Here is a 72,089-nt window from a genome sequence, read left to right as displayed (position 1 = left end):
GAGACCACCAACTTGAGGAGTTAGTTACAGCCTTCATTAACACATTTACTACAAGAAATATTTACTAATTTGAATAAAACCGGGTGGTGGTAGCAAGAATAAGATTAATAATAACATGGAAGGTGTTAACAGTATCTCAACATAATGGGCTTTAACTCCTTTCCTTTTCCTCAGAAGCTAGAACAATTATCTCAACTCTATTCCATGCTTTAGTATAGAGCCAAATTTCCCGTTGCTATATCTTAACATAATGGCCCCCAAACCTTTATACCTGTTCCACGTAAGCTGCTAATTATCCATGGCCATTATCTCCCACCTGTATTACCTGTATGGGACTAATTAACCTTCAGGTAATAGCCGCATTATCCGCCAGTGAGCGAGTGAGCCTGGGTAAGAGCCTGGGCCAATTAGATTAAAAGGAATGACTTGTGTGCAGGAGTGTGTGTGAAAGGGGTCCATTGAGGGCTGTTTGTGGTGAGAGAGAGAGAGAGAGAGAGAGAGAGAGAGAGAGAGAGAGAGAGAATGCCATACCATCTCATGCGGTGTGGATCTGAACATGAAGTAGAAGCGATGGGAAAAGTCTGTGAGAATTCCTTACCATTGGGAATAACCTGTACGATAACAAAATAATACTTAGACTACTTACTCAGCTCTCATTATATCATCAACCTATTTACCTGGTACGTTGATTGGACGGAAGTAGATAATATTAAAGATTCCAGCCAGGTGCATCTCAGTATTAACCAACAAAACAGAAAGAGCGAACGCTGTAGGTAGGTAGGTTCTCTCTCTCTCTCTCTCTCTCTCTCTCTCTCTCTCTCACGTGCTACTGTAGTCTGTCAATTCATCTGTTTTGGAGTGGGAAATGAAGTGAGACTGTGTGTGTGTGTGTGTGTGTGTGTGTGTGTGTGTGTGTGTGTGTGTGTGTGTGTGTGTGTGTGTGTGTGTGTGTGTGTGTGTGTGTGTGTGTGTGTGCGCGCGTGTGTGTGTGTGTGTGTGTGTGTGTGTGTGTGTGTGTGTGTGTGTGTGTGTGTGTGTGTGTGTGTGTGTGTTGGAGAGAGAGAGAGAGAGAGAGAGAGAGTCAAGGTGTTGATAGTAAACTGTGCCTGGGGCGGAGCGGACAAGTCGAGAACCAATTTACATCCCTCCTTCCCTCATTTCCTCCCTCACTCCCCCATCACCAGTGCCACGCCAGGGGAGAGAATAGGGGAGGGAGGGGAGGAAACACGAGGGAGGGAAGAGCGAATGAGGGAGAAGTCGTAGGGAAGAGGGGAGAGACGATGGAGGAAGAGGTGCACTAAAAAGAAAGGAGTTTGTCGAAGTTGCAAGTTAGGAAAGCTTAGAAGTGTGCAAGAGAGAGAGAGAGAGAGAGAGAAATATAGTGAAGTTGGAAGGCAGAAAAGGAGAGAAAAAGTAGGCTAGAGCGGGAAAAGAATAGGGATGGAAGAAAGATTGAGGGAGAAAGAGTAAGTTAGGATATAAGTTGACAGTTGGATCTTTTAATTTGGTCTGAAATATCGTTAAGCATTAGAGAGAGAGAGAGAGAGAGAGAGAGAGGGAGGGAGGGAGCGAGGGGAGATAATGTAAGAGAAACCAAGTGGAAAGGGAAAAAAATAGAAAGCTGTCTTCAGAAACTATTAAAAATGACGAGGAAAATATTATCAAAAAGAAAAAAAAGAAACAACTTGCCAAGGGAAATGAATTAATCCCAAGGAGGTAGAAGGGTGGCATAGGAAGAATTGTACTTTTAATAGACTCTCTCTCTCTCTCTCTCTCTCTCTCTCTCTCTCTCTCTCTCTCTCTCTCTCTCTCTCCTGTCTCATATTTTTTCGTAAAGCCAATATGCAATCCTGTTTTAATCAGTATTTTTGGCATTTTTTCGATTTTTCGCTACCTACCTCTCCCTCCATTATTTATTGCTCGCCATCTTTTATATATCCACCTATTGTTTATCCTTTTTTTTTTATTTACCTGTCTGTCTTTTATGTTATTTTTCTCCGATCTAATTCTCTCTTCCTCCCTTTTCTTTCCTCCCATAGATCTTATTTAATCTTAAGCTTTCTACCCCTTTTCATTTATCTATCTTTCTCTTCCTCTTTCTTTCCTCAGATACTCCTTTTCTTCCCTTTTCTTTTTTTCTGTCTTTTCTCCTTCCTTTCCTTTTTCGATACCCTTCCTTTTCTTCCCAGTTTCTTCCCTCCTATCTCTCTTCCCTTTCTTTACTCCTGCTAGTCTTTCTTCTCTTTCTTTTCCCTTACTTGTCTTTCATCCTTTTCTTTCCTCCCATCCATTTTTTTTCTCCCACCCTCATGTTTTTCCCTTTCTTTCCTTCTGTCTATCTTTTTCTCCCTTTTCGTTCCTGTTATTTTCTTCTCCCTTTTTTCGTCCTATCTATCTTTTTTCTCCCTTTTCGTTCCTCCTATCTATCTTCCCCCTCCCCTTTCTTTTCTGCCACCCGCTTTTTCCCTCCATTTCTTTCCTCCAACTTGCCTTTTTATTTCCTCCTCCTCTCCCTCTGAGCCTGGAGGGACGTGGGGTGTAGGCCTAAGAGAAAGAGGAGGTGGATTATCTGCGTTTGTCATTCTTACCTCTTGAGTGGAGCGCCGAGAGTTGGCAGGGAGGAGGAGAGGAAAGAGAAGAGAGAAGAGGAGGGAAGAAAGGAGGAGAGGAGAGGAGAGGAGAGGGGAGAGGAGAGGAGGGAGAGGAGAGGGAAGAGGAGAGGAAAGGAGAGGAGAGGGGAGAGGAGAGGAAAGGAGGGGAGGCGAAAGGAAAGGAATGGAAGGGAGTGGAAAGGTGAGGAAACAACAGGAGACTGGAAGAGATGGGTAGAACAGGAGAGGAAGACGGGAAGAGATGGGAAGGGGAGAGGAGAGGGGGACAAGAGAAGACAGTAGGAGGTACGAAGAGAGGAGAGGAGAGGCGAAAAGAAAGCAGGAAGAGATAGTAAGAGTTGATACTAACACATACTCTGGGGAAGGTAGTACAGAGGACAAAAGAAGAAAAGGAGAGGCAAGAGGAGAGGAGTAGAGAAGGTTGTAGAGAGTAAGTTAGTAGAGTAAAATGGATCAGGTAGGTGAGTTTGTGAGTCAGTCAGAGAGATTATTGGAGTGAGTGAGAGAGTATATGTGAGAGTAATGCTAGAGTGAGTGAGTGAGAGAGTTAGAGCAAGTGAGAGAGAGGGAGCCACAATAGGGCAGGTGTTGGTAGCGACGTCGTCCCTCCCTTCTGCCAATACCACGACACTTTTCCGATACTCCTGTTGCTGCCTCTCTCTCTCTCTCTCCCTTTCCTCCCTCCCTCTCTCCCTGTTGCTGTCTCTCGCCCTCTCCCTCCCTCTCTCCCTGTTGCTGTCTCTCGCCCTCTCCCTCCCTCTCTCCCTGTTGCCGTCTCTCTTGCTCCATCCCCTTCCCTGTTGCTGTCCCTTTCCTCCCTGTTGCTGTCTGTCACCGATCTCCTCCCAGGTATAGTCTCTTGTTTTTCTCCTCATAGTGACCCTTTCACTTTTTTGAATCTCACTAGTTTTCTCCTCTTCTTTTTCTCTCCTGTTCTTCTCTCCCTGTCCATTTTTTTTTTTTTTTGAGCATCTCGTGTCGTGCGTTTCATTGTTACCGATTTTTAAAAATTATTATTGCCCTTTATGTGCTATATATTGCCATGTCATCCTCTCTCTTCATTTCCTTCACTTAACACTTCCTTTATCCACATCACCGCATAATCATTCACCTGTAATCTCTGCTTGCATCCCTCCCCCGTTAAGGCAGGCATGCAGCACCCGCCTAACTACACACTCACCTTTTTTCCTGTTCAGTTTCCTCATGCAAGAGTTACCTTTTATTCTTTTCATGTACACAACTTCTCAGCTCTGAAATCTGTCATCTTCTCTATCCTTCCCACTGCTCGCAACACCCCAGCTTAAAATCAGTGTGTTTCTGCATCTGGAATTGAATGGATCTTGATTTAGGTTTTTCAGATTGCATTGGAAGGGACAAAGTTTTCAGGGTTTCTGCTTCTGGTATTTTTGCTGCGTTTAATACACATCGACAAGCTACATAGACAAGCACGCCTTCTCTATTTCTTCTCCGGCACCCGTTTCTCTCGTGTCGCACCCTGGAACTCTGAATATGCATCTAAAACCACAATTATTTAGTTTCTGATGTTACCACTTTATTGTCATTCTGTGTATGTTCATCCACAGCCAACCACTTATCCACATCACTCCTCACACTTCCACTCACCCACACACTTCCACTCATCCACATCACGGCACACGCCACCACTCACCCACACACTTCCACCTACCCACATCACACCTACTTCCACTCACCCGCATCACACCACACACCACCACTCACCCACAACACCCACACACTTCCACTAACCCACACCACTCCACATACAACCACTCACCCACAACACTCTGCATACTTCCTACCTCTGTCAGTCGTCCGTCTCCTCCTGTCGCATCTTACGGCTCTTAGTATACATCTGAGCGCCTCGTGCTAGCACCAGTAAGGATGGACGCTGCAGAAGGTTGCGCAGAAGGGATGAGGGGGTGAGAGGGGGAGGGAAGAGTGGAGAGAGAGGGAAGATGACACCGGGATTAGGGGAGGGGACAAGTGAGAGGGAAGTAGGAAAGTGAGGAGGAAGAAGTGAGAGGGAGTGGGAAAAGATGAGGAGTGAAAGTGAGATAGAGGAGAATGCATGGAGAGAGAGAAGTGAGTGGGGAGGGTAGAAAATAGAGGGAGAAAGGGGAAAGTGAGGGGAATGTGTAGGGAATGAGGAAGATGAGGGAGAAGTGAGGAGATGGGATGAGGAAATGAAGAGGAGAGGGGAAAGTGAGGAGGAGAAGGGAAGCGTCTGTGGGAGTAGGAGGAGGAGCGGTTTTGTGAGAATTAGGTAGAGATGAGAGGCCATTAATAGCGAGTTAGAGCATCTGAGACTAATTCCTGCAATTACTCAGTGTTCTCCTTAATTACACACGGGATTAATTACCGAGCCTCTGGGTGCTAAGTGGATGAGGACGACATTCCTAGGTGTTCCCTCCCTCCCTCCCTCCTTCCTTCCCCTTCTCTCCTTACGTTCCATTCCTCCACCTTCTCTCCTTACGTTCCATTCCTCCACCTTCTCTCCTTATCTTCCTTTCCTTCACCTTCGTTCTCTCCCTGTCTGCCTCCCTCTGCCATTCCTTCATTTCCATAACTCGTCGTTCTTTCCTTCCGTCCCTCTTCCTCCATCCCCCTCTTCTTTCATTCTCCTCCTGCTCCTTCCTGTTTCCCCAGTCTCCTTTTCTGTGGTTTTCCCCTGTTTCCTCTGCCTTTTGTCTCTCCTGTCCATTATTCCTTTCCATTTTTCTTTCCTCCGTCTCTATTCTGCTCTCCCTTCTTTTCTCTTCCCCCCTCCCTCTCCCTCCCTCCTTCCCTTCCTGCATCTCTAGCATTGACTTACCGGTAACTAATACAATAGTTTTGTTAGTCACAACCTTCTTTATACCAATCAGCCACGAAAGAAGCAATAGGTCTGTTGTTGTTTGCTTTCCTTTGTACTTCTTTGTACTTCCCTGCCTCTCTCCTTCTCTCCTCCTTTACCCTCCCCCTCTTCCTTACCTCGCGGCCTCCTCCATTCCCTCCATCACCATCTCTTTATGACTCGCCTACATTCCTTCCTCTCCTCCTCTCTTCCCCTTCCTCTTCCTTCCTGCTGACTCTTCTCCGTTTCCTCCTCCTTCGTTCATCCCCACTCCTCTCTTCCTTTCTTACTTTTTATTCTCCCACTTCGTATCTTCCTCCATATATTCTCATCTTTCCTATGCTTCTTCCGTGTTTCTTAGGTACCTTGTTTCCACTCGTGTACTTAGTCTTTCCTCTCTTCTTCCTTGTCTTTCTGCACGTCTGTCTTTCTGTCTTATATGTCATTCCCATTTCTTTTCTTCGGTATTTTTTCCCCTTCCGTCTTTTCTTTTTTCTTCCTCGCTGTTTCTAGTTCTTTTAACTTCACTGTCACCTTATTTCCATGGGTCTTTACTCCTCTCTTTCTCTTCCTTCTCCTCCTCCATTTCCCTCATCTCTTCCCTCTCCATTATCCTATCTGCCATTCCCCCCCCCCTCCTTTCGCTCTCCCTCCATCCCCTCTACCACTCTTCTCCCCTCTCCATCCTCTCTACAACCCTTCTCCCCCTTCCTTCCCTCCTTTCCCTCATGTCACCTTCTCTCTCCCTTTAATCATTTCTTCCTCCCCTGCCCTCCCTCCCTCCCTCCACCCCTTCTCCCTTCCCTCCCTCTCTCCACCTCCTCCCTTCCTTCCCTCACTCCACCTCCTTCTCCCTTCCCTCACTCCTTCCTTTCCCTTTCCCTTTAATCATCTCTCCCCCGCCCTTCCCTCCCTCCACCCCTCCCTCCCTCCCCACTCTCTCTCCCTCGTCTGCATTCCATCCTCCCTCTAACCCTCTCCCTCCACATGCTCTCCTCCTGCTGCATACCTCCAACTTCTCCCTGGGCCCTTCCCCCCTCCCTGCCTTCCCTAACCACACCCTTAACATGGGACCTCCTTACTCCTTATGCTTTCCATCTCCCTCTTCCTTTTCCTTCCTTTGCTCTTCCCCTCCCTTCCATTTTCCTTCATCTCTCTCTTTGCATCATTCCCTTCTTCCTCCTTTCCTCCCATTCATTATTTTACTTCCTTATTTTTCTCCCAAATCCAGAAAGTGACATCAAAAATAATTCTCTGACTGGAAATTAGGTAATGCTTAAGTTTTTTTTTTTGTGTGTGTGTGGGGGGAAGGGGGGAAACTTTAGGAAATTGCCCTCACTAATCTTTATTTCCCTTGATGCTAAAAATGAGTTAAAGCTGAGTTAAAGACTATCAAACTACTTATCCTTCAGTGATCTTCCTATCAATGTTGTCAGCTTATTTATGTGTAAGAGGTGTGTTTAAGATAAATGAGGCAGGTGGAAGAAGAGAAGGTAATCTTATTGAAAAGGTTAAAAAGACAATAAACCTGAAAGACAAAAATTAAGGTAAACAGATACTGGTCACCTGAAGCAGTTTATTATTATTATATTTTTATTATTATTATTATTATTATTATTATTATTATTATTATTATTATTATTATTATTATTTTCCTTAAGCTTCTTGAATATCTGAATGAAGGAGAGAACAATCTTATTTTATTCTGGAACTCAAAATTATATCCTTTTTTTTTTTCTCTCATAACCACATCAGCTTGAGGGCGCTTTCTTTTGTTTATTCCTTGTTCCCCTAGACGATTTTATTCAGCTTTGGAGGAGGATCTCGAAATATACCCCTTTTACTCTAACTTGGACTAAAATTGCCATCTCTTCATCTTGAGTGCAGAGTTTTCTTACTTATTCCCCTCCTCTCTTCCCCACTTTCATTCTTCTTCCCTTCTTCTTTACGTCTCCTTCTCCTCTCTCCCCCATGCCTTCTCTTTCCTTTTCCCTTCTTCTTTACGTCTTCCTCTCCCCTCTTCCCCATTCCTTCTCCCCCCCTCCTCCACCCATTCTTTCTCCCTAGTCAAGAAGAAGTGCTGTGGAGAGGATTTACAACCGCAGTATTGTCTTTTTCTGCCACTGAGCAACGTGCAATAAGCTGCAAAAGGACGAAAATCCAGGCCAAGTTAGAGTAAGAATAATATAGTGATATTAGTTGAAGATTTCACTCACTTCCGCTTAGAATATTGTAATCTGACGTGGAAAAAAAAAGTAAAAACGTCCTCAGGCTGAAAGGGTTAAGTAAAAAAAATTATCTGGTTTTCTCTTACTCTTGCCTTGTTAGTTATTCTCTCTCTTAATTTTACTGATGCTGTTATTTTGTTATTGAGGTTATGTCTGTTCTCTCTCTCTCTCTCTCTCTCTCTGTCTCTCTCTCTCTCTTTTCCTTCTCTGTGTTTTCCTCTTCCTTCCCTCCCACTGCCATCAGTTTTGTGTTCACCTCCTGTGTCGTCTTTTTGATCATATTCTTCCTCTTCTCATCTTCCTCCTCCTTAATGTTCTCATACCATCTCTCTCTCTCTCTCTCTCTCTCTCTCTCTCTCTCTCTCTCTCTCTCTCTCTCTCTCTCTCTCTCTCTCTCTCTCTCTCTCTCTCTCTCTTCCTCCATTCATTTTGCTTTTCCTACTCCTCCTGCATTTATCATCTTATCCTCCTCCTTTATCATCTCCCCCGACTCCTCCTCCACTACTCTCTGCCTTCTTCTCCGCCTGGGGGTAATTTCTCCTCCAGTGAGCAAGAATCAGCTTTCCTCCCTCCCTCCCTCCATTTCCCCTCCCTCTTCCGCTCCCCACCTACCCTCCTTCTCTCCTGTCTCCATCCCTTCTCTCCCTCTCTGTGTATCTCTCTTTCCTTTCTGCTTCTTTCCCCTCCCACCCCCTTTCGTCTTCTCCCCTCTCACCCTCCCTCCTCTCCCCTCCAACCCACCTTCCTCCTCTAACGTCTCCCCTCTTCCCCTCTCTCTCGCCCTCAGCCCACTTTCCCTTTCCCGCTTCCCCCTCCTTTCTCCCCCTTCCCAACCCCCCCTCCCGTTTCCCCCTTTCCCTCACGCCTCCCCTCCCCTCCCCCCCTTCCTCCTCGTTCCCCTCTCCCTCTCCCCTCTCCCTCCCTCCTCATACTTCTCTTCCCCCTCAAGAACAAGATTCCACAATTTCCTTCGTGACTGTTTCCTCTCTCTCTCTCTCTCTCTCTCTCTCTCTCTCTCTCTCTCTCTCTCTCTCTCTCTCTCTCTCTCTCTCTCTCTCAGCATTCTGCATATTGCGCATTAATATTCTCATGTATGTTGCAAAAAAGACTGTCAATTATCAAGATATAATTAGTATGCAAGAAATTAATTGTACTTTGCAAAATGAATAGTTAATGAAGATGTGTTAGGAAACTTTCTAAAACCCGAGAATACACTCTTACCATCCTCTTCAATTCATTACCTTTTTTAATTTGCCCTGGTATCACAGGTGTGCATTTTAATCTTATTTTTCCTCACTTTTTCAGCCATATCATTGTTTTCTTGTCCCCCAGTTTCTTATTTAACTCAGTATTCTTTCATATCTTTTTCTCTTCAGTCTTCCGTCTCTAAATTGTATGACATTTTATCTCTCTTCTCGCCATCGTAACTGTTTCCTCTGAGCGTCCTTAATATATTCACAGATCTCAACCACACAGCAACTTACCTAAACAAATCTAGCCCAACCTAACTTTACCTTGTCTTACCTAACTTAACCCAGTCAATTTTAATCTTACCAAATCCAACTAAATCCAGCAGAACATATCCCCACTTCACCTCTCCTAAACCATCCCTCATGTCACCAACCCTCCCACCTGCCTCCTTTCACAAATCCTCCTCCTGATCCTTTTGACTAACCCTCCCTCCTCATCCTTTCTCTTCCACAAATCCTTTCTCCCTTCACCCCTTTCTCACAGTCCATCTCTTCTTCCATTGAAATCTGTACCTTTCGTCCATTGCTTAGTGTCTGTGTTGTTTTCCTCACCAGGTATCTCTCTCCTCTCAACCCTTTTTCTTCACCTTTATTTTTCACTCGTTTATACCTATTCATGAATCCCTCTTCTCAATCCCACAGTTTTTCGGTTTCTTGTTCCCAGTCTTAAACCTCTCTCTCTATATCCCAGTCGTCTCTTCCGCCCTCTTTTCATCGTCTTCCCTCTTTCCCAGACTCATTTATTTTTCTATTTCTTATATGTCTTTCCTGTCATATTTCCTCATAAGCTCATTCTGCTCTGTTTCTCCCTGTTCTTCTTTTTCCTACTCCCTTAATTTTTATCAGCTTATCATCGTCTTCTGTTAGTCTCCCTTATCTCTCGTTCTCTCCCTTCCACCATTGATTACTATCTATTATTTCTCCTCCTCTTCTCTCATCAGCCCTTTTCCTTCGTCATCCGTCCCTCTCTTGTTTCTCCCCTCTTCCCCTCCCCACTCCCCCACTTTCTTTCCTTTTCCCCTCTTCTCTCCCTCTCTCCTTCCCCCTCCTCCTCCTCTTCCTCCTCCCTCCCACCTCCCCCTCCCCCTCACAATTGTCTACTTCCTCGGGTCTTCCATTAGCATTTTTTAAGAGTCAATCCATTCTTTTATGCTGATAATTTTTCTCTCTTCCCATTCTCTCTCTCTCTCTCTCTCTCTCTCTCTCTCTCTCTCTCTCTCTCTCTCTCTCTCTCTCTCTCTCTCTCTCTCTCTCTCATCTGAAGGTACGAAAAATAAACCAACGCAGTCACCAATGTTTTTCTTTGTGTGTGTGTGTGTGTGTGTGTGTGTGTGTGTGTGTGTGTGTGTGTGTGTGTGTGTGTGTGAATTTTTCCCTTCTCTCTCTCTCTCCAGGCAGGGAAAATACTCAGGCGTGTCTCGTGCATCCGACAAAAGTGCGAGATTGCTAGCGGTCATGTTGCCAAAAATAATAAAATAAAAAATAACTGGACAAAGAAAAGACCAAACTCCCACTGTAAAAAAAAAAAAAAAAATGCTACATGAATACAGCCACAGATTACAAAAGAGGCGTCACTGAATTTGTAACACGGCTTTTGTATTTTTGCGAGGCTGTTAATGGTGGTGATAATGAAGCGTTGAATAAGTCTGTTTTGAAGGCTTCGATTGAGTGAATAATGTACTCTGTTCCACGCTAGTTTCTTTGTATATATTTATGGTCATCGTAATTTTCAAGTCCCAAGTCGTTCTTATAGTCGTCCTCGTCTCCTCATAGTCGTCCTCGTCGTCCTTATAGTCGTCCTCGTCCTTGTTATCATCGTCGTCGTCCTCACTGTTACTGCTGGAGTGTCAGATGGGCGTGATCCAAGGACAGGTACACCAAAATAAATATGTGAATCTGTCATCCGTATGCCGTGGTCTTACACACACACACACACACACACACACACACACACACACACACACACACACACACACACACACACACACACAGTATAATACGTTCTAACATCTCTAGTATTATCCTTAGAAATATCCTCTTCCCAAAAATTTTAAGTTAGCAAGAAAAATAGTACCCAAAATAAGAACATACCTTTTAGAGAGATAATAAAAGATTAGGTGAGTTCCCCCAGTTTAAGCCTTTTATCCCCATGACATTCATCCTGCCATGAGAGAGAGAGAGAGAGAGAGAGAGAGAGAGAGAGAGAAAGGGATGAGAAAATTTTCAGTATTTATTATGCAGAAAAGGGAACAGATAAGGAAGATAAAAAAGTTAGTGAAAATAAAATATAAAGACACAGGAGAAGAGCGACATAGAGGTGAAAGGAAGTGAATAGAAAAGAGCGAGAGAGAGCGCCAGAGCAAGTGAGAGAAGAGAGCGAGAGAGAGCTCCAGAGCAAGTGAGAGAAGAGAGCGAGAGAAAGAGAAAATGAGAGAAGAGAGCGAGAGAAAGAGCAAGTGAGAGAGGAGAGCGAGAGATAAAGAGGTAGCTCCTCCCTGGCACAATCCGTGAACAAATTACCGTGGTGAGGGGAACACTTAATTCCTGTCCGCCCCAAAGTGAGTTAGTGCAGCTTTTATCAACTCTCTCTCTCTCTCTCTCTCTCTCTCTCTCTCTCTCTCTCTCTCTCTCTCTCTCTCGGTGATATCTCTTCTCCCCTTACAATTACCTTTTCAACCCCATCAAAGAGAGATCAGGGTAAAGGGTTATTCCTCCTCCTCTTCAGAGAGAGAGAGAGAGAGAGAGAGAGCTTTATCAGGGGCCTTTCCATATGAGCTTTCAACAGACGGTGGTGAAAGCGAGGATGGGAGCGAAGCCAAATGAGAGAGAGAGAGAGAGAGAGAGAGAGAGAGAGAGAGAGAGAGATTAAATAGCTGAGTTTATAATAGTTGTTGCAAAATTTACTTGACATGCAGAAATTCTAAAAAAGAAAATGTCTGGTTTATCAACATTTTTATTTCATTTCAAAATAAAATCTGAAATCTTTAAAAGTTGATCAGAGTGAAGTTTTTTTTACCGAGTTTTTGTTTATAATTTTTTTTTTTTTTTCGCTTGCTTTGATAATGTTAGGGTATTTTATGTATTTACTAATTTTTTTGAAGTAAAGTGTTGAGTTTTTGTTGCTCAGTATAATTCCCATCACTGTAAAGGTCCCAGAAGCCTAATAAGGTCACCTAGAATTTTAGAAGTAGTAACCATTAATTATTCGAAAAGTCGTAGCATTGAGGGAATTAGTAGAGATTATTTCCTGTCATAATTCCCATCTCTTCACTGCAAGAATTATTACGTTACCTGAATAATATCATCTGACGGATGTATGAATGAATTATAGAAAGATCAGGTCGTGAAATAGTGAGTGGAAATCTTCAAGTCTCTTCGGTAACAGGTGTGTCTCCTAATTTAAATATATTCCGAATAAAACCATCTGGCATTAATAAAGATAAAGGGTAAGACTTAAAGGTGTTCAGGGGATATGAGTTTTTGCTATGGAGTCTTAAGTTAGAGACGTTTTTAAGCAGTACGATGATGGGTAGGAGAACATTAAGGAGGACGGTTTGGAGTGGTGAGTTGGTGTGGTGAGGTGGTGTGGGGAGTTGGTGTAGTGAGTGGTAGCGGTGAGTTGGAGTGGGGAGTTGGTGTGGTGAGGTGGAGTGGGGAGTTGGTGTGGTGTGTTGGTGTGGTGAGGTGGAGTGGGGAGTTGGTGTGGTGTGTTGGTGTGGTGAGGTGGAGTGGGGAGTTGGTGTGGTGAGTTAGTGTGGGGAGGTGGGAGTGGTGAGTGGGAGTGGTGATGAATAATGATAGAAGAGCCTGGGCGGTTGGAGTGGCGGAAGGAGTGAAATATGGACGAAGAATATACGATGAGAGAGAGAGAGAGAGAGAGAGAGAGAGAGAAAGCCCCTCTTTTAATATTCCCTTCCCCTCCCTCTCGATCCCAAAGAGTGACAGGGATCTTGTAGCGGGAGGAATAACTATGTATGGGAGGAGGAGGAGAGAGAGAGAGGGAGGGTGAGCAGGGAGAGAGGAAGGAGGAGAAAGGGAGCGAGAGAGATGGAGAGGAGGAAGGGAAAGGATGGTGGGGGAGAGGGAGTAATAAGGAAGGTGAGGAAAGATAAAGAAAAGAGGAGTGAAAAGGGAAGTAGAAGAAAGGGTGAAGGGGAGATAAAGGGGGAGGGGAGATTGAAGAGAGGATTTAGAGAGGGAGAGGTATAATAGGGAAGCGTGAGAGAGAGAAAACGAAGATGAAAATATATCAAAGAGAACAATAGGAAAAGGTTGAGAGAAGGAGTATATTGAGTGAAATTCAACAAAGGAAGGAAAAGGAGAGGAAGATTTAAGGGAGAATAAGCTTCACAGAGGGGGGGGGGAGGAGTATGAAGAGGGAAGGTGCGGTGATGTTTGAGATGGATGAGAAGTGAAGAAAACCCTTAAGGGAGGGGAAAGTGAAGAAGGTGTGAGAGGGATTGTGATGGAAAAACAAATGAAAACAGAAGGAAAACAAAGAGAAAGGAAGGAACAGAGCACAAGAGAAGACAATGAAAAGTAGCGAGGGGAAAAAAGGCGGTGGAAACAAAATACTTAAAAAGAAGGGGAGAAGAACAAGAAGATAAATTTTTTGTGGGTAAAATTGCATGCCGCCCCAAGAACAAGAAGAAAAAAAGAAGAATAGGAGGGGGAGGAGAAGGAGAGGAAGGAAAAAGAGGAGTAGGAAGGTAGGGAAATAGGGAGAGGGGGAGAAAAGGAGGAGGAGGAGGAGGAAGAGGAATACAAAGGAATACAAAGGAAAGTAAACAGCAACAGACCTTATGTTCCTACAAAGTTACTTGTTACAGAGTAGATTAGGACTACGAGATCTAATTCTACGTGCTGAAGGATAAGGATAGTAAAGCAAGAAGGCTCCCCCCGCCTCCAAACCCTCCAGTTAAAGCAGGCAGGAAAAAGTGTGAAAGACCACCATGCAGCATGGAAAAACCGACATGGAAATTTCATAAGGAAGACCGAAAAGGAGGAGGAGGAGGAGGAGACAGAAGACGAAGAGGAGGAAAAAGGAGTAGGAAGAGGAATGAGGCGTGCCATGAAGGACAAGATGGAGATGAAGGGCATATGAGAGAGAGAGAGAGAGAGAGAGAGAGAGAGAGAGAGAGAGTGGGGAGAGGGGCAGGCAGGCAGGCAGGCAGGCAGGCAGCCAAAGGGATATATACCGGCAGACAAACAGAGACAGAGGTAGGTAGGTAGGTAGGTCAAATATCCTAAGCAGAGAGCAGAGAGGAGTGTTTGTGTGTGTGAGTGGAGGGACAGAGGGCGTAAGAAGATAATCGGCTTGTGCAGTGGTGTGTGTGTGTGTGTGTGTGTGTGTGTGTGTGAGAGAGAGAGAGAGAGAGAGAGAGAGAGGGAGAGAGAGAGAGAGAGAGAGAGAGAGAGAGAGAGAGAGAGAGAGAGCAAACCTAAACAGAGAAAGCACGCAGCAAGAAGCATTTCAAAGAGACAGGACGCTAAGTAAAGGGAAAACGTCCAAAAGAAGAGACATGAGGACAGAAGGCTGGGCATAGGAGGGTAAAGGCACTGCGATGAGGTGAGCATAAAAACTAAGAGAAGAGGAGGACAGGTGAGCAGGAGAGAGGAAAATATGAAAGACGGTGGGATAGTAGTTGCTGAGGATTGAGGGAGGAGTTTTGTGGGGAGGAAAGTAGAAGGATGTTGAGTAAATGATAAAGGGGTGGGGAATTGAGGACTTGGCGAGAAGTAGAGTAGGGAAGAGCAGGGAAAGTGGAAGAGCAGAAGATTGGGGAGAGGAAAAGGGAGTGGGGAGATAGTGGGTTGGGGAGAAGTGAGTTAGACTTGAGCAGGGTGAGTGGGGTCCATGGAAAACAGGAAATACGAAGATAAACAGGAAGTGTAGGAAAGGCAAAGAGGTAGAAAGGGAGAGGAAATGAGGAGAGAAGTAGGGAGACAAGACTAGTGAGGAAGAGGGAGGGAAGGTGGAGAGCAGGGAGGGAGAGAATATAAAAGCAGGGAGCGTGTGGCGAGGCAAGGAGCTTTGTAAGGGAAGGAGCATGGTTGAGACAGAAGGCTGAGGAGACGAGGAGGGAGAGAGGGTATAAGGGGCTGAGAGAGAGAGAGAGAGAGGTTATCAGCTGTGAGCCCCGTCCCCAACAGGCTGGTAGGGGAAGAGGGGGGAAAAGGAGGGGGACGGGGAAAAGGAGGGGGAGGGGCAGAGGGGGAAAAAGGAGGGGCAGTGGGGGATGGGGGAGGGATCGGGAGATATGAGACGCCGTGCCCTGCCCTCACCATTAGTCAAATTGTTCACTGCACCAGAAAATGCCACCATTCTTCCTCTCGAAATTTTTTGTCCTCTTCCTCTTGCTCTTGCCTGGGATCTGCTGTTAGGGGGAGGGGGGGGAGGAGAGAAAGATGGGAGGAGGGGGGAGACGTGAAGATACGAAGGAAGGGATTGGGAAGGAGGGAAGGTAGAGAAGAGGAAAGGAGGGATGAGAATAGAAGGATGGGAATGGTTAGGGGATTGGGAGGGAGAGAAGGAGGTTGATGACGAGAATGGAGGGACGGACAAAGAAGGAATGGGAGGTAAGAAGGATGGGAGAGGATAGATGAAGAGAAGGATGGAGGGGAAGGAGGAATAAAAGGGTGGAGGAAGGAAGATGGGGAGAGGACAGTGAGTTACGAAGGAAGAAGAGTGGAGGAAAGGATGACCTGAGGATAACGGAAGTGTAAGGAAAGGAAGTGAAAGAGAACGGAAAGGAGAGTGGAGGAAGGAGACAAGGAGATAAGAGGAGAGGAGAGTGGAGGGAGGAAAGACCCAAGAACAGGAGGGAGAGGAAGACAGTGGAGATGTCTTGAGTCTCTTACAGCACGAAATTGTCTTGGTAGGATTACGTCTTTTGTCTCTGGAATTTCTTTTTGCCACTGAGACAAAAATGCGAAAGTGATGGATGCGGTGTTCAGATTTTTTGTGCGTTGATCACGATTATCTTTTTTAGGTTTACGTTTTTTCCTTCATCATTCATACATTTTTAAGATATTAGGTTAAGCCATGTTTTTGCCTGTGTTATGGTTAAATGACGGTTGTTATATATATTTTATCATCTCTGTTAATTTGTGGGACATCTTTGCGTGTAATGTTTTAGATATATTAAATTGTGATGCTTGTTTTGCGTTTGTAAATTTCTCAAAAATTCTTGAATTGTTTGAAGTACAGATGGTACGGGATGTTTTTTTTTTAATAACTTTTTTAACGACGTATTTTTAAGTTCATATATAACTTTCTTTAACCTGTCTCTTCCACCATTCTTAAGCTGTTTACTTCCACTCACCTGTTCTCTCCACTTCTCCCTAGCCTAGCCATTCGATTCTCCACCTTTACCACCTCTTCTCTCATTCCCTCTTATTTTTCCTTCTCTCCTTCTTTCCTGTTTCCTTCTCTCTCCTCTTTCTTTCTCTTTTCTTTTCTTCTTCCTCCGTTTCCCACTCTTTTATCCTTCTCTCTTTTCATCTCGATTTTCCTTCTCTCCTCTCCTTCCTTTTCTTTCCCTCTCTTCATTTCCATTTACCTTCTCTCCTCTCCTTCCTTCCTTTCCTGTCCTCTCTCCTCTTCTCACGGCTCCATCCCCCTCTCATCAATTTTCTGGCCCATTCATTCTCTTAGTCGCCATTTCCTCACGTTACTCCTCCCTCCAGCTTCTCTCATATGATTTTCCAGGAATTCTCTCTCCTCTCTCCCTCACCCTTCCCACCCTTCTCCTTCCCTCCCTCCTCCTTCGCTTCCTCCTCCTTCCTTTCTTCCTCCTTCCCTCCCTCCTCCTTCCCTCTTTTTGTTGCCCTTTCCATCCCTACCTCCCCTCCTGTCAGCCTTCGTTCACTCTTCTATCTCTTCGTCACCTTCCCTTTTCCTCTATCTCAGTCTTCCTCATCGTCCCCTCCTTACTCCCCATTCTCCTTCACCTTTCACTCTTCCCTCTCCATTTTCCTTTACCCATGCTTCCTCTCTCCCCGTCTAGTTTACCTTTCCTTCCTCTTCCTTTCTGCACCACCCTACCCTCTCTAACTCATCACACTTCCCTCCTCTCTCACTCATCACACTTCCCTCCTCTCTCCATCATTCTGCGAGCATCCCTTTCTCTCTCCTGCTTCTCTTTCTGCTCTTCCTTTTCTCTCCCCATTCCTTCCTCTCTGTCTCTCTGCTGTGTCTAAGAAGCTGTCGATCTGAAGAGGCACATGTTTTTCTTACTTTTTTCCTGTATAAATAGTGGTAGGTTGGGTGTCCATCGTCCCCTCACTCGATGATGTGCTGCTTCCAGGTGACTGTATCCTGATAAGCAAATGATTTCCAGTTAACCAGGAAACATTTTACTACGTTAAATGGTGACCTCGTAGCCAGATGACGCCTGGTGGTTTAGTGGATTACGGTACTCCAGTCGAATTGAGCCCGTAAAGGTTTATATCCGAGAGATGGATGAAACTTATTGCACACATGTTGCTACTCAGGGGCGGGCGAGGCTAATGGAGTGAGGGAAATGGATGGATACATAAATACTTCAAGATTTGTGGAGGTATCAGCTTTACTTGTGCCCTTCTAGCCTACATTATTTACGTTTTTAAGTATAGAGTGAACAGTTAATTACCTATGTAGGTGTATGCTGTTACCTGTTTATTGTTTAAAGGAAGACTGCTGTGTATTTTCTTTTCCATTATTGTTAAAGCCCATTAGAATTTTTTTCCTCCTAGTGCATGGTAATTGTTCTTACTTTTTCATGCCAGTTTTTGGCTGGACGAATGGATGGGTGATGGGCATTTTTACCTATTTATCTGTGTATTTATTTTATTTATTTATTGAAAAGTCCTACATGCATCTGACTTTGAAAATTAGGCTAGGAAGTTCAGAATTCAGCACATATTTTTTCGTTGGACTCACCTTTTCTCTAATTCATTATTGTTCTTTGCACATCTCTATTCCTTTATAAAAAAAAAAAAAAATCTCCTCTGCTATTTGGTACTCTCTGATCCTTTGAATTCCCATGCACCTTTGTACTCCTCTCTGCTCCTTTGAACTTCTCTCAGCTCCTTTGTACTACTCTCTGCTCCTTTGTATTTCTCTGCTCCTTTTTACTCCTCCGCTTCTTTGAACTCCTCTACTTTGTACTCCTCTCTGCTCCTTTGTACTCCTCTCATCCCCTTTGAATTCCTCTGTACTCCTTTTCACTTTACATTACTTTGTACCCATTGGCTTTGTACTCACTTATTTGTACTCATTTCCACACATTTGTACACCTTCCCTTGCCGCTCCCCTCCAGTCTCGCGTCCATTTACCAAAACATTTCTATTCCTCTTTCTCTCTCTCCCTTTTCCTCTTATCTCTCGTTCCTCCTCTTGTCCCCCTCTTAATTCTCCTTTATTTTATTTTATTTTATTTTATTTTCCCTCCTCCCATCAGTATTCCTGCTTTATCCTCTCTCTCTCTCTCTCTCTCTCTCTCTCTCTCTCTCTCTCTCTCTCTCTCTCTCTCTCTCTCTCTCTCTCTCTCTCTCTCTCTCGATGCAAATGGGAGGTATGATAGAGGTGAAGAGTGGTGAGGGAGAGTTAGGGTGAGTGATGGAGACAGGGTGAAGGTGAGAATGAGGGAGGAAGGGTTAGGGTGATGGAGGCAGGGTGAGTATGAAAGTGGGAAGGAAGAGTGAGGGAGAGAATGTGAAGGAGAATGAGGGAGAGAATGTGAAGGAGAGTGAGGGAGGATGATGATGGAGAGAGGGAGAGTGATGGAGAGTGGATGAGGGTGAGGATGGGGATTAGGGAGTGATAAGGCGAGAAGATGAGTCAGTAAATGAATAACACGAAGCTTAGGTTAGATGGGTATAAACAGTTTTATCTTCCTCACTTATTGCTTCCTCCTTTCACTGACATCAGCCACTCCATTTGTTTGTGTTCATCAGCATTTAGCGGATCTTCACGAAAATCCTCTGCTTTTTCTGTAGCTATCACCAGCACCCCACCACCACCACCACGACCACCACCACCTCCACCACCATCATCACTACTCCACTTGCTTCCATTCTCCATCACTTCAATCATTTTTCTGGCCACATCACGACCTCCACAACCATCACTTTCCTCCACTCCAATATACCCCCAACAATGCCCCCCATCGCCACCACTACAATCCCTCTCCAGCACTCTCCAGTTTCCCACCTTTCTTCATCACTACCATTCCCTTGCATCACTACCACCACCACTCCGCACCACTCCTCTACCAGCCCAATAATTCCCCACCAGAACACCACCATCACTCCAACCTGGCACCATTCTCCATCACCATCACAGCAAGCTACACCACCACCAGCACCTTCCCAACATTTTCCCCACCAAACATCACCACCTTCTCACCACCCTTGTCATAACCCAGACTGACAGAGGGGCAACTCGATCTGACTTCTGCATGCACGACTATAGTATACATCCTGCATAAATACACACACACACACACACACACACACACACACACACACACACACACACACACACACACACACACACACACACACACACACACACACACACACACACACACACAGATGAAAGTAGATATGAAAGACAGAACAAGACGATCGTAACTCAAATCCTGTGTAGTAAATATAGAAAAATACACATAAAGAGGGCATAGCAGGTGCATTACTCCTTTCCTGTTAATCCCATGCCAGTCTTTATTAATAGTTACTTTATTATACTAAAAATCCTTCGTCTCTCCTAACCTGGCTGTAGCAAGGTCTTCGTGTCCTTAGGGTGTAAAGAGAAATAGTTTTTAATTCTTTACGTGATGGTTGTTAAATAAGATTTATCTTTCCGGAGCAATATGAGTCATCTTTCCGGAGCAATATTATTCATCTTTCCCTAGCAGTATGAGTCATCTTTCCGGAGCAATATGAGTCATCTTTCCGTAGCAATATGACTCATCTTTCCGGAGCAATATGACTCATCTTTCCGGAGCAATATGACTCATCTTTCCAGAGCAATAGGAGTCATCTTTCCGGAGCAATATGAGTCGTCTTTCCGGAGCAATATGAGTCATCTTTCCGTAGCAATATGAGTAGTCTTTCCGGAGCAATATGACTTCTTTCCGGAGCAATATGACTCATCTTTCCGGAGCAAGAGTTGCCTAAGAAAAGCGTCTCCGTTCTGAATATTTTAAAATCTCCCTTTATGAGACAGTAACTCCTCCTGCATCTCCTTCACCATAACCCCTTTCCTTTGATCATCATTAAATTTATACCATCGTCTTCAAATGGTCTGAGGAACGGAAGGTATCTCTCTTTACCTATTAATCTTTCATGACGCATTTAAACTTGGGTGTGAATAGGAAGAAGACAGTAAAGGAAGGCGTTTTCTAATTAAATGGATACCAGTAAAATCTAAATCCATCAATTATAGGGATCCCTTTTATAGTTAACACATTCGGTTGGTGGTAGCAAGAACGCAATAAAAAAAAAAAAAACTTATCTCTAAATGAATCAGATCCCACTTTATGAGACACTTTAGCCTCTCCAGCAATTCTTCCATAATAACATTCTTTTTATTTTGATCATTAAAATTATAGCGCTATCTCGAGGGGGCGCCAGGAGCGGAAGGTGTCTCTTATCTCTTAATATAGTGCCCCTGGGAACGAGAGAGAGAGAGAGAGAGAGAGAGAGACGGGTGAGCGAGAGGGAGAGATAAATGGTCTCCTTAGGCTGTCTCGAAGCTGGTGTCTCTTGCGTCGCGTTAATAAGGTGGGGGAGGAAAGATTCGGGGTGAGGGATGGTGGTGGGGGAGGACTCTGGAGGAGGGGGTGGAAGGGGAAGTGGGAGGGGAAAGAGGGGGACGGAGAGAGAAACAGAGGATGGGTATAAATTGACACAAGAGAGTTGGTGGCCATGTGAAATAATAATAATAATAATAATAACAGAAGTAGGAGTAGTAATGGTAATAGTGATGGTGGTGGTGGTAGTAGTAGTGCATAATAATAATAATAATAATAATAATAATAATAATAATAACGCCTGAAAATACATAGGTTCTAAATCTAGTGTCCCAACCTTAGCGGATCAGCCACCTAACCATGGTTGTTCCTGAAGAGCGTCGACACACTACCCACCCTCGCTGGGACAAGAATGAGACGTAGGCATGAGGGGACACACCGCCTAATCTTTACCCTGGCGAACTTTGAACTCTTGTGGGTCTTCTAGCACAGTGTTCCCTGGGGTAAAAGGCAGAGGGAGAGGGTTAAAGAGGGATGAGGGGAAGGGAAACAAGAGTGAGGGGGAAGTAGAGGGGAAGGGAAACAAGAGTGAGGGGGAAGTAGAGGGGAAAGAGGGATGGGAGAAGAGAAGAAGGGGGATGAAACTGGGAGATGTGACTGGGAAAGAAATGTGAAAGGGAAGGAGGAGAGATAGGAAGATGAAAATGAGAAAAGGGAGATTGAGATGTGAGTGGAAGTGGATAGGAGGAGAGGGAGAAGGGAGAGATGAGGGAGAGGGAGATGGAAGGGAAGTAGATAAAAGGGATTGAAATGGAAGGGGAAGCTGGAAAGATGAGAAGGAAAGTAGGAGGAAGGGAGGGAGTGAAACTAGAAGAGGGGTAGGGGATATCAGGTGATGAATGTAAGAGAGGGATGAGATGAGAGGGAGGGAGGGAGGGAGAAGGAAGAGGGTAGGTAGGAGGAAGGGAGGGAATGAAACTAGAAGAGGGGAAGGGGATATCAGATGAAGAATGTGAGAGAGGGATGAGATGAGAGGGAGGGAGGGAGAGAGAAGAGGTTAGGCTACAAGAAAGATGGAGAGGGGGAGGGAGGGAGGGAGGGAAGGAAGAAGAGAGGGAGGGGGGGATTAGATGGGGAAGGGGTTGGGGTAGTGGGGGTGCAGGCAGTTACGTGGGTCGTAATGTATTTTCCTGGTTATCCTTCCGGCTCGAATATTCTTCCTGTACTTAGAGGAAGAGACCCTTCTTTTGCCTCATATAAATTTTCTCAAACAATACTTTTGCTCTTCTTCAAAATTTATAGATAGATGATTTTTTTTTTTTTTTTAAGGTTCTCGAAGTTAGCTCTTTCTCTCGTGACGACTGAAGAAAGGATTGTCTTGAGTTTTCATTTTGACTGTCTTGCCTGTTTTATTCTTTCCACCGCCAACCAACTTTTTTTTCAGCTTTGGGGAGACTCCTCTGAATAAAGCAGTTAAGTCAAATGAGTTTAAATATACTTCGAAAACTAAAATTTTAAGTTTGTCTTGAAGAGGGTTTGGTACTGAGTAGGGACAGAATGGCGTGGTGGCTCTTACGTCGAGGCCATTTCTCACACAGTAGATAGATAGATAGATAGATAATATATAGACATACATACAGATAGATGGAAAGACTAAGCGACTGTCTATCGTCAGATGCGTAAGATCATCTTCATCAAGGGTGGCCGTAACTAAGATATCTTCCGAATCTCACATCTCATCGTCCCTCTGCCACTGCCACACCAAGTCACTCTCCCTCATATACCATTCCTATTAAAATTTTATAGCTCTGACAAAACCAAAATCTCTCTCTCTCTCTCTCTCTCTCTCTCTCTCTCTCTCTCTCTCTCTCTCTCTCTCAAACCAAATTTTCCGTGTCGTTTCATTCCTGCTCTCGCTCTCTTTGTGTCCTTACCGTGTGTCCTGGCGTGGGTGGGTCCTGGGAGGCCCTTGGGAAATAATGCCCTGCCCTCTCCTCTCTTCTCTCATGGGGAAGAGGAGGAGGGAATGAAGGAAGAAGGGGTAGAGGAAAGGGAAGGGAGGGGAGGGAGATGGGCCGAGGTAGGCAGTGAGAAGAGAGAAAGGGGATTAGAAGGTGGGGATGAGGAGGGAGGAATAGAGGGCAGAAAGGGGAAAATGGGAACGAAGGAAAGTGAGGGAGTAAAGAGGATGAAAGGAAGAAGAGGCGAAGAGCAAGCGAGGGTGATGGAGAAAGGGTAAGGGAAAAGTGAGAAGGGGAAGAAAGAAGAGGAGAGAAAAAGGGGGAAGGGATGAAACAGGAGGAGGAAATGAGAGGAGGGGAAGGGACAGGAAGGGGAAAGTAGGATGGAGGAAGAGTGAAGGGAGAAGTAGGATGGAGGAAGAGTGAAGGGAGAAGTAGGAGGGAAGAAGGGGAGGAGGGAGAAATGGTAGAGGGGATGGAGGAAGAAGAATGAAGGAGGAAGAAGAGGGGGCGGAAGAGGAGGAGGAGGAGGAGGTGGTGGTGGGTGGATGGCTCAAGAAAGGTGATCATCGTAATGGACTTGAGATTAACTTTATGCAAATTTCTGACAACAGACGAAATGGGGTGAACTTGTGATTCCTCCTCTTTTTTTCTTTTTACCAATTTTTCTGCGGTGGAGACAAGAGGTTGGGAGGAGACCGTGGAGGAAGATAAGAGGAGGAAGAGTGGGAGAGAGGAATGGCCTTCGAAGTTTTGGAGATGTGAGACTTGATGGTGATTGTGATTGTAGTGGAAGATGGCTGTAGAGACCTGTGGAAGATTGATGATAAAAAAGTATGAGAGATGACAGAGGGAGATGTTGTGAGAGGTATGGTAGCGGCAGAATTATAGAGTGAAGACAATACTTCATAAAGCTGGCTATGAGAGTGAAGGAAGAGGAACTACAGACAGACGGGGGTGGTAAAAAAGAATAAACAACAAGGAAGAGAGTGTAAAGAAAGGTAACTAGGAAGAAAAAGTAAAATTTGTAACATTCTTGAGTTAAAATTTACCCATGTAGTTATTTTTTTTCCCCCCTTTTTCCTGCCAATATTTAGGAGTGCATTTTCCGATATTAAAATCCCATCATTATCCGCAGTCAACTCTCATCCATCTTCCTCCTTCATCATCAGGTCCAGTGAATCTTACCTCACCACTATTTACCTGGTCTCCCCCTCACTCCCCTTCTTCCTCCACCTTCATTATCTCCCCCCCTCCCCTGCCATGCCTCTTCCACTTAGATGATAACCACCTGCCCTAACACTCCCTTTGCTTTTTCTTGGTCATTTTATCTATCCACCTGAACCCTTCATTCTTCTCATCCCCCTAGCACACTCCACTCTTCCCTGCCTGTTTCACTCATTGCAGTAATCCGACAAATACTTTCTCTGTTTGCCAACCGTTCAATTTGATCCTAGTCACCCCCAAACCCCTCCCTTCTCTCTTCCACCAAAGCCTCTCCCCTACCCCTTCTCCTGAAGTACAATAGACACCAACAAACCCTCTACATCCTCCCCTCCTTCTTCCCCCTCTCTTCCTTCTACCCCCTTCCCTCCATCTACCCCTTTCCCTACCCCTCCCCTTCCTCTTCCACTTTTTTAATACCCACTAACCCCACCCCAAGCCTCACCTAAGCCTCTTGATTCCTCGCCGCATCCTTATCAATCAAAGCCACCTCTCCTATCACAACTAATCCAAGGCAGTCATCTCTCTTTATCACGCTAGTTATTGGATTAGCGTAGTTTTCTTCTGCGTTTAGCCCTTGATTTATAGTTAATCTTGGGGTTATTCCTGCTTAGATTGTTGATTTTTGTTGTCTTAAATGCAGATGCGTGAATACTTGGTGGAAAAATTAGTGTGATTTTTTTTATTTCCATTCCCCCCGCAGCCCCTTTCATCATCACTGCTCCCTCCATTTCCCACATTCCTGCTGTCACTTCCCTCACTGCTTCCTCCACTTCCCACATTGCTATTGCCACTTCCCTCACTTCTGTCTCCGCTTCCTACGCTGCTTTCTCCACTTTCCACACTGCTGCCTCCCACACAACCCTTGAAACTCGTCCCCCACCACCTCCATCATCCACCATCAGCCCCTAAGTCCACCCCAACCACACCATCCCAAAACTCCACACACACTCCCTCCACCACCACCAGGAACAAGGAACACCAGCAATTAAAGAGAGGGCCGTCCATCAGGTGCAGGGGAGCGGAACAGGGGGCAGATGGGACTTGATTTTCCATAATTGTTTGTTTTGAGGCTAGAAATAGGAAGAAAAGCGGTCAGTGTAGTGGAGGGAGTAAATGTTTCGTTTAACCTGTATGTCTGTGTTTTATTTTTTTACGCTTTATTCCTGTTCCAGGATTTTACTCTCTTTTCTATCATTCTGTGCCTTCCCTTTTTTAATATTACGACCTCCATTTCATTTGGTATATATTTGCTTCTCTGATTCTCCTTTTCACTTTTTTATCTCGCATTATTCATACAGTCGTTCTTTTTTTCTCTCATTAACTTTTCCTACTTATCGTTCGTTATTCTTTCCTTCCCATACTGTCTGCTCTTTATTCATTCCTGCCTTTTACTTACCTCTACACCTTCTTCTCCGTATACTCCACCTACACCCTTACCTACAACCCTTTCATGCTTGTCTGTAGTCCCCTCTTCACAAACTCTCCTTCAGTGGCTCCTTCTCTCTCCTTTCTCTCTCCCCTATTTATTAGCTTCCCTCCCTATTCATCACTTCTCTCATTTCCTCTTCAGCCCTCTTTCTTTCAGCTCCCTCTTCTACGTCCATCTCACCTTTCACCCATGACTCGTATTTCCCCTCTCTCTAATTCATCACACACTCTTACTCTCACTTACTTTTATCTTCTTACTTCAATCCCTCTTACTTGCCTACTCTACCTCTTGGAAATGCTCTTACTCCCCTTTCCTCCTCTTCATTTCCATCCCCCGAAATCCACCCTCCCCACACTGCATTCCTGCTGCATTTCCCTCTCTTCACTTAACTATCCCGTATCCCTCTCACCCTCTCCCTCTCTTCTCCTCCCCCCTCCCACCCTCTCCCCCTCTTCTCCTCCTCCCACCCACCCTCCTCCCACCGACTCCCCTCTCCTGTAATTTTCCTCCCTCGTTCCTTCCTCTCCCTCTCTTCAGCCTCCCCTCACTCGTCTTTCCATATCCTCATTCTTTCTCACTCTCCTCTTCTCACTGTCCTCATCTCACCCTCCTCATCCCCACTTTCCATCCCCACCCTCTTTCCTGTTCCTCTTACTCCTCTTTTCTCACGTATTTCTTCCTTCTTTCCCCTCTCCACTCTTCTTTCCCTGCCTCCACTCATTTTTCCCTCCCTCCATTCCTCTTTCCCTCACCTCGCACTTTCTCATTCCTCCCTCTGACTCTCCCTCTTCTCTCTCTCTCTCTCTCTCTCTCTCTCTCTCTCTCTCTCTCTCTCTCTCTCTCTCTCTCTCTCCTTTTCCTCTCTATTGTTCTCCTCGCTCCGTTTGCCTCCTCACTCCCTTTGCCCCATACAAATTCCCCTACCTTGCAGTACACTTCAACTTCACTGCCCTCTTCTGCTCTCTCTCTCTCTCTCTCTCTCTCTCTCTCTCTCTCTCTCTCTCTCTCATTAGTTTACTGTTCATTATTCAACGCCTTCTTCACATATTTTTCTCACGTATTTAATCCTTTCACAACGAGAACTTTTTTTTTTTTTCTCCTACCTCCTCTCGATTTTATTAAGCCTAGGAGAGACGAGTCGTAGTAATGAAGGATTCCTGTTAACTCTGCTTAAGCTAGTGGTGTTTCGTGTGCATAAGAAAATCGTCTGGAGCTACTAAGAATGAAATTAAGAAACACGTCTTCCAAGAAAATTATTTGCATCTTCCAAGAAAATTATTTATTTCTTCCAAGAAAATAATTTACATCTTCCAAGAAAATTATTTACATCTTCCAAGAAAATTATTTACACCTTCCAAGAAAATTATTTACGTCTTCCAAGAAAATTATTTACATCTTAAGAAAATATTTTACGTCTTTCAAGAAAATAATTTACGTCTTCCAAGAAAATTATTTACGTCTTCCAAGAAAATAATTTACGTCTTCCAAGAAAATTATTTAACCAATTGAGGATGATGGCGTATTGTTCGATTTTGTTCTGAAAATTTTTATTTAATTTCAGACTCCCTGCAGTGAAAGGGTTAATGAATGCAGTGAAGGGGGTGATGAATGCAGTGAAGGGGTTGATGAATGCAGTGAAGGGGTTAATGAATGCAGTGAAGGGGTTAATGAGTGCAGTGAAGGGGTTAATGGATGCATTAAAGGGGTTGATGAATACAGTGAAGGGGTTGATGAATGCAGTGCATTGAAGGGGTTGATGAATGCAGTGCATTGAAGGGGTTGATGAATACAGTGAAGGGGTTGATAAATGCAGTGAAGGGGTTAATAAATGCAGTGAAGGGGTTAGTGAATGTAGTGAAGGGGGTAATGAATGCAGTGAAGGGGTTAATAAATGCAGTGAAGGAGTTAGTGAATGTAGTGAAGGGGGTAATGAATGCAGTGAAGGGGTTAATAAATGCAGTGAAGCGGTTAGTGAATGTAGTGAAGGGGTTAATGAATACAGTGAAGGGGTTAATGAATGCAGTGAAGGGGTTAGTGAATGCAGTGAAGGGGTTGATGAATACAGTGAAGGGGTTGATGAATGCAGTGCACTGAAAGGGTTGATGAATGCAGTGCACTGAAAGGGTTGATGAATACAGTGAAGGGGGTAATGAATGCAGTGAAGGGGTTAATGAATGCAGTGAAGGGGGTAATGAATGCAGTGAAGGGGGTAATGAATGCAGTGAAGGGGGTAATGAATGCAGTGAAGGGGGTAATGAATGCAGTGAAGGAGTTAATGAATGCAGTGAAGGGGTTGATGAATGCAGTGAAGGGGTTAGTGAATACAGTGGAGTTAAAGAAGGCTAATCTTCCGAGGGTAGTAAATCTCCAACAGTCGCTAATAAGTAAAACCGTCTGTGGATATTAAAGCCCCAGTAGACCTTAAATTGAATAAAATCGTCAAATAGTCAGAATATAATGTAAAATAAATCGTCAGGGAGAAGTTGCTAAGGATGCTTGATAATTAACTCTTGATTATCCTTATCTTCGTTCATTTATCTTTCAGTTTTTCTCCCTGTATTCTTATCACTTAATCTTTTTTCTCCCCTGTCTCTTATCTCGTATTTCTTATCCTCCTCCTCCTCCTCCTCCTCCTCCTCCTTCTCCTCCTTCTCCTCTCATCACTGTATTTTTTCTCGCTTCTTTTCTCTCCTCTTTCTTTGTCCTCTCATTAAATATTCCACCTTCCTTTTCTCTCCCCTCATTAGATATTCTCCTTCAGGTCTTTCTCTCTCACAGCTTTTTCTTTCGTAGGCTATTTTTTCTTCAGTTTTTTCCTTCATGGGTTTTGTGTAGTATTTTGTGTTCCTCTTTTTTTTTTTTATGTATGGGTGGAACAGAGAGAGAGAGAGAGAGGGTATATAGACATTTTTGGATGATTAAATAGACAGACAGACAGACGCAGCTAAGAGGAGAGATCCAGTGTAGGGAAGAGAGTGACCTGATTATTGAGTAGTTGAAGATAGTTTAGGTACCCTCCCCCCCCCTCTCCGTCGTGTCACTTCCACTCACTTTCACTTGTCATCTCCACCCTCTTCTTCTCCCTCACTCAATTTTACTCTTAGTTTTCTCCTTCCCTCTCTCACTCACTCATTTTCTCTCTCCATCTTCCCTCCATTCCTCTCCTTCCTCCCTTCACTCTCTCCTCCCTCCCTTCATTTTCCTTTATCCTTATCACTTCTTCTCATCTCCAGACTTTCCCTCCTCTCCCTCCTGCTTCTTGTCACCTCCACACTCCCCTTCTTTCCTTATCTCCTGTCTATGTCTCTTCTCCCCCTCTCCCTCCCTCCCTCCAGCCTCTCCTTTCCCCTTACCTCCACTATCATCTCTTCCATCTCGGATCTGGTTTTCTTTCTTTTATTGTCACTTCTATTCACCTCTTGCAGTTTCCACTCATCTCTCTCTCTCTCTCTCTCTCTCTCTCTCTCTCTCTCTCTCTCTCTCTCTCTCTCTCTCTCTCTCTCGTGTCTTCCATTCTTCCTCCTCCTCCTCCTGTGTCCACACTTCCATTATCTTCACACACTCCTACCTTCCTTCCTCCACTATCTCTCCTTTCGTCTCTCTGTCCACTTGCTTTTTCTCCGTCTTTCCTCTGTACACTGTCTCTTTCCTTCTTCCTCCTCCTCCTCCATTCTCCTCTCTTTCCTCCTCCTCCTCCTCCTCCTTATCTCCACCTCCTTCTTCCCTCGCTCCACTCTCGTCTTCCTCCTCCTGTCACCTCCACTCCTTCCTCCTTCCACCTTGTCATCTTCACTCTTCTCCGTCTCTCTCTCTCTCTCTCTCTCTCTCTCTCTCTCTCTCTCTCTCTCTCTCTCCCCTCCCACTTTCCTTGCCATCTCCATTCTCTTGTTCGTTTTCCTTTCCTTCCGTCCATTCTTTTTTCCCTCCCATGCTGTCTCTTTTTTTTTTTTTCTCTTGTCATTGCTCTCTTGTCCTCCCCTTCCACTTTTTTCACACCTTTCCTTTTTACTGCATGTCCTTCTCACATTTTCCTTAGTTCCTCTTCCATGGCCTGTTTCCCTTCCCTTCTCCTTCCTTCACTTTCCTTTGTTCTTCGTTCACTTTCCTTTGTCCTTCCTTCACTTCCCTTTGTTCTTCGTTCACTTTCCTTTGTCCTTCCTTCACTTCCCTTTGTTCTTCGTTCACTTCCCTTTGTCCTTCCTTCACTTCCTTTTCTCACTCCTTCACTTCCTTTTCTCACCCCTTCACTTCTATTTCTCCTCCTTTCACTTTCCTTTCCCCTCCTCTCATTTCCTCCTCTCTGATTCCTTCTCCTGTCTTTCTCCCCATTCTTCTCCCTATTTCTTCCATTTTCTGTCCTTCCCATGTTTTCTTTTCTTTCTTAGTCTTCCATTAAACAGACTAAAAAAAGTGTCAAAAATATGAATAACACGATTTTAAAGGTGAAGAAACGAAATTTAAGAAAAATACAAGACTCACGACAGACCAAGGAAGAGGGAAGCTTGAGAAACGATGTACAAACGAGAGGAGAGGAAGGAAGCTCGGTTATGAAGGAGAGAAGAGGAGGAGGAAGAGAAGGGTAATAAAACTGAAGGAGCCGCAATAAACAACGAAGGAAAACCGGGAGACAAAGAGAGAGAGAGAGAGAGAGCAAGCACAAGAAGAAGAAATAAAAAGTGGGCCGAAGGAAAGAAAGTGGCCATCAAGTTACCCGAGCGAAATAAAAAGGGAATTGAAATGAAGATGAGGTGAAAAATTGGTGGAACTCTTAAGGGACAAAAAGAAATACAAAAAGGTGGAAAAAAGATGAGGAAAAAAGACCCAGTTTGCGAGAAAAAGTGCCTGATTAAGAGGTCTTCAAAGAGTGGTTTTTAAAAGTGGCGAGAAAGTTAGGTGTGAGAGTTTAGAATAATGCAGGTGAGGGGAAAGTTGGGGGTGAGAAAAGTTGAATTGGGGGAAGACTGGGGAATTTGGTGGTGGTGGTAAATTGTGTTTTTCATGCAAGTAAAACAGTCGCGGTGGAACTTCATCTGTATTTTTCTTTTTCTCGTTTAGCATAAAAGGTGTCAGAAAAAGGTGGTAAACTGGGGCGACCACCTTCCACTCGCCATGGTACTGGAATGGATGGATAGAAAATGAACGTAGATAAGTAGATAAACACGGATTGCTACTGAGACCAATAGACACAATGCCCAAGGAGTCACGGGGGTGGAGGGACTTTGAGGGTTCGATATTGTGCTGCCGTGGAAACAAGATTAACGGTGAGCGTGCGTAAGATCACATCAAGAAGAACATCATCGTACAAAAACCAACCAATTGCTTACATCTCTGACTTTTTCCGTACTGAAATGAGAGAGAGAGAGAGAGAGAGAGAGGAAAAAGGAAAATATAAGAACACACGGACCATTTTTGACAAGTCTTGAAGTGTCCCCCCGCTGTTGTACTGGATGCACCACATTTCTGCCTCTTGTGTCCTGTCCTGAGATGGAGCTGGAAGATGTGTTTGTAATGCATAGACAACGATATTCTGTACATAACACATTCTGCCTCTACCACAGTCTACTCTCAAAACTTCTGGGTCGCCTACTCAATGCTCCTCCACACTCCTTTGTCCTCTGCCGCCACCACCATCACCACCACCACCACCACCATGAAGATCTGCATATTCATTTGACCCACAATTTCCCATTTCAGTGTTCACTCTCCTCTTGATCTTCTCTTAATCCTTCCAGCCTGAAAAATATCCATGCTGCTTCTAGTCGTCGTCTTTGGCATATTTTGAGGGTGAGAGTGCAAAAAAGAAAGTAATTACTGAAAGGATAATATCGTTTCTTACGCCTTTACTTACCAAGCGCTATGTCTATTTGCGATTTCTGGCAGGAGACAAAAATAAATATAGATAAATAAATAGGTAAATAGATAGAAAGATAGATAGATAAATATGTCGTCTGGCGGTACAGCGATTATCATAGTTGCAATTTTTGTGGAAAAGGATAATCAGTCTAAAGCCTGTTGATGCCAAAAAAAATAAAATCGTGTGTGTGTGTGTGTGTGTGTGTGTGTGTGTGTGTGTGTGTGTGTGTGAGAGAGATTCAGACGGGATTTTTATCAGTATTCTAACAAACCTTCGTACAGAAGCCCCCCAGCAATCCGTCCTCTTAACTTACCATTTTTCCTATAGGCGGAGACACACGGGGATCGTAAAGTGACAAAATATATGACAAATCCGCCCCGCTTGGACCCTCCCGAGCCTAATATATTCACACGGGGGTGGGAGGGGCGCACACACACACACACACACACACACACACACACACACACACACACACACACACACACACACACACACACACACACACACACACACACACACACACACACACAATGGGGGGGAGGGAGACAGACGCCCCCCATTCTCCCCCTCCTCCCCACCAATCACCCCTGCCACAATATTTCCAACCAACAAGATACACGGCGTTACAGATATCGCCGCCCCTCTGGAACCACCCAATTTACCCCCTTGCAAATTGTCCACCTAAGGAAATTGAGATGGTGGAGGCGGTATTTATCAAGGGTCCTAACTCTCTAATGGTCGGGACAGTTCTAGTATGCAATTCCAGTTATTCCCTTTCGTCTTTGTTCAGCTGTGAGAGAGTCGTAGAATAGAGAGATGGTTTTTATTCATACTTTACTTTTTTTTTAATTGTGGAAGGACTCAGTACTCCATTTTACCTGACGAAAGACGATTTCATTCACCTGTCATCGGATCCACAGGTATTAATGCAGATACCATCAATTCCCCGAGAGCCAGGTGGGTGAGCCATAGGAGCCTGAGTGTTAATATTATCGTCCTTAGCCAGCACGGTCGGTACAGGTGAAGTAATGTTTAAGAGGTTATGTATAGAGGTAACGCCAGACAATTATTTTTATCTTCAGGTGAGTCATAGGAGCCTGAGACTACTTTCTTGTACAATTATCAAGGCTCTTAAATCCCAGGCTCATGACTCACTCGGCCTAATAAAATCGTTTTCGTTAACCAGGACAGACTGTTATGATTGTTCTAACTTTAAAAAAAAAAATAAAGGAACCAGCAATAACTCTTAGGTTCCTGCACTCACACTAAACTTCACAAAACCGTAAGGCCGTACCGTACCGTATAAAGGTCAACCTGTATATTGTGTAAATAAATAAGTCTTTGTATGGCGTGTGTGATATTAGTTTTAACTTTAATATTCCCTATAGTTTGCCTTTGATACGTTTTGACAGCTGTTTTAGTGGAGACAGAAGTATAAACTTGGAATGTACACAGCAGTTGAAGGTGGTTTGTAAATTTGGAAGTAGATATCGTATAGTGTGTGTGTGTGTGTGTGTGTGTGTGTGTGTGTGTGTGTGTGTGTGTGTGTGTGTGTGTGTGTGTGTGGACTGTTATGAGAAACGCGGTTCGGGTGGGAAAGGCCGAGAAAGAGTGGGAAGGAGGGAGATGGTAGATTTAGTAAAGGCATGAGAGGAAAGGAAGCTAGATGGAGGAACCTAAGTGGCTTAGAGAGAGAGAGAGAGAGAGAGAGAGAGAGAGGAAGGTCAGAGAGGAGGAGTAAGAGAGAGGAGGGAGATGAAAGGAGGGAGATGGAGAGTGCTCGTTGGGGGAGAAACTCTTGGCCAGTCAAGATACCGACCACCACCGTCTTTGGGAAATGATGGTATACTGAGAGGTGAAGAGGTATACAGGAGAAACAAATATAAAACCATTTTTGTAATAGCTGCTTTATTCATTTTTTTCCCTGACGCCGCATCCTGTGAGGGGTGACCGACAAAAATCTATAGTTCTTCTGTCCCTACTTTAACGAAACTCCACCTCCCACCACATACCACCTGCCTAGTGTTATTGTTTTGTTGTGATACTGATGAGAAGTGTCTCTTCATTTTACTGACGCTGCGTCCTGTGAGGTGACGGGAAAATAAAAATCCTTACTCATTAACGACCCCTTCTTCCCATGCACTGTACACCTACACCCTCCCTCATAAGCTCTTTTACACACACAAAGGATTATTTTTCTTGTGTTTCGAAGTTATAAAGATTCCAGTCCATTTAATGTTGATTTGTCTCAGAGAGATGTCTGTAGGCCTGACTGTGTTTCGAGGTGTGATGCAGCTACTAACTCCATCATCTCCTTCCTCAAGTTTTACCTCATCGTCTGCTTTGGAGGTTGGAGATATGGAATGCAGGGAGAAGGGAAAGTTACAAAAGCGAGTGAATGGTGAATGAAAGGTTGACAAGGAGACAGAGTAGGAGTGAAGTTGTGGGAAAATGAGGAGAGGATGACCGAGAATGAGGATAGAGTGGAAAAGGGAGGACTTTGTAGATTATTGGGAGGGAGTGGTGAGGTAAAAGAGAATTGACGGTGATTATGTCGTGGTTTGATACAGCCTGGGAATAAGCGTTTGGTAATAGATAAGGAGATGCTGTAGATGGGTATGTATACGGATAGATAGGTAGTAGGTAAGTGAAGGATTGATGGGTTGATGGGCAGCAAATAGATAAACGAAGGAGTGATGGATGGATGGATGAATAGATGGAGAAACTGAATGGCTGGATATATAGGTAGATACATTCAAATAGATTGCTTAGTGACAGGTAGATTGGTATTATGATAGATACCATAGATAGATATAGATGAATAGACATAGATAATGGTAATCTATTTTCGCGTTTCTATGCCCCAATCGCGCTGTTAGGGGAGGGACTAACTACTCCTTGCCATAGTTATTAATCTTTTTCCACTATACAGTATATAAACACAGCCAGTTATACCTCTGACTTATCACTGAGAACGACTATAATATTAACACTAGACAGGTTAAGCTATTTATAAGGGGAAAACCCGTAATTCCTCGTTCCAATAACAATAACTATAAACATCTCTATACTGGGCGGGAAATTCAAAGTCGGATCGATGTATATGACCGTGGTGGGTGAAATAGAAGGGAAAAAGCGTGGAAAACGTTGACATCGGTAAGACCAGCAATAAAAGAGCGGGAATTGCAGCCAAAGGTCGTGGTACAGATAGTGGTTGTAGTTGTGGTGATGGTGGTGGGGGAGAGAGAGAGAGAGGGAGAGGGGGAGGGGGGGAGGGAGGGAGGGAGGGAAGTAGACAGACAGACAGACGGTGGCAGAGATAGTGGCTCTAGTTGTGGTGGAGAGAGAGAGAGAGAGAGAGAGAGAGAGAGTCTTGGAAAATATATCGAAATACAGTGCATGAACCCAGCCTAGATGAGCATAAAAGGCTTGGAAAAGAAAAGAGAGTACATTGAATACCCCAGAAAGAGAGAGACAGAAGATCGAAAATTGAAAAGAGAGAGAGAGAGAGAGAGAGAGAGAGAGAGGGAGAGTAGAGGGCTGGAGGAGAGGAGTAAGGTGAGGGAAAGGGAGGGAGGTAAAGGGGGGGAGGGTAGATGAAAGAGAGTGCGGTGACAAGTGGAGATGAGAGGTGGACAAGAGGAGGAGGGGGAGAGGAGAGGCAAAAGACGTAATGACGGAGAGGATGAGATCAATCACGATAAAAGGTGGAAGAGGAGAGGCGAGGGCAGGAATAAAAAAAAAGAGAAGATTGGAAGATTTGGGAGAGTTGGCGGACAATATTTGAGAGGGGAAACTAGGAGGAGAAGGAGGAGGAGGACGAGGAGGAGGGGGGGGAGATCTGCAGACAATTGTGCTGAAGAAAAGTGTAATATTGCAAAGTGGGACTAATGGAAGGAAGAGGGGTAAACAGAAGGACACTCACCCAGGTAAAGATGTAAGGGTCCTCACAGAATGCATACCTCTGTCACTCTGAGATTATATTTAGTTGACGTTGCCCGAGTACCCTTTCTCTTTGACGTCCCGCTCTTAACCAAAGTACAATCGCTTTTATCCTTGTTTAGATGGGGGGAGGGGAAGCCATCAGGGCCGTACAGATTTTAATGATGATTTTGTAATTATGTATACAAACAGCAATACATAACAGAACTGAAAATACAAAACTAACCTCTATCCACCTTGAGATGAATAGAAGGCATTCAGTATAGCACATTCCTCCTCCTCCTCCTCCTCCTCCTCGTTCACGCTAAGCAGTTATTACAGGATGTTTAAGATCGACCATACAAGAAACTCTATGGACCACAATCTTCATTTTTCACCAAGTTAATATAAAGATACCAGTAAGCATAATCTATTAAGTCTTTGCTGGCGGAGAAAATAACAGTAGAGGCAAAAGGCCATAAGAGAGAAAAGGCAAGGAACCCAGTATGCCAGTATTGAAAAAAGGAATGTGAAGTGTATAGTGGACAGGGAAATTGCTGTTTTACAAATATTTGTATTGGTCCGCGTTCATATACAGTGATCACATACACACACACACACACACACACACACACACACACACACACACACACACACACACACACACACACACACACACACACACACACACACACACACACACACACACCACTCCCCTGGGGTGAGTTAAGGCGGACGGGGGGAGGCCTAAGCACCGCATTAAGAACACTGTTATACGGGCAAGAGATTGGATCAAATGGAACTTTCTCTCCCTCTACCTCGTCTCCCCATTCTCCTTTTCTCCCCCTGTCTCCTCTCCACCTGATCCTTGCCTTCTCTTCCCTTTCCCTCGTTCTCCCTCTTCTTCACTCCATCGTGATCCTCTCCTCTTCCCTCTTTCATTCATCCCTCTATACATGATGTCTCCTTTCCCCTCCTGTTCCTCTTATTGCTCCTTTCTATTGTCATTTCTTCCTTTTTTCCTTCCTTCCTCCTTTTCATTATCTTTCATTTTCTTTTCCCTGTTCCATTTACCCATTCTTCTTTTTGTACACCATTTTCCCCATACTCTTATTCATTATTTTCTGTTTTCCTTCACTTCATAATTTCCCATCCTCATATATATATATATATTTTTTTTAACTTGCGAATTGTGGTTTTTCTTACGCGCAAATTTCGTTCAGTTCTTTGTTTTTCTTTTCTCCGTTACGTCATTATCTGTTTCCATTATTATTTCCATGTTTCTCGCCATGTTTGTGTATTCTCCTTTTGTTTACATTATTTCCATTTCTGTCCCATCGTTGTAGCCTTGTTTTTCATTTCTTTATAACGTCATCTTTTTCCATCGTTATTTCCATGTTTTTGGTTGTCTTCATTCTGCTTCTGTTTATTCTCTGTTATATCCCATCGTTGTGTTAAACTCCAGACGATTTTATTCAGCATAGGGACGTAGTGAAGGGGATAATGGAGGCTGTAGTTAATCATCTCTTTCCCTATAGCCTCTTAAGATGAATAAAATCGCTTGGTATTAGGAGAAATATTATGAAGTTTATGTAGTCTGAGTGAAGAGGTTAATTTTTTCCTTCATTTTCATTTCATATTTTATTCCCCGCCTTTATTTAATTCTTTTATTTCAGGTTTGCTTTCTTTCAATACCCTCCGATTTTTTATTTTATTTTAGGGAACACCGTTGAATTATTTGTATTTCCCACCTTCGCCTATTTATTTATTTCCCAATGGTTTTATTCTTTTATTTCACTGATTTCCCTTTTTTCATGCTTTTAAAACCATCTGCCATCTTTAATTCCTTCTCCTCATCCCTCTTTCATTTTCCCCCTTTGTAACTCCGAGCTACCTCTGCCCCTTCCCCCTACCCCTCTTCTCGCCTTCTTTTTCCTCCTTTCTTCACCCTTCTCTTGTACTGTAGCTTCCCTCCTCTCCAATGCGGCAGCTTCCCTCCACCCCCTCCTCCACCCCCCACCCCCTCCACCACACCCCCCCCACTTACACCCCCCACCCCCTCCTCCATCCCCACCACCGTCTGTGCAGTGGAGGTTGTTCCCTAAATGGCCTTCGATCTGAATTTGCAGTTGAAGGAAGATCTCATTGTGTTGCGAGAAATTGGAAAAAAAGGAAATATAAATGCATTGGGAAATAGTCTGGCGGAGGAAATGGCAACGCATTTTCATAAATATAAAAAAAACGTTGTGGGGTATTTTGGGCAGATGATATGAGTACCAATTTTCTGAAACGTAGAAAATAATCTTTCTTGGCTTGCATTATCTTGAGAAATTTGTTTTCTATGGTAGTTTTATCGGAAAAATGGAATAAAGGGTATTACATTTTTGTTAAGAAAAGCATCATTTTCTTTAGATTCTGTCAACTCCCCTCTATACGTCCCCTGCTTCCCCTAACTGAAGTATATCATAAACCTTCCGCAAAAACCTGCCAATCCTCACCACCTTCCTTTTTCACAACCTTCCTCTCTCTTCATCACCTCACCCTCGCCTTACCCCTTTCTTCTTTCCTGTTCACCTTCCACACTTTCAGTCCAGTACCTTACTCCTGCTCAGTTTCTCATCACTAGCCACGTCCTTCATTCACCCCTCTCTCCTTTCCTCGCCTCCCGCCTCATCCTACTTCCGTCCTTTCCCCACCTCCCTCCTCACCTTACTTCCCTCCTCACCCTACTTTCCTCCTCATCCTACTTTCCTACTCTCCCTACCTCCCGCCTCACCCTGCATCCCTCACTTCCCTGCACCTCTCCCTAACACCCTAGTGTCACCCAAGTCTTTCGTATTTGATATCAAAACGGATCATTTTTTCACTTAGCACTTCTCTCTTCTCTTTCCTCCTCACTCCTACGCAGTCCAACAACTTCTCCACTCATAGTTTTCCTCCTCACTTTCCTACAGTTACTCACACTTTTCTCCCATCACATCACATCCACTGCTACAGCTGCTCACTCACACTGAAACTGTTTTCCTTTCTCCTCACCCCTCCTACCCTGCAACTACTCACACTTCTCTCCTCCCCCTCCTCTCACACCCACCCATATAATTGCACACACCTCTCCCCTTTCCCTCCTTCTCACCCTCACCCCTCCACCCACACCCCTTCCCATGGTGTGGGTGTAGGTGTGGGTTTGAACAAACACGGGGTGATGTACAAACACCCACATCGGGACCCTATGATCTGACTCTTTGCTCACACTGCCTCATATATTCCACACTTTCTTTTTTTTTTCTCTCTCAATTCTGTCTTTCATCCACTCCTCTTCGCATCTCGTCTCCAAGGGCAAAGATAAGCCTAGCCCAGGGTACCTACACCTTAAAAACACTTAATACACTTTTTATACACGCAAGGGTAGATGTGCGTACGTGTTTGCCCCCCGTCATCACAGTTTGATTACGATTATTGATGTTCTTGTTATTATTTAGTGTATAGCTCTAGTGTTGTTAAGGCAGCTGTCAGTATGTATGTCGATAAATACTGGGATGTGGCAGTGCATATATGAGCATTGATTTTTACTCTTTCGTGGTTTGTGCTTGTACCGTATGTAGTATGAATATGTTCGAACTTCCGGTTTTATACTTACTTTAGCACAACACATCCTAAACACACTTCAACACCCCACAAGCATACGCAAAGGCACACACCACCCAACCCAACCCAGCACAAATACACTCCTACCTAGTCCTGTATAGACCACACCACACCAGCCCAATCCAATATACACCACACAGCCACACCCCGACCACACAACACAAGCTATATTGGTCTCTGGCTCTCCTGGGAACCCCTGTGAAGCAGCCCCACCTCACAGGATTGTCCCGAGGTGGCTGAGGAAATTTTAAAACAGGGTTGGGTGTAAAGTTGCCCACCTCACGACACAGAAACATGATAGTGGTTTGAGGCTGCAGAAGAGATTGGGCGTGTGACTTGGAGGTTGTTTTCGTTCAGTAGAAGATAATACAATACTATACTACATCCGTCTCACACACTACACTGCACTACATTTCATATCACTACACTACACTAGGCCACATATCACCACACACCAACCCACACATGACACTACACCTCACCGCACATCACACTACACCTCACCACTCACCGCATTACACCTTACATCACCTTACATCACACTACACCACGCCACACAACCACGACACACTAACATACCAACAGTTTTTTTTTTTATCGAGTGTGAAGTCGAGGATGTGAAAGTTACCTTGGGGTAGAATATGCACACACACCTCACACACTTAACACCCCTCATACACCTTTCACATCCCACAGACCTGCCACACCTCATACACAAGACACAGCACACAGTCACAACGCAGCATAACACAACACAACACACCCAAGCTATATCAGACAATGGGTCTCCTGGGGACGTGGGTGAAGCAGGTGCCGCAGGATTGTCCAGACGAAGGAGGGGACATTTTAAAACAAGGGTGGCCGTCAACTCCTCCGCCCCATGAGACAGAAAGATGAAAGTGGTTTGAGGCTGGAGGAGAGATCGTGTGTATGAATAGGGGTGTGTGTTAGAGAGCCAGAATACAGCAGAAAGCAGTGCCACATCTCGTACGTACATCACACTGCCATGCCTCACTACCGTATCACACCCTGCCACACTTCACCGCCACACTTCACACTGCCTCGCTTTACGCTGCCACATTTCACACGCATTTAATACTACTACGCCTCACACAATTGTCACACTGCTACACCACACACATACCTCACACTGAATATACCTCACTTCACATGCGGCTTTAACTATCACACACCTCATACTAGAACTAACAAGCGTCATACAAGCCATACACTATCACACCTTAGACACACGCGGCCACACCTCGCGTATACCTCGCACTATCACGCTACATAAATGCCTCACACCACCACACCTCTCATTTTCGCATTACACTCTTTCATTCATCCCGTTGCTTGACCTCAGACACAACTCACACTTCCTCATTTCACAAAGCCACACTTTAAGCGCACCTCGTACACACTTCATACTGCCTCTCTTTACAGTGCCTCACCCCAGAGCCAGTTTTAATACAAGGTCAGCTGTAAACTATCCCCCTGACGATGGAGAAATATACAGTACTGGTTGGAAGGGTGGAGTAAAGAGGATGTGAATTTGGTGGAAGTCGCTGTACAGTGGAATGGAGCTTCATACCTCACACTGCCTCGCCTCAAGTAACCTCACACTACCAGGCTGTATGTGTAGGGGAGGGGTGACTGTGTTTGGGTGTATGTGTGGATAGGTGGATGGGTGTGGGTGTGGGTAGGAGGGAAGTGTGTCTAAGTATGACTGTTTTGTATGTGTGGGTAGGAAGATTGTGTGTGTGTGTGTGTGTGTGTGTGTGTGTGTGTGTGTGTGTGTGTATTAGTCTGTCTGTGTCTGCATCTGTGTTTGTTCCTGTGACTGCATTTTTCTATGTGTATGTTTGTTCATGTGACTGTCTGTTTTTGTGTGTGTCTGTTTCTGTGTCTGTGTGTCTGTGTGCGTGTGTGCGGCAGTGAAAACAGCGCCAAATGGAGTGTATGTGAGTCATCGCCTCTTAAAGCAGGGGGGCCAAACGTCCAACATTAGTTAGTGTAAGTGTAGAGTGTCTCATGTCGCTGTCCCCTGATTGTAAAATGTTCTCCCTCTCACTCTCCTGTCTTGTTAACACACACACACACACACACACACACACACACACACACACACACACACACACACACACACACACACACACACACACACACACACACACACACACACACACACACACACACACACACACACACACACACACACACACACACACACACACACACACACACACACACACACATACATTCTTTCATTCCCTTTTTTCCCTCAGTATTTTTTTATTGTTGTCTTTGTTTGCTCCCTTTTTTGCCTTTTCCTTTGTCCTTTTCCCCTCTTTGGACTTTTTTGGGTTTATGGTTTTAACCTTCCTTTATCTCTTTTTCATTCTTTTGTCATGTACTAAAACCATTTATTTTCTTTTGATCCTCATTTTTTTTTCTCATTTCCTACTTTCTCTTGTGTGTTTATGCTTTCACAACCTCTGCCTTCCTTTTCGATCTTCACTTTTTATTTTTTTTCTTATTCTTCATCGCACATTTCTCCCTGGGGAGGAGGGGAAAGAATAATTCTCCAGTATGCCTGCGTGTCGTGAGAGGCAACTAAGAGGAGTCTTCTTGTCTGCAGTTGTTCGCTCCGTTCTGTGCTCATCTCTTCTGTCCCATCTCTCTTGTTGATGTTTCCGTGTTTCTTCCGGCCTTTATTTTCCCTCTACTCCTATTATGTCAGACATTGGGTTTTATGACATGAATAGTTTAAGGACCTCCCACTGACATTGACCATTCCTTCATTCCTCCCTGTGCTTCATCGCCACAACCATGTCATTGCCAAAACCACTTCAACGCCAGCCGTAATGCCATACACTCAATTTTTAGGTCGGTGCTAGTTCTTCATTATTCCTTCCTTCCTTCATTGCACATTTTCCCCTCATCATATTTTTCTCTAGTGTTATTTTCTTCTTTTCCCTTTCCTGGTCTTCAAACTTGCTTTTTCTCTACCGTTTCCTCCTCCTCCTCCTCCCCTCAGCCAAACTTGCACAATCTGTCTTGAAGTTTTGTCTCCACGTCCTGTTCCCCCCTCCCCTCCACTCATTCCTCTCTCCTACCCTTCTCTCTCCCCCTCCCCTCGCCCCCACCCAATAGCAGCCACCCCTTTCACTTTGGGCTGAGCATTTTATCTCCTTTAATTCAGTGACGTCTTCTTCATTCCATTCTTGCTGCCACCCTTTTCAATGCCTTGTGGTTTGCAGTGGATATAATTATTAACTTATGTGTATCATATAAGTACCTTCTCGTCTCTTATTTTTTTATACAGAGATACTAAAGGCTGGGAACCTGTAATTGTAAAAAAAAAAAAAAAAAAAAAAAAGGTGAGAATTTCTTTTGGCTTAGGTCGGAAAATTTTAGTTACCGAGAAAGCTCCCTAGGGTTTCACCACACTTCGATCACCTTAGCCTGTTCGCTGAAACCCAAGATATCACAGCCGTGGTCGTCGTAGTGGCCGTCGATAAAATGTCACGCCCCTTTGTCACTGTCAACCTCATTACACTGTCGCTGTCACTGTCGCTGTTACTGTCACTGTCGTCATTATTGTCACCATCACCACCTTAGAGGATTAGCCCAGAAATAGTCCACAACTGCACCGAACCTCTCGAGTAAGAAGGGGTACATCACACCTCACAGCCCTAGGTCCGTGTTCTGGTCGGTTGAGGAAGCTCCCTAACACCCTTTCCTGACCGATTTATTTTGATTATCACACTTTGCTGTCCCCTTCTGTGTCACTTGAATCATTCTACTATCACCATACTCAAATACAGTACAAAACGATATTAGCTAACCATATCCAAAAATAAATCGCTAAGGAAGAGGTACTAGGGAGTTTCCTTACCCTACGAGAATACGGACCCAACCTACGATGGAATAGGAAGGGCATAGAGGCATCAAGACCCGTCAACCTAATCGCCATATTGATAAGATCGTCCCCCATGATAACAAGGCGATGGCTGTTACGTGTAGGTCATTGAGTTATTGGGGGGTATGTTTGCCTAATGATTTTTGGGTCGGGCGGATCTACTGTGTAATTGTCCCTATAGCTAATTCTGTCACATCTAGAAACACTTAGGTCGCGATAACTGATAATAAAGACTCCAAGAAACAAATTAAGACTCCAAGAAATAAATAAAGACTCCAAGAAATAAATAATAACGAAATAAAGACTAAAAGACAAATAAAGACTCCAAGAAATAAATAGACTCCAAGAAATAAATAGACTTCAGGAAATTAATAAAAACTCCAAGAAATAAAAATAACTATGCCAAAATTGATGACTGCATGTATAAACCAGAATTGGGTATATTGTCTATTTCTCCCTCTGTTGAAAAAATGCCACAATAACTGATAAGAAAGGACTCCCCAAGAAATATAATAAAAAGTAACTGCTAAAACTGGGAACAAATTAAAAAGTAACTGTGCTTTATTTAGGGACTCTGCCTTTATAAACTCCCAAATTAGGTCCTTCCCTGTCACTTACCTGTCGCAGTAGCTTGTCATGCAACGCTTCCCCCGCCATGAAATAAGTAGTGCATCGCCTGCCCCTTAGCATTCATGTCGATCCCGCTTCATTAGTCAATTAAGGTGAAAATGACTGGCTTGGAAATTGAACGTTCGGGGTGGGGGTGAATAGGAGAGAGAGAGAGAGAGATGAGTAGTAGTAGTGGTAGCAGGAGTAGTCGTAGTAGTAGTAGTAGTAGTTATTGTTATTGTTGTAGATTCATCTGAAATGTGAACTCGATGGACTGCAGGCTTAAGTTTTCTTTCTCCCTAGTCCATCATCCTTTCGGGTGATAGGGAAGTTTTCGAGCGACATGCGTATAACCAGGCATTTGAACCCCGTAGTAATATCAGTGCCACCACACGAAGGAGCCCCTCTCTAGCACCTAGTGGGAACAAGGGAAGCGAGGTGATGATGAAGGAGGGTGGGGGACAGAGGAAGATTAGCGAGGGGTGACTGTATGGCAGAGAAAGAGAGTGAGAGAGAGATTGTTGTTGTTTTGGCTGTGTGTAATTCACCGGGTCGGTCAGGATCACTTGATGGTCGTGATCGTCAGCTTTTACCCTCCCGGAAGAGAGCTGAGAGCTCATATAGTCCGATCTATGGGCAAGGCTGTGACCTTCACACACGCACACACCCGTCCCCTTGCTCAAGGGGGACAGTAACCACCCACTTCGTCAGTGAAACTTTTCGCAACCTGAGCGAGGCGCGAACTCCCGTCCACCAGTTGGCAAGCGAGAGCGTTACCACTGCACCAGCGAGCGGTGTGTGTGTGTGTGTGTGTGTGTGTTACAGACAGACAGACACAAACGAGAGGGAGAACTAGAACGACAACGAGAGCAAGACAAAATGAAACCAGTACTTAAGGAGAGTAATCAGAGGGAAGGGGAAGGTGGGCGAAGAAAGGATTTAGGTTAATATGTAATGCTCAAATGGAAGGAAGATAAGGTGAGGAAGGGGAGGAATGAAGGAGGAGAATAATATAAGAGAGAGAGAGGAAGATGGTAAGGAAGGGGAAGGAGAAAAGGGAACTGAGAGAGGGAGATGATAATTGCCAACACAGAGAAGATAAAGAGGGAATGAATATGGAGGTAAAATGAGTGTTGGTTATTCAGAAAGGTGGAGGAGGACTGAATGAGAGAGGGAGGATGTTGTGAAAAGTAAGCAGTATAAGGTAAATGAGAGAGAAAATAAAAGCAAAAGAAAGATAATATAAACGTAAGAGATTGAAAAATTAATTAGACGTGTTATTTCCGAAGTATGAGGACGAAAAAAAATAAGTGAAGATGAAAGTGGGGGACGAAAAATAGAAAGGGATTGAAACTGAGAATATAAAGAAATGAAGAATAAGGAAGTAACAATGATAGTAGGATATTTAAGAAGCTTTCAAGAATAGAGAAGGCAAGAGAAGCATAAGTTGTTTTGAGGTGAGGGAGAAGAGACGAAGAGACAGACAGGCAGACAGAGATGATGGCGGTGTCCCTAGTGAACCTGTGGTGTTGACACATCGCCCGCACTCTCTCTCTCTCTCTCTCTCTCTCTCTCTCTCTCACACACACACACACACACACACACACACACACACACACACACACACACACACACACACACACACACACACACACACACACACACACACACACACACACACACACACACACACACACACACACACACACACACACACACACACACACGCAAGCGTCTGTATACTGGCGAATGATATAAATTTAATTAAGCTAAGAGTTAGAAGGACCATTGAGCAAAGCCACCTGCAGTCGCTTTATTGGGGCTTGGCTTTGCGTAATAAAGGAGGGACTTGGCTATTTAATCTAACTCTATTATTCAAGGTGGTGTGCTGTGGTGGTGTGGTGGTGTGGTGGCCGTGTAATGAAAGGGGGTTATAAATAGGAAGTCTCACACACTTGTTCTGTCTGTCTCTGTTTGTCTGTCTGTGTGTCTTTCTGTCTGTCTCTTTCAGTTTCTGTCTGTCTGTGTCTGTCTGTCTCTGTTTCTGTCTGTGTATGTTTGTCTGTTTCTGTCTTTGTATGTCAGCCTCTCTGTCTGTAGCAAGCAAGCACGCACGCACGCACGCACGCACGCACGCACGCACGCACGCATGTGTTGTTGTGCAAGGATAGGCAGGTTAGACAGAAATGAACTAAGAGTGGTTGAAGGAGAGGGAGTAGGCGTGGATTTGGAGTGTAGAAAGGAAGTGTAGACGGAGGAAAAGTAAGGGTAGATTGGTGGAAAGGAAGGGAGTATGGAGAAAGTAAGGAGGGGTGAGTGAACAAGTAGGAGTTAGGAGTGGACTGTGGAGAAATGAAGAGGAAGTAGTGTTGAAGGAAGAAGGTAGAAGGGAAGACGAGGATGAGGGTCGAGTTGGTGTGGGTGTATCGTTAGTTAATTTTAGGTTTTGTGTTTGTGATTTAGTTGTGCAGTTGTGGTTGTGCTTATGTTGGCAGTGTCCTTAGGTAAGTCTGGATAAGATGTTGTAGTCATAAGGGAGAATGGGAAAGTTGAAATCCAAAAATAAATAAGGACTCTACAAAATCCTCCCCTGTGGTGCTTCTGCCACCATTGTTAAGCCTTCATGTTGATCCCAGGTATTGCTAGGACATCCATGTAATATAAAAGCAGCCATACAATAGAACATTCAAACCCTTTAAACCACCCCTGCACATCACTAGGGTTCAATGTTTACAAAGGCTCAGAGGATGACACGGGTACCACAATGGCGTAACTTGTCCAATTTCTATTTACTGTAGGGTCTTCAGGGGATAGGGGTGGGGTGGATGGTGTGGTGGTGGTGGTGTGAGGGGGGGCTGGATTGGAGGGGGTTCGTGTGACTGAGATGGCTAGAATGATGTGGTACAATTGTGGTGTGGTGGTGAGGATGGTGTGGCAGTGTGGTTCTGCAGAGGTGGTTGTGGTAGTGTGATGGTGTGATGTACTGGAGTGGTTTTAGTGGTAGGGTGAGAAGAGGAGGTGTAGTGGAGGGTTATGTGGTATGTTCGTGGGATTGGTATGTTTATGTTTGGTTGTTTAGGGTGACAGGTGTGTGTGGTTGTGGTGTAAGGTGTAGTTGGGATGTTTTAGTGGTGTAGATAAAGTTACATGGTCGTGCTTTGGGCAGAAGGGATAAGAGAAGGTATGTATGCATTTCAGAGGAGGTTGATGAGTTTGTGGTGGTGGTGGTGTGTACTGTCGTGTTACAGTGGATCCTTGTGTGGTGGTGGTAGGGTGTTTTTGGTTGAAGTGATAGTGGAGGATAGAAGAAAAGGGCTAGACGGAGAGAGAAGAATATATTATGGTGGATTTGGTTCTTTCAGTGCCGGGTGTTTAGTTGATGTGGTGTTGGAGTGACTGTGTGTTTGTGTTGATTGATAATTCGGCAGTGCTAGGGTGGTTAAGTGAAGGGGTATGGTTGCGGTAGTGTGGTTGTGGTGTTGAGTGTGATACAAGACGTGTTTTGGTAGATGTGGCTGTGTCTGTGTGGTAAGGCTGGCTTGATATTGCTGGGTAGATGGTATGGTCTTAGTGGTAGGTGTGGTCGTGCCGGTATAGTCTGAGCGGTAGGTGTGGTCGTGAATGTATCGTGTTTGTACTGTGGTAGTGGTTTTACTGGTACGGTCTGAATGGTAGCTATGGTTATGGGTGCACCGTGGTTGTAGCGATGGTGGTGGGGTGTGGTAATGGTGGTATCGTTGTGGTGGTATGGTTGTGCTATGACTTTGGTGGAGCTAATGCGGTGGTATGGTTGGAGTGGTAGCGGTGGTCATTATACTTTGGTTTTATTGATGTTCAATTGGTGTAGGGTGGTGTGGTAGCGGTGGTGTTAGGTGGTATGGTAGCGGTATTGTAGGGTGGTGTGGTACTGGTGGTGTAGAGTGATATGGTTGCTGCGGTGTAGGGTTGTATGGTAGCTGTGGTGTAGGGTGGTATGGTAGCTGTGGTGTAGGGTGGTATGGTAGCGGGGGTGTAGGATGGTATGGTAGCGATGGTGTTGCGTAGTGGTATAGTGTTTGTGGTTGCTATGGTCATGTGTGCATCGAGGCTAAAGTGCTGTAATTGGAGTAGTAAATGGCTCTCATATTACGGCGCCTGTTGCTGTGTGTCCTATTATTTTTAGCTTATATTTTTGGTGCCCATTTTGGTAATATTGTACTCGTCTGTTATTTTAGTGGCGATATTTGTACAGTTTTCGTCTTTTTTTATTCATGTATTTATGGTTGTCGTTTATTTTAATGTGAGTTGTAATAATGTCTCCTATTATGTTATTATTATTATTATTTTTTATTTTTTTTGCGGCAGTGGATGTAATGTGGTTCTTTCTGATGTTTTTATTTTTGTGACTATGTGGTTATTATAGTGTGGTTGTAGTACTGTGTTGCATTTTTTCACTAGTATTGTACTGTTGTATGAGTGTTTCCGTTTCAGTGCAGTCGTTGTATTCTTGTTATGACTTTTTTTGTGTCATTGTGGTAGTATTATTCTATCGTCGATTCTCTCTCTCCATTCTTTCCCTTACGCCTTCCCTCTTTTGATCTGTCCTACATTAAAATACATGTAAATAGCACCAAATAAGCTACCAAGAATACAAAAATATTTATGGTGTATGTATCTGTTTCAAACTTCCTCTGTCCTGTTGTATCTGATTATTCCTTTTGCTTACAACCCCTCTCCCTTTTTTCCCCCTTCCTTCGTCTTCGTTTTTCCTCCACTCGTCTTTTCCCTTTCTCCCTGATTCTCTTTTAGCCTTTCCTTCAATGACTCTCCTTCATTTTTCCCTCCTCTTCCCTTCTTGCCTTCCTTCATCCTCCTGCCCCTCGCTCATCCTAATCCTACTCCCCCTGTCCGTCCCTTACCGTCATCCATCCTTCCCTCCCCAACTCACCCCTTCCCTCCCTCTCAGCCTCTCCTTCATCTCTCCCTCCTCCATTGTAATCCCCGACGACAATTCGCTATTTTCCTCGACCAGAGAGAGAGAGAGAGAGAGAGAGAGAGAGCGCATATTAGCAGCTGGTCCCCGCGGCTCATTCAGTCTGGTATAATTAGCTCGTTAATCACTCATTCATCCTCCCTCGTCTCACTCCACCTTTTTCCACCCATACACCTGTCCCATATCGCCATTTCCTTGTTTTTGATTTCGTTATATGGTTGTTGTTTTTAAGTTATTCAGTGCAGTTTTTAACACCCACTTTATTTTGTGCTGGTTATTCTTCCTAAAATTGCTACATAAGGGGTTTTAAAAAGTCCTTTATCGTACCATCCTTCGCTTACTGGCTCATGGTCGCAAGGCCTTCTTTCAAATCCTGAGGGTTCTGTCCATTATCAGCTTTTGAAAATGCTCCCAGTTGATACAATAGAAGGTTAATATACTTGACCCGTTCCTGCAATATTTTTCCTTCCTCCTGCCTGCGCCACCAAATGTGAAGGATTTTTATCACCCCAGTCAGCATCTGTCTGTCTACCTTATTACTGAAAAAAAAAAAAAAAATGGAAAATGAAGTTTTTTTTTTTTTTTTTTTATGGTGAAGTACAAAAAGTCGTCCTTTTTACAGACATGAAAATTACGGTGTTGCAAGTCGACACTGAAATATGGAGATTGTCTTCTGTAGAGTTTCGTTTATGAGCATCCCTGAAACACCCTCGTGTGTGTGTGTGTGTGTGTGTGTGTGTGTGTGTGTGTGTGTGTGTGTGTGTGTGACTGGGTGCGTGTGTGCGTGTTGTCATTCGCTCATCCACTCCTTCCACCCCTTTACATTTTTTAATCAAGCTGTTTTTCCACCCGCTTTCCCCTATTTTCCAGCCCGAGGTCACATCCCTCCCCAGTTCACTATTTTTTCTCCCTCTTGCTCACTCCATGTTTTCCTGATTTTTTTTTTTCCTTTTCCGTTCTTCTCCCCTCCTTCCTCTTCCATGTTCCTCCTCTTTTCTATTTTCATGTTCATTTTCTCTCCTGTGCTTCTGTGTTATTTTTTTCTCGTGTTCTCTTCACCTCTCCCTTTTTCCTCCCTTCTCTCCCATGTTCTCTCCGTCTCTTCCATGTTCCTCCTTTCTCTCCCTTGTTTGCCTTACCTTCTTTATGTTTCTCTTGCTCGTTGCCTCACCTCTCCCATGTTCCTCCACCTCTCCAACGCCATCCCCATCTCTCCTACTCCATGTCTCCCATGTTCTCCCTCTGTCTCCCACGATCTCTCTATGTCTCCCACGTTCTTTCCATCTCTCTCACGTTCTCTATACCTGTCCCACGTTCCCCCCGCCTCTCCCACGTTGCCTCCGCCTCTCCCACGTTGCCTCCGCCTCTCCCACGTTGCCTCCGCCTCTCTCACGCTCTCATTATTCCCCCCAGGAGCAGGGCCGGACCAGTCGAGCCTAACTTTTATATCCCACAATCGAGGGAGCAGCCAGGCGGGGATTCCCCTTGGGAGCGCCCCGCCTGATCTGACTATAAATTGAGAGGATTTGTAGTATAGTGAACCCCCATCAACCCCCCAACCCCTCCTGTTCCCCCCATCAACCCCCACCCCTCCTGTTTCCCCCTATCGACTCCCCCACCCTCTTTTTTCCCACCCCCTGCCCCCTTTTTCTTACCCTCCATCCCATCTGCTCTGCCCCTGTGTTGTACCCCTTCCCCCTTCCTTATCTCCTCACTTCACTCGTTCGTCGCCCTCCATCGTCTTTTTTTTTTTTCCCATCTCTCTTCAACTTGTCCCTGTCCCCCACCCTACCCCTGTTTCCCATCCTCCCACTTCTTTTCTAACCCTCCTGCGCCACTTCGGTTTTCCCCCTTTTTCTGAACACCCATTCCTCGTCCCCCATCTCCTGCCCACCATCCCTGCTCCACAAACCCCAATCCCACCATCAGCTGCCCCCCATATACTCCTGGACCTCTTGTTTTACCCTTTCACCCTCGTCCCATTCGCACCCCCCATCCTCTTTCTCCATCCCTTCCCCACCTATACCCATCCAACCCTGCACCTACGTCCACCCTCCCATGTTTGCCACACCTCACTCGTCTGTTGGACCTTTGTTTTACCCCTTTCACCTCTCTTCTTTCCCTCATCATCTGTTCCTTTTCCTCACTTCCCTGCTCTCCCTCCCTCCCTCACCTTTCCCATCCCTCCATCGTATTCCCCATCTCTTCCCATCAGGTTTCCTCTTCTTCCATATACCCCTAGACCTTCTTCCACCACATCCTCACACCTCCCCTAAATCGTCTTCACTTTCCTTCCACTTTCTTCCCCTCACCTCCCTGTTACTCTCTTAATTGTTTTTCCTCTTACCCTACCCATCATTCCTTCCTCATTACGGCCCTCCTCGATCCCCCCTTACCCATTTTTTTTAACTCACTTTACCTTTTTCCCTCCCAACACCTACCCTCTCCTCACTCGTCCCTCCATCCACCACCCCACACCCCACCCTTCCCTTCCTTATCTCTCCTTCCTCATCAACCCCTCCATCCCTCCCTTACCCACCCTGGCCCGTTCCCCATAAATCCATCCCATCCCTCCCTTATCTTCTTCCCTTTCAGTCCCCTTCACCTCTCCCTCACCTTCCATATCTCTCCCTCCCCATCACCCCAACCCCACCTGCTTCCCCTTACCCCTATCTTCCCTAGTGTCTCTTATGCTCCTTTTCTCACTCTCCATCTTCCCCTGTACCTCTGTTTTATCTCTTTTTTTTCACCCCTTTTCGCCTTTTTTTCATATTCACACTTTCTCCCTCATCTGTGCCCCACGTTTCTTATTTCTCCCCGCACCTCTGTCACCCCCTACTTCACCCTACTCAGTTCCACTACACACACACACACACACACACACACACACACACACACACACACACACACACACACACACACACACACACACACACACACACACACACACACACACACACACACACTTCTTCCTCGTGCATCTTTAATTTTTTCTCGCAGAGTTGTGCAAATATCATCTGACCTTCAGACTCTCTCTCTCTCTCTCTCTCTCTCTCTCTCTCTCTCTCTCTCTCTCTCTCTCTCTCTCTCTCTCTCTCTCTCTCTCCAGATAGCTCCTCTTCAACTCGTTTCAGGTCTCCCGTTTCTAAGCATTGATTCTACCTACCCTTTCCTCTCCTCCCCTTCTGCATACCCCTCCCCCCCTCCTCTCTCTCTCTCTCTCTCTCTCTCTCTCTCTCTCTCTCTCTCCCCACTTCTTCCCTGTGTTTTTACTGCCTGCTTCAATCCATCCCTCTTTCCTTCCATCCCTCTTTCCGTCCATCCCTCTTTCCGTCCATCCCTCTTTCCGTCCATCCCTCTTTCCGTCCATCCCTCTTTCCTTCCATCCCCCTTTCCTTCCATCCCTCTTTCCGTCCATCCCTCTTTCGTACCATCCCTATTTCGTACCATCCCTATTTCCTTCAATCCCGCTTTTCTTTCGTCCCTGTTTCCTTCCTTCCTCACGCTCCTTCCTGTCTTCTCATTCCCTTCCTCTCATCTCTTCATTTCCTTTCTCCCATCTCTTCATTCCCTCCCTCCCGTTCTCTTTATTATGTGTTCCCTCTTCCTCCCACCTGTGCCTTCTCCCTCCCTCGCCTTCCTCTTCCTCCCCTCCCCATCCTCCTCTCCTCTTCCTTCCTGCACACCTCCCTCTCTATTTCCACGCCCATGTGCAATCTCGTTGTCTCCAGGCTACATCCCTCATACATTATTTCTTCATTCACCCCTTCCTCCTCACCCTTTCCTCCTCCTCTCAGTTCCTCTCTCTCTTTCCGCCTCTGTCTTCCCTCCCTCCTCTCCCTTTGCATCTTCCCTCCCACCCTGTTTTCAACCTTTTCTCATTTTCACATTTCATCTCCTTCCTCCTATACATTCCTCCCTTCGAATGGACCCCTCTCTCCCCCCTTTCCCATATCTCCCATCTTCTTCCCGCACTTCTCTTTCCCCTTCCTCCCTCTTCCCATATATTCTTACCTCTTCCTGCTCCTCTTTCCTCTCTCTCTCTTTTCTCCCATATATTCCTCTCTCCTGTCATACTTATCTCCCCTCCCTCCTCGTATTCCCCTTTCTCCCTTCCCTCCAATTCACCTTCCCTCATCTCCCCTCACATCCATCTACAACTCTCATCCAGCACGATCCCAGTCTCTCTCTCTCTCTCTCTCTCTCTCTCTCTCTCTCTCTCTCTCTCTCTCTCTCTCTCTCTCTCTCTCTCTCTCTCTCTCCTCATACTCATCTTTCCCCCTCGCTCTCCTCCTTCCTTCCCTCCCTTCTTCCCTCCCCATTCTGCTCCCTGTATCTCCCCTCACACCCATGTCGTTGTCTCCAAAACTACGACTCCCATTCGCTAGCACGACCCGTCACCGCCGCTACACGACCCTGGTTTATCGCCCGTCGCATCAAGAAGCCGTGCAGATGGAGACTTCTATATCCAGGTTGAATAAAGAGGATATATATTTTTTTTCACCCTTGCACAAAAACTGAGAGAGAGAGGCGGAAGGATTTTCTCTCTTTTTCTCTGTTAAAATAAGAAAAAAGCGACATGTAGTGGACTTTTTTTTTTTTTTATGGAATCCTAGAGCGAGGTGGAAGGATTTTTTTTTTGTAAGAACATTGCTGAGGGATTTTTTTTTTTTTTGCCCTTGCAGATAAACCAAGAACGATAATTAGGATTTTTTTTTTTCGTATGTTAAACTCGCACCAAAAAAAAAAAAAAATCGAGAACCAGGTAGAAGGATTTTTTAAACCAGCATAAAAACCGAGAACGACGTGTTTTTTTTTTTTTTTTTTTTTTTTTTTGCTCTTTCGAAAAAAGAAAAAAACAAGACCAAGAACTAGGTGGAGGGATTTTTATTTTTGCTCATAAAAATCAAGAATACGGTGGAGAGATTTTTTTCCACTCCTACTGCAAAAACTTTGATGAGGATGATGAGGATGATGATGATGGTGATGATGACGATGATGATGATGATGATGATGATGATGAGGAGGAGGAGGAGGAGGAGGAGAATGGTGATGATGATGGTGATGATGATAATGATGGTTATGATGATGATGATGGTGGTGGTGATGATGATGGTTCCGATAATGATAATGATAATGATGACACTATGGGGCACTGATCCTTTGAACTCATCATCATAAAAGACTTGGTGTAAATAACTAATCGCGTTCCCGCCCTCTGATGATGATGATGATGATGATAATGATGGATGATAATGATACCTACTAATTTCTCGTCAAATATGAAGTTAATTAGGGATACTGCTCCTTTGTACTCCTCATTTTAAAACATTTGGTGTATAAAATCGTAATCGCAGCACGGCCCACGGCACACCCAAAACTCTCTCAGTGTCCAGACTCAACCAACAAAACTAGCACGGGGGATTTCCGCTCCGTCTGGCTTACTGGCCGGCGCGTCACAGATCAATTATAACCCGATTGTATTTTTGGAGGGCGGGCGGGGCTTAAATTGTCGTTTCCCCCCCCCTTACCCCCCTCTCTCTCTCTCTCTCTCTCTCTCTCTCTCTCTCTCTCTCTCTCTCTCTCTCTCTCTCTCTCTCTCTCCATACGTACAATCCCACACCAACTTTCTCTTTTATCCCTACTTCACATAACGTCAGACCATCCCAATCCTCTATCCTCTGTCCAATCTTTTGTTCAGACTCCTCTATCCCCTACTCAGTCCTCTGTCCACACTCCACTATTCTCTATCCTAAGCCTTTATATTCTGCTCGTCTTTTACTTCAGACTATCCTAAACCACTCTCCAGACCTTTCAGACTTTATCCCAGCCTGTCAGTCTGTCCAAACTATTCTCAGTCAGGCCATCAGAATATCACTGCTTTCTATCCCACCTATTCTGATGTAATGTAAACCCACAATGCCAGCCCTAGTCGCTATCCCAACCCCCACAGAAACTATCCACCCCTCGACAGAAACTATCCAACCCCCTTATCCCATCCTTTCACTCGATCTCAACACCCTATCCCAACTACCCTATCCCAAACCTCAGAGTCAACGCCAGCCTATCCTAACCCTTCTTATGTAACTTCGACCCCGTTTCCAGCCGCTCAGTAACTACCCCAACCCCCTATCCTCACCCCTACAACCCTATCCCAAGCTCAGCCACTTAGGGATAGTTAGGGGGGAACTTGTAACTGCTTCTTTGCCTAACTTTCCCCCCTTTAATGCCATCTTGCGCCTCTCTGTGCTGTATGCTATTATTTTCCTTTCTGGTTAGTGTTGGGAATAATGTATTGTTATTATTATTATTATTATTATTATTATTATTATTATTATTATTTATCCTGACACCTCTCTTATAAATGGAAAATATGATGATGATGATGATGATGATGATGATGACGATAACAGTGATGATGACAGCTATGAGACACCGTGTAGCCAATTAACCGCCAGACCTCTTATACACTGAAAACACATCCACTGTAATCTATTCCATTTCAGCTAATTTTCTTAACAATAACTACAGTAACCCTTTTTCCCGACTACCTTCAAGTGATTCTATTTAACCTAGAAATGGCCTCTAGAAAGGGGTGTACATTAGTGTGAAACCCCTGCAATACGATAATGCCCGTTTAATATAATTCTGATTAATTGAATTAACTTATTTTTTTTTTTAAGGAAGATTCCGTGTGTGTGTGTGTGTGTGTGTGTGTGTGTGTGTTTAAGGAAGACCCCGTGTATTCCGTTTACTTTAATTTGGCGTCATAATAATAAATATGTTCGGATTTTAGCCAGAATAAAGAGAATTGAATGCAGTGGAATTATTTAGAGTTCAACTATCATTATTATTTCTCATATAATGATTTTTACTAAGAATTATATCAGCAGGCAATAAGTGTTTAATCAGAATTTCCTGTACAGTATGGAGGAAACGGCTATAGGGGAATGAACTGTCTATTTTGTATTTTTATTTATTTACTTTATTTTTTGCCTAATTATCGTAAGCAAATTTAACTGGAATGGATGTAACAAAACTTAATATATATTTTTTTTTAATTACTGTGCTCCTGTGCCAGTACTGTTCGCATTTTTTTTTTCATGTCGCATGGTAATTTGGAAGTTAATGCAGGTATTAACAGCGCCTAATTGAGCAATAAAAGTTTTACATACTTTGGAATAAAATTACTGTACTCGAATGCCAGTGTTTTGTGCGAGTGTGTATATCATTTTTTCATAATTTTCTTACTGAGAGGAAAGCCGTGAATATTAAGCTGTCTTATATTTTGAAAAGAAAAAAATATGATACTTTTTTCATAAGTAAGTTTCTAAATTTGGTGGTGGTGGTGTGCTTTCCTCAAAAAAAAAAATATATATATATATATATTCTCGGCATCCAGAAAATAATCCTATAGCAGCAATGCAAACTGTTAAAAACATTTATTTATTTTATTTATTTATGTATATATTTATTTATTGAGGGGGATAAATAAGACTGATATTTAATTCTTCGAGGAGCAAGTTATTTATTTATTTATTTTTTTTTAACTGTGGCAGTGTCAGTCTCAGCCGTCATTAAGGGGTTAAGAAAAGAAAAAAAGGAATTTAATTTTTCGTGCGTGGAACAGAATTAAGGACGCAAAAAAATGGGATCGAAAGTGATAATAGAAATTACCTAAAATATGTATTTGAGAGAGAGAGAGAGAGAGAGAGAGAGAGAGAGAGAGTACTGATATTACCAAAAGCTGGGAGAGAAATTTCATCAAGGAGAAAGTACGTAAAGAGAGAGAGAGAGAGAGAGAGAGAGAGAGAGAGAGAGAGAGAGAGAGAGAGAATACTGATATTACCAAAAAGCTGACCAAGAGAAGGGGGGAGGGGTAAAGGGGGCTATAGGGATAAATTAATAAAGGGATGGGAGGGGCGAGGGTGATAAAAGGGAGAGGAACACATCAAAGGGAAGGGGAGGAGGCAAGAGGCACAATATATTACCTAGTTGTGGTGGACGGATTAGTCAGGTAATTATGAAGAAGAGGAGGTGGAGGAGGAAGAAGAGGTAGAAGAGGAGCAGGAGGTGAAGGAAGAGGAGGTGAAGGAGGAAAAGGAGGAGGTGAAAGTGAGATGGAAGAGGAGGGGAAGGAGGCATGGAGGAGGAGGAAGTGAAGGAAGGAAGGAAGGAGGAGGAGGTGAAGGAGGGAAAGGAGGAGGAGGTGAAAAAGGGATGGAAGAGGAAAGGAAGGAGGGATGGAGGAGAAGGAAGTGAAGGAAGGAAGGAGGGGGAGGTGAAAGAGGGAAAGAGGAGGTATGGGAGGAGAAAGTAAGAGATCTGGGAAGGGAAGGGGATAGTGATGGTTAAGGAGAGAGAGGAGGTAAAAACTAAGAAGTGATTGAGAATAGGAAAGGAACTAAAGGAAAAGGTGAAGTGGGAGGAGAGGTAGGGTGAGGGAAGGAGGAGAAGGCGGTGAAGAAGTATAGGAGAAAAGGAAGATGTAAAAAGGAGAGGCAACGTTGCTGAGAAAGAGGAGATTGAAGAAACTCAGGAGATAAGAGAGGCGATTATTAAGGGGAGACTAAGTAGGAGAACACGTAGCGATGGGAATGGAAATGAGGGGAAGAGGAATAGAAAAGGGGTAGAGATGATGGTGGTAATGAAGAGAATATCGTAAGGGGATATAAAGGGCAGGAAAAATTAGGAGGGAAGATGATGGTGATGATGAGGAGGGAGAGGTGATGGTTGAGGAGTTAGGGAAGAAGAGGGGGAGATGAAGGAAGAAGTAAGAGGTTAAGAGAGGCATGGAAAAGAAGAGAAGTAGTAGGTGAATGAAACAAAGAAAAAGTGGTTATGAAGGGAAAACGAAGGAGGAGGGAAGAAGGGAAACCAAACATTTTTATTAAGGATCTTTAGGCATTGAGAGAAAGGAGTATTTAGAGAAAAGAGTAAAGATGTTAAGAGGCAAGGGAAGGGGAAGCGTTGATAGCGAGGGAAAGGAAGAAGTGAAAGAGGAAGTAAGAGAAGATTGTAATGGAGTGAGAAGAAGAATCAGATATAGTCAACAAGTAATATTAAAGATTGTCAACATGCCTAAGGGAACCCAGGATGCCATCTACACAACTTTATTTTAATGACATAGTTAAGTGAAAATTTCCATGATGATTAATGAAGACACAAGAACAGGGGGTCCCAAACTTAGTGTTTATATGGATTGACCTTTGACCTGAAAAAAATTATGTTAAAATCCAGAAAATGAAAAATGTGTCCTGAGTATTTCCCCAAATTTTTGTCAAATTTTAAGGAACTGGTGAAGAAAATGAAGGAGTGACGCCGAACTGAAAAGGGTTTGGAAGAAGGAAAGAAGGCAGGACAGAATGGTCCCTACCGTAGTATGGAAACCTTAATTAAGGGGAGAGAGAGAGAGAGAGAGAGAGACAGAGACAGAGACAGAGAGAGAGAGAGAGAGAGAGAGAGAGAGGGGGGGGGTTGAGGGAGAGAGAGAGAGAGGGGGGGGGTTGAGGGAGGCTGAAGGGGCACGCCAGGTGAATAATTAGAGAGAGACGAGGCTCCCCAGGTGAGAAAATTATTAGTTGTGGTGGCTTCCCTTCTCCCCTCCACTCTCTCTCTCTCTCTCTCTCTCTCTCTCTCTCTCTTTTTCAGTCTTCTTTCTTCCCTTCTGTCTTCATTTTCCCTTCCCTCTTCCTCCTTTTTTCTCCTTCCTCCCAGTCGGCCGTCTCATCTTATTTACATTACTCTGTTCACATCTTCCTTCCAAATTAAAAAGTTGCTTGGCTTCGTTTTATCATCGTCTCAAAAATATATGTATAACCCGAAGGATGTTTCAAAATTGTGCGTAGTCAGGGAGGAAGCCAATTAACCTTTTCAATATCCGTAGTTCTGACTTTAATCTCATCCCTAGACGATTTCACTCAGGTTAAGGATATTTTTGGAGCTGGAGGGGTTAGATAAAGCCTTCATTAAACCCCTCTCTACTGGGGATTACTTCTAAGCTGAATAAAATCGTCTGGAAGCAGGGTAAGTAAATTTCGGACAGATGCTGCGGTATTGAAGGGGTTTGGAAATATTAGAGTGCAGAAGAGGGAGATGAGGATTGGAGCTTGTGATGGGGAATTTGATAGAAGTGTGAAAAATGGGGGAAGAAAATGAAAAATGGGAGAAGGAAGTAAAAAAAATGGGGGAGGGAAATGAAAAATGGGAGAAGAAAGTGAAAAATGGGAGAAGGAAGTGAAAAATGGGAGAAGGAAGTGAAAAATGGGAGAAGGAAGTAAAAAATGGGAGAAGGAAGTGACAAATGGTAGAAGGAAGTGAAAAAAGGAAGAAGGAAGTGAAGAAAGGGGGAGGGAAGTTGACAAAAATTATGGAGAGTATTAGCAGGGTTGATTAAAAGTAAAGAAGCAGATAGATGAATTGATATATATACAGAGAGAGAGAGAGAGAGAGAGAGAGAGCGGGGGAGGTGGAACTCTTACAACACATAGTAGATTAATAAGCCAATGTTACGGTCGCCCACACGTGCTGGTAAAAATACACAAAATATTACTTTTTAATCAAGACTAGATATTCTCCGTCTGTATTCGTTATTCATGTCTCGTTCTTCATTTCCACATCATCTTTCATCACCTTTCATTCTTTTCACTGTGCTGATGCTGTTTTCTTTTTTCTTTTTATTTTCTTACTGTTTTCATTTTGGGGTTAGGGAGGATTTGGAAGTGGAAGGATTAGATATTGTTTTTAGTAATCCCTTTATTGCTTGGGGCTCTCGTCAGTGAAAAAGGGGTTTGGATATTGAAGGTGCTTTTGCAGATTATTTATTTATTTATTTATTTATTATTATTATTATTATTACTTGTATTGTTATAATAATAATAATAATAATAATAATTATTATTATTATTATTATTATTATTATTATTATTATTATTATATATTATTATTATTCTTTCATTATCATCCATTATTATCATTCAGTATTATTTATTGAATTATGTATTACTGATATTATTATTATTATTATTATTATTATTATTATTATTATTACAAACCCTGCAAGGGATAATGAGATTATCCTTTATTTATGAGGGGTAAGGAAACTAATATTTCATTTTCCATTAACTTGGCAAAAAAATTCACCTGCCTTTAATTGCGGGCTCTTCCTGTGCATTTAACTGTACTGGTTGCCAGGTGGGCCTAAATGTACCTGCCTTGTGAATGTGTAATGAGGGCACGGAGGAGAGGAATGGGGAGAGAGAGGTATGGGAGGCAGGTGAGAGAGAGAGAGAGGGGGGGGGAAGGGGGACTGAATCATAGGAAGGAGATGAGAGATAAGGGAGAAGCGAAGCAGAGAGAGAGAGGGGGGGGGGAGTGAATCAGAGGAGGAAGATGTGTGTGAGAGAGAGAGAGAGAGAGAGAAAGTGGTGGGAGATGAGAGATAAGGAAGGGAGGAACGAAATAGTCACAGAGAGAGAGAGAGAGAGCGCACCACCAGGGGACTCTTCACAACTCAATTACACTCTGGCAGGTTTTGTCAATTTCACCAATTCCGTATTAATTCTGGCCAGAGAGATGTCCGTGGCCAGGGATAGGGGGTGGGAGGGGGGTTAGTGGAAGGGGGGAGAGGGATGGTGAAGAGTTCTGTAGGGGAGGGGAGGGGAGGGGGATGGCGAAAGAGAGGAAGGTAAGGAGGGAGGGATTGGGGTGAGAACACGAAGGGAGGGATAGAGTATGGAGAGAAAGGATGCAGAAAACACATTAAAGGAGAGAAGAGGAAGGGGCTATGATTGAGAGAAAGCAGAGGAGGAGAAGAGGAGTGGAATGAGGAAGGGGTAGAGGGGAGGAGAGGAGAGGGAGAGGTAAATTGAGTTAAGACAAGGGAGGGATACGAGAGGGATAGGGGGAGGAAGTGGATGGGGAGAGGCGATGGAGGGAAGTAAATAGGAGGAACTAGAAGACGAAGGAGGAAGGAAGAGAGGAGCGAAGGAAAGGAGGAGGAGGAGGAGGAAAAGGAGGAGCAAAAGAATTGGAGGTGAAAACGGAAGCTGTGACAGATCGATAAGATGACATTGAGGATTGATGAACAGAAAGCTGATGTAAAGAGAGAGAGAGAGAGAGAGAGAGAGAGAGAGGGAGAAATTGAAGGTAGCAAACAGAGAAAAAAAATGTTCATTGACGAAAATAGATCACAATTTATGGAAAGAGTAACAGAGACAGAATTATAGTCTATCTTCAGCTTAATTCACAGTATCTCAGGCGATTTTATTCAGCGGAGGGACGGTTTGTCGAAATGGGGGGGTTAGATCTAGCCTTCAGTATCTCGGTAAGCATAAAATCGTGTGCTGGTAAAATAAATATATGAATAAATAAATAAATAAATAGGCATCATCGCACCACAGGGGATAATTTCAGAAAACCCGCAAAATAAAATGAAACAGACCGAGACGAGGAGGAAAATGGAGAATCGGGGAAATAAGTAAGAAAAAAAAGAAACAGGAGAAAGGATGTAAAAATAAATTGGTTAAACACAAATGGAAGAGACAGGAAGAAAGTGGTAGACCGTGTTCCAGGAAATATCACTGAGAGAAATGTAAAAAACAGGAAGTGAGAGAGAGAGAGAGAGAGAGAGAGAGTATGAGGAAAATAAAGGCATGGAAGGAAAGAAAATATGAGAGGTGGAAATAGAGCGGAGAGGAAGAGGGTGGAGTGTGTAAGCGAGAGTGGATTAGAGAGAAAAATGGAGAAAGGTGGAATGGAGAGGGGAGAAAGAAAGGAAACCTGAGATGGGAGGAGAGAGAGAGAGAGAGAGAGAGGCAGCATATCTTGTGACACTTCCGGGATTTCCAGAGAGAGAGAGAGAGAGAGAGAGCATTATGTAGATACGGGAACCACGTTTATCTTCCGTTCCTTATTTTTTTTATGCAAGGAAGAAGGAACCAAAGGCCAGAAGCCCGCAAGATTGTTCCCTCCAAGGAAAAAATAAATGTTGGATAATGTAATAATGTCATTCAGAGTGCTATAGACTCACTAGAGCGCATACCTCCAAACGCTTTAGCAGATCTTGCAGACCGTGTGAAATCAGCCCCCCCCCCAACCAAAAAAAAGTATTATTATTATTATTATTTTCTTTTTTCGGATAAACCTTAAGCATCCTCGACTCATTTAGAAAAGCACCCTCTTTTTTTTTATTTTTTACACGGCGTTCTTTCCTCAAAACTTAATCATTGTTTCCCTGAGCCAGTGGGAACTTTAAATTTCCCTGAACCAGTGGGACGTTTAAATTTCCCTGAGCCAATGGGACCTTTAAATATCCATGAGTTAATGGGAACTTTAAATTTCTCTGAGTTTATGGGAACTTTAAGCCAATGGGAACTTTAAATTTCCCTAAGCCAGTGGGACCTTTAAATTTTCGTCCTTATACTCCCATTATTTTTGACAGGCAGGAAAAAAAATGACTCTAAAGGTGAGTAGAGTCATATGGGGGCAGGAAAATAGACATCCCCGCGGCCAGTGAGATAAGGAACGCGGCTAACCTTCCTGCTCTTAATGACATGCGCGTTTCCATGACAGCCGGACATACCAGCGAGGTCCATTTTTTGCCCACCCATTGAAACTGCTGTAAGGCCGGCCCCGCACCCCATTAGCTTATCGGACCGCGGCTGAGAGAGACCATTACCATTGATCCTGGGGTCCTACATCCCTCCCTGCCCTTCCCATTAACTCAGGCTTCATTATTTCTGCCCCATTATTTTTATCCTTCATTTACTTGGTCGTCCATTAACTAGGGTGTCTGTTAGATCATGTCCCCATTGAATCAGCTCCCATTTAATGTAGGCTCCATTATTGTATCCCATTAATTCCTCTCTTCATGTAAATATTCAGTGTAGCGTTTTTTTTTTTTTTGTCCCATTATTTCAGCTCCATTAATTGTCCACCATTAACACTGACATCCATTAAATCTGGTCCCTGTGACCTCTCCTTTCCCTTCATCCCAGGAGCCCATATCACCCCCATTATTCTTCTCCGTAACTTCTGCTCCATTATTTTTAACCATTTATTTAAGCTTCCATTGACTCAGACCTCCATTTATCATTTTTCCTCTAACCATGATTCCCCATTAAATCAGACAGTCAATAATTCATCCCCATGACTTAGCTCCATTAACTTAACACCATTAATTCGATAATCCTGCACTGACTCAGCTCTCTCTTCACTTACCCATTATCTAGCCTCCCGATCACTTTAAGAATATAACAAATCCTGACTTTCCATTAACTCAAATCCATCAACACCTCGCTGTTAACTCCCCCCCCCCTCCGTTTTCCGTCCCCCCATCCTTCATCCCAATTAGCATATGTGTCCATTATATTGACCATTATTTTAACATTATTATCTCCCCATTACATCATCCCCTTAAGTCGATCATGTATTATTTCGAACATCCATCAGTTAGAACCTGCCTTAGTAGAACCCTCTTTAACCCATTATATCAGTATCCCATTACATCATCTCCCCATTAACTCCATTCTTATCATTTCTATCCCCATTAACTTCATTCCCATTAATTCCATCCCCATTAACTCCACCCCCATTAACTCCGTCCTCATTAACTCCATCCCCATTAACTCCATTCCAGTTAAATCCATCCCCATTAACTCAAGCTAATCAGACCACCACCTCAGTCTTCCCCATCCCCCATCCTCCCCAGTTTTCATCCATATCCGCTAATTGGTACCCTTAGCAATTATAATATATCCCATTATCTCCCCTTAACTCGTACACCCATTATTTCACCACTCCATTAGTCCCCCCTCCCTTTGCCACTTCAGTAGCAATACGTATCTTTCATTTTATTCCCTTTTAATTTTAAGAGAGGGAAAAAATGAAACTGAAGAGAGTATTTAATCTCTCCTGTTTCCAAAGTTTCCCCTTCGTGAGTAAAAGCGTCTGAGGTCGAATTAATAAAATCGTCCTTATTTTGGCCCTACCGTCACCCAACCCACTTTTGTACTCGTGTCTAATTCCACCAGTTGAAAAAAAAAAAAAAGCCTAAATAAACAAGTAAATAATTATCGTGACAATAAAAAATGAGTCAGCGAATCAACTCCCTTCCCTACTGTACATGCCCCTTTTTTCCACCCAGACCAGTTTCCATGTATGTATCCATTAATTCCTGCCTCCATTACGTCATCTTTCTCATCTATCTCGGTCGCCTGTTATCTCATCTCCACATCAGCCCACCTCCCCATTAACTCACAAAGCAATCTAGTCATGTCAATCAAACCTTTCCCCATATTCCTCCTGCCCCTCTTCCCATATCCCCCCCTCCCTCCCATATCCCCCCTACCCGCTCCCCATACCTCCCCTACCTCCTCCCCATTCTCCCCCCTCCCCTTCGTGCCCAGTTTGCATACGTATCTGTGAGCTTCAATCCGGACCCAAACCATTTCTCCGACTGAAGTTCGTCTGACAGGAGCCTAATGATGAGCTGCACGGGCCAACTTGAATCATTAAGGGAGCGTTTGGGAAATTGGGGAATGGCTGGTAATTAGGTTAGGGTGGTTGGGGACGGTTGGGGTTTGTGGGGAGGTTGGTTGGGGGAGACTGGGGAAGGGTTTTTGATTGGTGTAAATGGGGCGTTGGATGGTGAGATTGAGGAGTCGGAGGAATAATGATGATGATGATGATGATGAAGTGGAGGAGGAGGAGGAGGAGGAGGAAGAGGATTGGGGATGGGTTGGGATGGTTTTGGATGAGGCAGGAAGGGTGGCTTGGAGGGTGTAGAGAGGGGAATGGATGGAGGGAGGGAGGGTGTAGAATGGCGAGAATGGTACAGTGGGTGTAGCGAGATTGATATAAGTATAAAGTATAGATGGAAAGATACAGTAGATATTTATATAGGTAGATAGATAGATAGATAGATAGATAGATAGATAATAATGAAGCAAGGCAAAGAAGAAACAGTAGGAAAGAAGGAAAGGAAAAGAGGGAGTAGAGAAGGAGATTGGTGGAGATAGAGGGGTGGGTGGTATTATTGAGGGTTATGACGGTGTGGGTACTGGTATTGATATTGGAGCTCTGATATTGGTATTGGGGAGGGTACTGGTGTAGGTGGTATTGGTGATGTGACTTCCTTGTTAGGCTGAGCCGGGTGACAGCTTGGGCCAGGCACGGATAAGGCAATTAGCAAGATTGGATCCCGTTTGGTGGATTGGATGATGGGTATCAGGGGATTGGATTCTGATTTGGTGACATGATTGGATTGTTGAATAGTTGATTGGATGTGAGTAATAGGGTAATTGGATGATAGAATGGTGATGGTCTTTAGTGAGTTGTAGTAGGCAGGGGCGCCCATCATCCACTCAGTCGATGAAGTGCCCCTTTCATGTGACCTTACAGTGAATGACAAGCCAGGTGGTTTACTGTAACCGGGAAACCATTTACTACCCTGGATGTTAACCATATAACTAAATGACGCCTTGTTGTTTAGTGGGTTATGGCGTTGTACATCCGAGGGGGTTATTGGGGTTTAATGCTTACATAATACCGCTCAGGGGCGAATGAGGCAGGGCACCATTGCCTGAAATGTCGGGTTGAATAGCCTTGCTTTGGACTGTACACTTCAGATGGTTAAAAAAAAAAAAAGTTGAATAATGGATGAATGAATGGATTAAAAGAATTGGTGATTTGATATGCACGTAAAATTAATTAAACATGACACCATATTGATTGCTTGTCAGTAGTGGGTTGAATGGATGCGATTAAATTGATGGGTGGCGGTGGTGAATTGATTTGATGATGATTGCAAATTGATTGGATGGAGGCATTGGATTAATATGACAAGAGAGCGAGCTGTGGAAGATTGGATTCTGCTGTGAAGGTGCTAGGTATGGTAGAGATTGGATGAATTACCGACATACAGTAGCGTAAATAATGCATTGTTTTGGCGTGACTAGTAATGCACTTGTGACTGGATAGATAGATTTGAAGGACAGGATAGATAGGTATTGGATTTTTTTTTTTTTTTTCATTCTTGGGTGACGGGTGATTGGATAGCTTGGGAGGTTGATGGGAGGAAACTGTGAAATTGATAAGATACGATGTACCTGATGTAAATTGATTGATTGAATTTAGGTCTAGAATTAACATGATGGAGTAGAGAATGAATGGGGTGTGTTTGGGAGACGGATGATTCGATAGTTAAAGGTGGTTGAATAGTTGGGTAGTTAAAGATGATTAGATAGGGAAGATGATAGTTGGATAGTCAAAGGTAATTAGATGGGGAAGATGGATGGTTGGATATTTATAGGTGATTGAATAGGGGAAACGGATAGTTGGATGGTTAAATCTGTTTGGATGGAAATGTTTGAGTGCTTGAGTATGATTAAATGGATAGAAGGATTTGATTGCATGGTATTATTAGATGAATAGGTGGGAGTGATAGACTGATAATGGTAATACTGCTTAATTGTAAGGAGGCTTTAGGTAGGCATGATAAGATAGCCGGATGATAAGCGATGGATTGCGTTCCTGGAATAATCATATAGAGGCTAAAAGGTGGCTGGATGATTTAATAGTAATTTTGTGATTGAATGTTAGTATAAGATAGATAGATAGATAGATAAGCAGATAGATGATTGACTAAATTGTTTTGTGGGTCGCTGGAAAGGAGCTTGAATCTGGTGACTTTTTTTCTTATCCCCAAACGATTTTATTTTAAGATATTTTTTTTTAGAGAGAGGAAGGAAATGAATAAAGTCTTCTTTAGTTTTCAGTACTAATGACCTCCTTTGAATTAAAGAAAAAAAAATTCTAGGTATCAAGGATGATAGTGAAAAAGAAGGATCGCCATAGGGGTTAAAGGACGTGTGATTATTTGATATGTAAAAAACGTATATTTACATGATGTATATAAAAAACATTGGATTGGGTCATTATAATTAGCATGGGTAGGCAGTGAGTCATTAGGCGATTGGATTCCACTGTTGTTGTAATTAGTTGGAGGGAAAAAGGTGACCCAACCCGATGATCCATCACTTAATTTGAGTGAATGGCAGTACCAGATTAGCATAATTGGTTGTGTCGCATTCCCGTGGGCTTAGGAGACTCTGGTCCGAATTCTGGGTTCTATAGGAGGCTTCGTAACACCTCATCCTTAGAGATTTATTTTTTTGTATTAATCCTTAGCGTTCTGTTGTATTTTATTTGTCATTTTAATATGGACAGTTTCTATCAGTAATGTATTATAAAAGAGGATGTTAAAGTTTAGGCAGAATAAATAGCTAAGGAAGAGGTGTTAGGAAACCACCATAGACACTCAGAATACGACCCATGGCAGCACCTTCAGCTTAACCCCTTCAGTCTCATGACATTTTTGGTCCTGCCATCTCCAGACGGTTTTATGAGTCTTAGGGCAGACTTTATGAACTGTAGGAGGTAGATGTGGCCTTCGCTGCAAGAAACAAATATTACATCCTCAGAGTGAAGAGATTAAGGACTTATTAATGTTTATTGCACGGTAATATTGGGGTATGCGGCCGGAGCATGTGTCCGGCTCAGGGAAGATGGACGCCCCTGCCCTGCATAGTCCCGGGTCACCCTTGGGCAAGGTGTAACAACCGTTAGCCCCTCCCCCCCGCCCCCCACGGAAGGTAGTAGGTGAGTGGTTACTGTCGTCCCGGGAGGTACTACCATGAGAGTGACGTGGAGCTAAGACCCGGTAAATGGCCTTGCACAACACTCCCAGGCGGGAAACTCAGCCACATTTACTAACTCCTTTTTCCATGCACCTCGCCATGTGGAAGGACCCTGTTCCGACCCTGACGAGGCGCTGTCTACCATAGGAAGGCGGCTGCTTGCTTGTGGTCAGTGGGTCTGCTCAGCCAGACAAACCGAGGTAGAGCAAAGCAACATCCCATTAATATTCTCCTATATGATAAAATGATATAATGTATCATTCTCATAGGAGCATGCACATAATGTACATAAATAACGTACAGAAGTATAGTAACCGTTTCAGTATGTTACAGTATATTATAATTTCGCCGCTACTCCGCTATCTTTGTCATTTATACAAAAACAAGTGTTTACTCCGACAGGGAATCAGTCTTTATTTGTGAGACGGTGACCACACCCGGAAATATCAGATCTTCAGCCTTACCTTCAACTCATATGCTGTATCCAGTCTTAAAATAACGGATCTAATGTAAACAAACTGGTCTAAAATAAACTAATTATTGTAATCTAATCTGATCTAACCCAGTTTTATCTCGGCTCATTCTGTCTTGTACCAAACGTAATCTCACTCTTCACCTCACCTTTACCTGACCCCCCTGACCTTATCACGGCACAATCAGGGCCCGACATGAGAGTGCAAGGGCTCCCAGCTTCCCCATTGCAGGGATGATGCGCTCCGGGCCAAGGCGACTGCTTCCACCTAATGTTAATTGGAGAGAGAGAGAGAGAGAGAGAGAGAGAGAGAGGGGGGGGGGAGTTGTTATGAGGAACTGAATAGGTGGATATATGTGGCTTGTATCGTTGGAAAAATATGTTAAAAATCGAGGTGTAGGGACAAAAATGGGTTTTATAATTTGTGGGAAAGATGGTCGTTACTGACTAGAGAGAGAGAGAATTTTACCTAGAGGTCGTTTTATCAAGGCTACCCCTCAAGATTCGAGGTCGGGATTATACTGTACCCTACATTGCCCAGGCATAACTATAGTCGTTTTACCTTAACTTGGCCTAGATTTTTGTCCTTTTGCAGTTTATTTCACGTAACTTAGTGGCAGAATATAGCACTGTGGCTCTACATCCTTTCCACGGCACTGCTTCGTGACTAGCATCATATCCTATTGCTGATCCCTCGTTACAGCGCGGAGTTCAAGATGGAGAGATGGCAATTTTAGGCCAAGTTAGAGTAAAAGGGGTATAGCTCCTCATTTACTCAGGTTACTCTCTTAATTTACCCCGCAGGTACACACACTATGCCGAAAAAGTAAAAAGGCTGCTACACAAATATACATACGTGTTTCTAAGGGCGTTGTTGCAGGTTAATGCTAAAAGGGAAATACTACAACATTGCATGAATTAAATATGTCTTCGCTAAGTGGATTATGATGTTGCAATTTAGGCGTGAATTAGTTATGTCAGTCTATTGCCGGCCCTGAGAGATAGAGGGAAGGTAGGGAGAGATAGAGGGAGGGTAGGGAGCGATAGAGGGAAGTTAGGGAGAGATAGATGGAAGATAGGGAGAGATAGAGGGAGGTTAGGGAGAGGTAGATGGAAGATAGGGAGAGATAGAGTGAAGGCAGGGAGAGGTAGGGTAGGGTGAGAGAGACTTGAAGGGAGGGTAGGACGAAAGGAAGGGAGGGTAGAAAGAGAGGAAGGTAGGGAGCGGTAAAGATGACGTGATGATAGGTGGAGGTGGAGGATAGGGAGTGGTGGAGAGAGAGTAGGGAATGTAGGGAGAGATAGAGGGAAAGACGAGACGGAGGAAAGGTAGGGAGAGGTAGAGGGAGGTAGGAAGGGGTGGAGGGCGAAAAGGAACGGTAGAGAGGGAGAGATAAAGGGAGTGTAGGGAGAGGGACGTTAAGGGGAAATGGTTTAATGGGTGTTTTAAAGGGCGTGTAGTGACGACATTTAAAGGGGTATAAATTTAAGGAACGTAGATAGTGGAAATTGAATGGTATTTTTTCATGTAGGATAGGGTTAGTATTCCCCTCAGTCCATTTTTTTTTATATATATATTTTTTTCTTATATCCAAACAATTTTAATCACCATTCAGTAAATTTTGAGCAGGAGGAGTTAAATATTGCCCTCATTGACCATTCCCTATTACAGTACCGTAGCAAAATTCAGTAAGTATATATAGTGATTTGATGAAAAATAAGTCACCGAGTTGAATGAGTTAAGGGGGAGTTAATTAATAGGTGTAATGGGAGGGTATTTAATTGGAGTAAAGTTAGGGCATTGAAAAGGACAGTTTTATGGGAAGTTGGTAGTGGTAATTGATGGATACCTTTTTTACGTCCTTCAGTGCATTGTTTAAACGGGAGTAGCTCACTAGAAAATGATAGTCTATTGGAAGGGTCACAAAAAAGATCATATGAGTATGCAAGGCGAGAGAGATCCGGGAGAGGAGAGGTGGAGCGAGAAGAGAAAAAAGGTAAGGAGAGGAGAGATACATGTGAGAGATCCAGGAGAGGAGTGGGGAAAGAGAGAGATTTGGAAAAGAGACTTGAGGAAAGGTGAGAGAGATCAGGGAGAGGTGTGAGAGGAGGTGAGGAGTGGTGTCAGAACAGCGACAGGAATAGCGAAAGCTCAGATAGCAAACAAAAGTGGCTCAACACGGGCATACTCTCTTTTTCTTCTCTTTCTTTTTCTTCTCTCAGGCTCTTGCTTTTTCTGGTTTTCTCTCTGATCTTTTTGCCAGCTCTCCTCTTCGTCCTCCACATCTTCTCTCATCGTGTTCCCGTTCTTCATCTTTTTGTAATTTTTTCCATGACCCCTTCCATCTCTCTCTTCCGCTCTACCTCCTCCATTCTCTCCTCACATCTCTCAAGTCTCTCTCTCCTTTCCTCCTCCTCCTGTCCCTCATTTCCTTAATCTCCCCTGACCCTCGTCCTCTTCCTATCTCTCCCCTTCCTGTGTGAATCCTTTCAAATATTCTTTTTCTCCCAAGTCCACGTTCTTTCTTTGCCTGATTCTCTCTCTCTCTCTCTCTCTCTCTCTCTCTCTCTCTCTCACCCACCGCCACCTCTGTTCCATTGTTCCTCAGTTCCTCCCCTATACCTTCTGCTCCCATCCTTCTCATATATCCTCTTCCCTCTCACTTAACTCTCCCCAGCCCTCACTCCCTTTCTTATCTCTCCCCAGCTTCCCTTCCCTTTCATCGCTCGCCCCAGCTCTCCCTCCCTTTCTTCCCACTCCCCAGCTCTCTTTCTCCCTTTCTTCCCTGTCCCCAGCTCTCCATCTCTTCCTTCACCCCAGCTCTCCTTTCCTTTCTTCCCTTTCCCCAGCTTTCCCTTTCTTGCCTCTCCTCAGCTCTCCCTCCCTTTCTTGCGTCTCCCCAGCTCACCCTCTCTTTCATCCCTATCCCCAGCTTTCCCTCCCTTTCTTCCCTATTCCCAACTCTCCCTCCCTTTCTTCCCTCTCCCCAGCTATCCCTTCCGTCCTCCCGCTTCATCTCTTTGTACCTCACTTCCACTTCTTCCCCTCTCCTTTCTCCCTCCCTCCCTCCTGTTCCTCACATCCTCACCTCTCCCCTCTGCCTCATCCCCCTCGTCCATCTTGGCCGTGTGGGGGTCAGCGCGCCCTGGTGGAGTGGTCAGGAGACAGATGGAGACGGATGAATCCCTAGGGGTCCCCACGCTGTCCCACTTAGCCGCCTCCGCTACATCTCCCGTGCATGTGTTTAGGACGGCACTGTTAGGTCTGGTTTTGCAGTGTCGTTGTAGGGAAATTTTAGGTGTGGTGCTTTTAGGTTTTTGTCGTCGTCGTCATAATTGTCTTAATCGTCGCTTCCGTCGTCGTTGTGGACCTCGTCATCGCTGCCTTCGTCTTCATCTTCATTTTATTCATCCTCATTCTATGCATCTTCTTTCGTCTTTCATTGTAAGAGTATTAATATAATCATCGTCGTCGTCGTCGTTCCACCAAAAAATCCGGCCCTTAGGCACCTGGGATAAATAGACAACTTGATGGATTTAAGGCGTCATGGATTTAAAGGAGTTAGCCACTTGAAGAAACCGAGAAGAAAATTTTTGGTACAGTGAAGGGCGGTTTTTTTTTTTTTTTTTTTTTTTTTGTATGTACGGGTTTCACTTTACAGCGTCCAAATTTGACAGTGGATTTTCTTAATTTGGGTTTACATCCTGAAAAGACGAGGAACACGATTTTTTTTTAGGTCAGGTGGTTTTCATAACATATTTATGGTTTACAGTTATGGTCGCAAATAAGTTAGTGGAATAGTAACTACGCTCATGCAGAATAACTATTTGCATTTATTTATTTAGTTTTTGTTCTGTGTCTTTGGGTTTCTTAGCCTCTCCAGTACATCTTTAATTTATTTATTTATTTATTGCTCATACCACCAGGCGATTTTATTCAGCGTAGGGAGAGAGAACAGGTCGTGAATGGGGTGATGGATACAGCGTACGACCTCGTGACTATAAATCGTTTCTCTAAAGTGACTAAAATCGCCTGTAATGGCATGAGGAAGCTAAAAGTCACCGGATTCTGGGGTAAAAAAAATATCGTATATTGTATATTCTGTTTCTTGCATATAGATGATGTGAATAACTTTAGGAGTGAGCTTTCAAAGATTTTAATAATTTTGAGCAGTGAGCTTTTGAATTTCAGGGATAAAATACAGCCTTCATTAACGTCCGCATTATAAGAGTTTGTTCCTAAATTGTGTAAAATCTCAACAGGTAGGGAGAATGATATGAGACGTCACAGTATTGAAAGGGTTAAGAGGAGACTTTAGATATGGTATGGATAAGTGGAGGAAGAGGGGAGGTGGAGGTGAGGAGAAAGACCACTGGATGAGGGTAGGGAGGTGGAGGTGAGGGGAAAGACTACTGGAGGAGGGTGGGGAGGTGAAGGTGAGGGGTTATCTGCGTCCTTGAGGAAGACTACTGGAGGAAGGAGGGAAGGTGGAGGTGAGGGCTTCTGCATCCTTAGAGAAAACTCTTACTGAAGGAGCGTAGGAAGGTGGGAAGGTGGAGGTGAGGAGATTTGAGATAGGGGAAGAATAGGAGGAGGAGGGTAGGGAGGTGGAGGTTAGGAGATTGTAGATAGGGGAAGGATAGGAGGAGGACGGTAGGGAGGTGGAGATGAGGGCTTATCTGAGTCCTTGGGGAAGA

The sequence above is a fragment of the Coenobita brevimanus genome, chromosome 64, assembly GCF_032717465.1.
Source record: "Coenobita brevimanus isolate Jiangsu-jjx chromosome 64, ASM3271746v2, whole genome shotgun sequence".
Taxonomy (NCBI): domain Eukaryota; kingdom Metazoa; phylum Arthropoda; class Malacostraca; order Decapoda; family Coenobitidae; genus Coenobita; species Coenobita brevimanus.
This window is presented reverse-complemented; position numbering follows the sequence as displayed.